The following is a 72,089-nucleotide window of genomic DNA, read 5'->3' as shown; positions in this document are numbered from 1 at the left end:
GAAGTATTCTGTCCTCTTCTATTTTTGGGAAATCTTTAAGGAGAATGGGTATTATATCTTCTCTGTATGTCTGATAAAATTCCGAGGTAAATCCATCTGGCCTGTGGGTTTTGTTCTTGGGTAGTTTTCTGATTACCATTTCAAGTTCTTTGCTGGTAATTGGTTTGTTTTGATTTGTTGTTTCTTCCTTGGTCAGTCTTGGAAGGTTTTATTTTTCTAGGAAGTTGTCCATTTCTTCTATGTCTTCCAGCTTCTTTGCATATAGGTGATCATAGTAGTCTCTAATATTTTTTTGTATTTCTGTTTGGTCCGTTGTGATGTTTCCTTTCTCATTTCTGATTCTGTTGATGTGTGTTGACTCTCTTTTCCTCTTAATAAGTCTGACTATAGGCTTATATATATTCTTTTTTTCTCAAAGAACCAGCTCTTGGCTTCATTGATTTTTTTTCTATTGTTTTATTCTTCTCAATTTTATTTATTTCTTCTCTGATCTTTATTATGTCCCTCCTTCTGCTGACCTTAGGCCTCATTTGTTCTTCTTTTTCCAATTTTGATAATTGTGATGTTAGTCTATTCATTTGGGTTTGTTCCTCCTTCTTTAAATATGCCTGAATCGCTATATACTTTCCTCTTAAGACTGCTTTCGCTGCGTCCCACAGAAGTTGGGGCTTCGAGTTGTTGTTGTCATTTATTTCCATATATTGCTGGATCTCCATTTTAATTTGGTTGTTGATCCATTGACTATTTAGAAGTGTGTTGTTAAGCCTCCATGTGTTTGTGAGCCTTTTTGCTTTCTTTGTACAATTTATTTCTAGTTTTATACCTTTGTGGTCTGAAAAGTTGGTTGGTAGAATTTCAATCTTTTGGAATTTACTGAGGCTCTTTTTATGGCCTAGTATGTGGTCTATTCTGGAGAACATTCCATATGCACTTGAGAAGAATGTGTATCCTGTTGCTTTTGGTAGTAGAGTTCTATAGATGTCTATTAGGTCCATCTGTTCTACTGTGTTGTTCAGTGCCTCTGTGTCCTTACTTATTTTCTGTCTGGGGGATCTGTCCTTTGGAGTGAATGGTGTGTTGAAGTCTCCTAAAATGAATGCATTGCATTCTATTTCCTCCTTTAATTCTGTGAGTATTTGTTTCACATATGCTGGTGCCCCTGTGTTGGGTGCATATTTATTTATAATGGTTGTATATTCTTGTTGGACTTAGCCCTTTATCATTATGTAATATCCTTCTTTATATCTTGTTATTTTCTTTGTTTTGAAGTCTATTTTGTCTGATACTTGTACTACAACACCTGCCTGCTTTTTTCTCCCTATTGTTTGCATGAAATATCTTTTTCCATCCCTTTCCATCCCTTGACTTTTAGTCTGTGCATGTCTTTGTGTTTGAGGTGAGTCTCTTGTAAGTAACATATATATGGGTCTTATTTTTTTTATCTGTTGAGTGACTCTATGTCTTTTGATTGGTGCATTCAGTCCAGTTACATTTAGGATGATTATCAATAGGTATGTACTTATTGCCTTTTCAGACTTCATATTTGTGGTTACCAAAGGTTCCAGGTTACTTTCCTTACTGTCTAAGAGTCTAACTTAACTCACTTAGTATGCTGTTACAAACACAATCTGAAGGTTCTTTTCTATTTCTCCTCCTTTTTCTTCCTCCTTCATTCTTTATATATTAGGTATCAAATTCTGTACTTTTTGTCTATCCCTTGATTGACTTCAGGAATAATCAATTTAATTTTTTATTTGCCTTGCAATCAGCTGCTCCATCCTCCCTACCATGGTTTTAATACCTGTGATGACAGCTATCCAATCCCAGGAACACTTCCATCTATAGCAGTCCCTCTAGAATACACTGCAGGGATGTGTTGTGGGTGGTAAACTCTCTCAACTTTTGCTTATGTGGAAATTGTTTAATACCTCTTTCAAATTTAAATGATAATCTCACCAGATAAAGTAATCTTGGTTCTAGGCCCTTTTGCCTTATGGCATTAAATACCTCAGGCCACCGCCTTCTGGCCTGTAAGGTTTCTGCTGAGAAGTCTGATGTTAGCCTAATGGGCTTTGCTTTGTATGTGATCTTATTTCTGCCTCTGGCTGCTTTTAACAGTCTGTCGTTATCCTTGATCTTTCCCATTTTAATTACTATGTGTCTTGGTGTTGTCTTCCTTGGGTCCCTTGTGTTGGGAGATCTGTGCACCTCCATGGCCTGAGAGACTATCTCCTTTCCCAGATTGGGGAAGATTTAAGCAACTACCTCCTCAAAGACACTTTCTATCCCTTTCTCTCTCTCTTCTTCTGGTTTCCCTTTAATGCAAATATTGTTCCACTTGGATTGGTCACACAGTTCTCTCAATATTCTTTCATTTTTAGATATCCTTTCTTCTCTCTGTGCCTCAGCTTCTTTGTATTCCTCTTCTCTAGTTTATATTTCATTTATTGTCTCCTCCACCATATCCAACCTGCTTTTACTACCCTCCATTGTGTTCTTCAATGATTGGATCTCTGACGTGAATTCATGCCTGAGTTCTTGGATGTCTTTCCGTACCTCCATTAGAATGTTGATGATTTTTATTTTGAACTCACTTTCAGGAAGAGTCACGAGGTCCATATCGTTTAAATCTTTCTCAGGAGTTTTATTAACAATTTCACTCTGGACGAGGTTCTTTTGGTGTTTCATGTTTGTATATGGCACCCTCTAGTGTCCAGAAGCACTATTCTATAGGTGCTCAGCCCCTGAAGCAATGTCAGGGGTCACAGGGGAGTGGTTCTGGTGCTTGGGGGAGGAAAGAGCTGTTCCCCACCTCCTGTTGTGCCTGTCTCCACTGCCTGAGCCAGTGGGCTGGGCACATATGTATGTTTTTGTCTCAGAGCAGCCGGATATGGATCCCTGCTTTCCACAAGCAGCTGGAATCCCAGTCTCTCCAGGAACTCTGACTGTATTAACTTTCCAACCTGGGAGTCATGTGTGTCTCATGAAAGCACCATGAAATGTAGGTTTGTGCTCCCAGAGCAGGAGTCTGGAGCTAGGTATTCAGCAGTTCCAAGCCTTCCACTCCCTCCCTGCTCTGTTTCTCCTCCTCCCACCAGTGAGCTGGTGTGGGAGAGGGGCTCGGATCCCATGGAGCCACAGCCCTGGTACGTAACCCCTTTTGCTGAGGTCTGCTCTTTTCTCCAGGTGTGTGCAGTCTGATGCAGTCCTCTTTCCTGTGGTTCTTTCAGGATTAGTTGCACCAATTAAATTTTCTATTTGTATCCAGTTTTAGGAGGAAGCCTCTGTCTCTCCTCTCACGCTGCCATCTCTAATGTCAGATCGATTCTTAATGTAAGTTAATTTTTTAAATTCAATGTTTTCAATATGTGGCTGAAATGTGTCCTGGTCTGCATCATTTCCTATGATGTGTCTTTTATTACTAGTTATATGCTTTGTCTTTATGATGAATCTCTTTCATCAGTGATTAGATATTTATTAATTATGATATATCTTTTTGCTTCAGAATGCTGCTTGTGCTTGAATTTTTGTTGTTGCTTGCAATAGTGAATTCATTATTTTTGTGAAATGTGGAAATTATTTCTCCATTATTTCTCAAATCATTTTATGTCCACCTATTTTTTCTGTATTTGACATAATAACTACATATATGAAATATTTTAAATATTCTCACATTGGATAAGTGTTTTTTTCCCAGTATTTGTGTTCTCCATATCATTTTGGATAGTCTTACTTACTATGCCTTAATATTTACTATTATTTCATTTTGAAATGCCCTGGATATTTTTTCAATCCAATGTATTTTTCATCTCACATGTAATAATTGCATCACTAGTTGGTCAACTTTTTCTTTGAATATTTACCATGTCTCTTACATGATCAAAACTTTCACTACCTTCTTGAATCTGTGGAATGCACCTATAATAACTATATAACACATTATTTGAGAGGTGGTCATATACACACAAGTCACTCATTTAAATTGCGTAAGTATGATTTTAATGCATTCATAACTACTTGTAACAATTTCTTTAGTTAATTAGAAAATTTTCACAAACTTCAGAAGAAATCCAAACCAGTTAATTATGAACCTCCTACTAACTCATCCATTCCAACCCTAAGCAAACAATAATTTAAATTTGGCCACCACGGTCTATGTATTCTGGGAGATTCATAACAATGGAATTACATAATGAAGGGCCTTTTGTAACTATATTATTATACATACATATTTCTTTCAAAAGTTATGTTGAAGCATGCATCAGAGCTTCATTGCTTTACATGGTCAAATAATATTTCACTGTATGTTTACATGATACTAGTCTATTCATCAGGTGATGGATATATTATTTTTCTCAATATTCTGATGTTTCTGAATAATGTTGCTATGTACTAGATTTCATTTGGATATGTGTTTTGGTCTCCTTTGGGAATTATTTAATATTGGGGCTTCAGGGTCATATGGCCAATTTTCCTTTCTTTATTTGAGAAAATGCCACACTGATATCCATAGCAACTGCATCAGTTATATTCTCACTGGTATTGCATGAGATTTTCATTATAAATGTCACCAACTATGACATTAATAAAATAAAATGTTTAAAAACACTTTGAATGGAGAAAGTGTATGAAATTAAAGAATTTTGAAGAACACAAATACAATTCATAAAATAGGTGTTAAATTGAGATGATACCTCATGGTATGAAAGTCTAAGGAATAGAATTATCATAAGAGAGGAAAATTATAACATTTAGAAAAAAATTAAAAATATGAAATCATGCTACTTAATAGTTTCTTTAAAGGTGCATCCCACATTCAAAACTTTCTTTAGAACTGTCATGATATCCCTATTTCTGAGAATGTGAATTAATGGGTTCAGCACAAGAGTGAGTATGGTATAAAAGACAGATACCACCATGTCCTTCTCAGGGGTGTGGTAGGAACTGAGGAGTACATATGTATAGAATGCAGCCCCATAGAAGAGGGTGACCACAGTCATGTAGGAGGAGCAGGTGGCCTTCTTCTGGCCCTCTGCTGAGTTCATCCTGTGGATGGTGAGGAGAATGAAACCATAGGAGCCTGAAATGATGGTCACAGGGACGAGCAGCATGAGGATGCAGCAGAGGTACATGAGTGTCTCATACAGAGAAGTGTCTGAGAAGGAGAACTTCATCACAGCAGGGACTTCACAGAAGAAATGATGGATCTCCCAGGATCTACAGAAGGGGACATTCATGGTGATGGGAGTGAACAAGAAGCCATCCACAGATGCCAGAGTCCCAGAGCCCGATGCAAGGAGAATTCACACCCTGTGGTTCATGAGGACAGGGTAACAAGGAGGACACCAGATGGCTGCATAGCAGTCATAACCCATGACAGCTGGAAATAAAAATTCTGAACCTGACAGTGTCACATAGAGGAACATCTGCATCCCACATCCAGCGGCTGAGATTGTGTTCACACCCGTGACCTGGTCCACAAGCACCTTGGGTACAATGATGGAAATGTATGTCACATCCATGAGAGAAAACTGGCTGATGAAAAAGTACATGGGGGTGTGGAGACGGGCATCAGAGTGTATCAGAAACATCAGGACAGTGTTTCCAGACAAGGCCATCAAGAAAACCACTGAAATGACCACACAAAGGACATCTGGGTTTTGGGGTTGACTGAAGATTCCTAGCAGGATGAACTCTGACCTCCTGTGTGGTTGGCCTTCCAGGTGGTGTCCTCCATGATTTCACCTGGCCCACCAAGGAGAGAAGTAATGGGGCACTCATGAGATGCCACCTACTGACTGACTCTTTAGGGTGTGGGCATATGTGTGTGTGTGTGTGTGTGTGTGTGTATCAAACCAGTTATGCTAAGTGGAGAAAACCCTATGGTCCTGGAGAGGTTTCACATTACCTGTAATTCTATGAATATGCCAGAAAATTAATAACTCACAATGGTGGGACAAAATAATTGGGAACTTGGTGGTTATCAAACTTCAAGATCATGAGATGACCTCATGATATATGTCATTAATCCAGTATGGAAATTTGCATAGTGATGGGTGTGTAACAAACACAAAAAGTGAATTGTTAAAGATGCAATATCACTTTCTAAAGTTTTTCTTCTAGGACACAGAATTTCACTAACATCTCTGGTTTAATACTCGATTAGGCTTTTAAAACTCTTGAAGATTCATTCAATGTAAGGAAGATTTTACATTTCACAGTGCATGCAAATACTGAGTTTTTACATTGTACATTGTACACCTGAAACTATTATGTGATATGTCAATTTTATACTTCAGTTTTAAAAAAGGCTTAAAAAGTAACTGAATCACAGTTCGAGATAGTCCATATGAATGTCTGAACCCATATTGCCTGTGAGACTGGGTCACACGTTGAAAGAGTGAAGTTGGGTGGGTTTAGCCATATATTCTGAAATAGCCTGTGGGCCTCACCAATGAACCCTTTGGACAACCTAGGGGCAACATTAGGATCCCAGACTCTGAAGCTGTACTAAAGCTGTGGGTCCAGCTTATCCTGCACCCCTATTCCCCTGTCCACACTACATAAAATGAGGACAAGCACAATGATCTCAGGCATGGTTAGGAATAAATGAGCTAAAATTATGGAGGAGGTTAGATAATAACCAGTTACAGTAAATACACATATGTATCACTATTTTAAATAATTAATATATATAGAGAGAATTACACAGAATATGTGTAAGTGAGGGCTCTTGTTCTTCTTGACTGGTGAATAAAATGCAGTTAGGTCAGTTCACCAGTTTTAGTATCTATATATGCTTTTGATAATTTGTATTTCATAATTTCTGTATTCCTAAAGAGTTTATGCATGAATTTGTCTATATATTTATACTTATATTATACATACTTATATGTGTATATAGACATATATAATTTTTATAATTATAAAAACTACAAATTAATAAACACAAGTATATAAATATAAATGAATATGCACATATAATGTATTTCTTATTTTAGTCCTGGTTAAGCAGAACTTTTTGCTAACATCCATTTTTCTTCCACGTAGTACATGTTTTTCCAAGTTGCAATTCATCATATTAAAACTTCTACCATTTGCTGTAAATATCAAGGGACAACAAATAGGATTTAGAGGGTCATCAGTATTTATCAGAAAAGCTTTTATTTTTCCATAGGTTATCTTTTTTAATGTACACAGAAGATAATTTTCATGGAAACTGAGATGCAAAGAGGAAAACGGAATAACACAGAGAGATTCCTGACTCCAGCTCCCCGTTGGCCTCACAGGCAGCTTCTGATTCATCTGAAGTTGAATCAAAGACAAATTAAAATTCATTACACCTAGGTAGGTCACAATCAGCCTATTCAGGAACAAATGCTATATAAATATGATTTAAATTAGAATTTTAAAGTAACTACAATATAAATAAAATGGATGATAGGTGCAAAAGATATCTGATTTTTCTTAAGGAACCAATGACAGTTTATCTGTATTTTCTCATGAAGATTTGATCTCTGTAGATTTTCAGTTTCCAACAAGTTAAAATGCAGCAAAGGAGAAAATATGGGGTCCTTTTTCTGGGAAGAGTTGAGAGGTGTTTATATTTCAGGGATATTTCCCAATGATATTTAACATGTCAAATATATTTTACACTACTACATTACAAATGTTAATCACTATAATCAAGTTGTTAATAAATTGAATTTATTTAGGCTGTTAAAGCAGCAGAAAAGACTCACAGTGACTTCAATTTCTTAATTTAAATATCCAAGAAATACGGACATATTGTGTTAGAAAATTAATCTTTCAAATAGCACCCTCACTGCATATGGATTCTGAGCTCTATGAAAAAGTTAAAAACAGTCCAGTGAATTTCAAAACAGACCTGTTTGCCAGTTTATACTTGTGGTCAAATTAAATGAGGGCTAGCAGAGGCACCAGTCATGTGAGACCTTCAGCTGTTTGCTGAGCAAGTGGAGGGAGACTGGAAGGGAATTTGGGGTCACTAGAAAAATCTCTGCTGTGCCTCAGTAAATGGGGATCAGCATCACTAGGCCACAGCAAGCAGCCCACGTGGGATACAGACCTAGAGGGAGCAGTGTGTGCACCACCCTCAGCAGCGGCCCCCACCCCATGCAGACTTAGTCTAACGCAATTCCTTGAGTTTCATGGAAACAGTTTAGTGCATATTTAACTTGAGGTCATGGATAGTGTCTGTGGCATATGCCAAACTTTTATTTAAAGCTGAGAACATTCCAGAAATTGTCCTAATGCTCACCACATTCCGTCCTTCCCAGGAGCCTTGAGTTACCTACTCAGCTTACTTTGTCCTTTTATATGAAAAAAGCTTCAGGTTCTCAGAGTATTTGCCTAATGACACAAACCAAGTGGGGTGAGAGCTGTCTCAGCCCATAATTAGGCCCCACAGGCTGTGCCTCTCCCTCAGGTCTCTTGACAGCAGGGTCTTCCCTCCATGGGGGACGACCTGGAGTCAGGTGCCCATGTCAGCTTTCCTGGGGAACTATAAATATGATGGAGACACTTGTTTTTGGTATTTTATAAACCTCAGAAATCGACTCCAAGTAATCATCCCCACTCCATGTAAGATAGTAGCTCTACCTCTGTAAATTTCAATCTCAAGTAAAGAAAATACATCATCTAGTAAATGGGGACGAATGTATATATTTCTTTTCCCACAAATAGTTGGAAAACAAAAACACGTTTCCTAATATACTGCAGTAAATACATGCAATATAGACAGATTCATAAGATAAAGCATACATGCTTTCCTTCTTAAATACAGATAAGTCAAAATTGAGAAAACAGTTTCAGCTAATAAAATGTGAAAGAAGAACAGTCAATACAATAACTACTCTTTCCCCTTGAAGTTCTGTCTACTTCTGTGGTTGAGACCACCAGCAGGTGATGTTTCTCATCCCATCCAGACGGGCTAATGGCGCATGTCCAGGTTAAGTGTACAAATAAGTAGGAGAGTGACATCATCCCTGGTGTTACTAAGCCCTTTGAGTGGATACTTTTTCTTTTGAAAAATCCCCTCTGAGACTCTGATGAGGAATGCAATTAAGAGCTAACAAAGCTAATGGAAAGCCCTGTTAAAATTTTTGGATTTTTTTCTTATGTCTTAAAAATAATCTTTTACTGTTAATGTTAACATGTATGAAAAGCTAAACCTATATTAACAATAATCACAAATCCCAACACCTGCAATAAATTCTTGGTTATGAATATGTTCATGTATATATGAATACATATACTTTCTCCTTTAAAATACAATGAAAATTTGTGAAATACTGTTACTTTTTCTTTTTCACTGATAAAAAATCTGAAACTAGTAATTCAATAGATTTGTCAAAGACAAAACCACTAGTCATCACGGTGCTTGAAAGTATAGTTAAGTTCATTTCCTTCACATCTTTATCCTGAACTCTCTTCAATGGATGACTGATTATATACTTAATTCTGTTCTTTATATGAAATCTGTTAATTTAATGCTACCTTATTTTATCTTTATTTCAATTTATTTCTATAATTTTCCAGTTTATTGAGATATAATGACATGCAACATTTTATATTACAATATGTGTAATGTAGTTTCATGACTTAAATTCAGTATTTGATCCATTTTGAGTTTACTTTAGTGTCTGGAGTTAGACATTAATCCAGTTTTGCTCTCTTACATGTAGCTGTATAGTATTTTTTTATTAAGGTATCATTGATATACAACCTTATGAAAGTTTCACATGAGCAGCATTGTAGTTACTACATTCCCCCCATTATCAAGTCCCCACCACATACCCCATTATAGTCACTGACCATCAGCACAGTAAGATGCTATAGAGTCACTGCTTGTCTTCTTTGTGCTATACTGCCATCCCAGCGTCCTCCCTATATTATGCATGCTAATCATAATGTCCCTTAATGCCCTTCTCCCTCCCTTCCCACCGACCCTCCCCAACCCCTTTCCCTTTGGTAACTGCTAGTCCATTCTTGGGTTCTGTGAATCTGCTTATGTTTTGTTTCTTCAGTTTTTGCTTTGTTGTTATACTCCACAGATGAGTGAAATCATTTGATACTTGTCTTCCTCCACCTGGCTTATTTCACTGAGCATAATACCCTCTAGCTCCATCTATGTTGTTGCAAATGATAGGATTTGTTTTCTTCTTATGGTTGAATAATATTCCATTGTATATATGTACCACATCTTCTTTATCCATTAATCTACTGATGGAACAGATTGCTTCCATGTCTTGGCTATTGTAAATAATGCTGAGATAAACATAGGGGTGCATATGTCTTTTTGAATCTGTGATCTTGTTTTCTTAGGGTAAATTCCTATGAATGGAATTCCTGGGTCAAATGGTATTTCTGTTGTTAGCTTTGTGAGGAACCTCCATATTGCTTTCCATAATGGTTGAACTAATTTATATTCACACCAACAGTGAAGGAGGGTTCCTCTTTCTCTACATCCTCCCCAGAATTTGTTGTTTCTTGTCTTTTGGATGTTGGCCATCCTGACTGGTATGAGATGATTTCTCATTGTGGTTTTAATTTGCATTTCCCTGATGATTAGCAATGTGGAGCATTTTTTCATGTCCCTGTTGGCCATCTGAATTTCTTCTTTGGAGAAGTGTCTGTTCATATCCTCTGCCTATTTTTTTTATTGGGTTATTTGCTTTTTGGGTGTTGAGGCATGTGTGCTCATTATGTAATTTGGGTGTTAACCCCTTATCAGATATGTCATTTATGAATATATTCTTCTATATGTTAGGATGCCTTTTTGTTTTACTGATGTTGTCCTTTGATGTGCAGAAGCTTTTCAGTTTGATGTAGTCCCATTTGTTCATTTTTGCTTTTGTTTCCCTTGACTGAGGAGATATGTTCATGCAAAAGTTGCTCATGTGTATATTCAAGAGAGTTTTGCCTATGTTCTCTTAGAGTTTTATGGTTTCATGACTTATATTCAGATCTTTGATCCATTTTGTGTTTACATTTTTGTGTGGAGTTAGACAGTAATCCAGTTTCATTCTCTTACATGTAGCTGTCCAGTTTTGCCAACACCAGCTGTTGAAGAGGCTGTCCTTTCCCCATTGTATATCCATGGCTTCTTTACCATATGTTAAGTGGCCATATATGTGTGGGCTTATGTCTGGACTCTCTGTTCTAGTCTATTGATCTAATGGTCTGTTCTTGTGCCAGTACCAAATTGTCTTGACTACTGTGGCTTTGTAGTAGAGCTTGAAGTCAGCAAGTGCAATCCTCCCCACTAAGGATTTCCTCTTCCTTCTAAGGATTGTTTTGGCTATTCCAGGTCTTTTGTGGTACCATATGAATTTTAGAACTATATGTTCTGGTTTGTTGAAGAATGCTGTTGTTATTTAGATAGGGACTGCATTGAATCTGTAGATTGCTTTAGGCAGGATGGCCATTTTGACAATAATATTTCTTCCTATCCATGAGCATGGGATTTATTTCCATTTATTGGTGTATTCTTTAATTTCTCTCAAGAGTGTCTTGGAATTTTCAGGGTATAGGTCTTTCACTTCCTTGATTAGCTTTATTCCGAGGTATTTTAATTTTTGATGAAGTTGTGAATGGAATTGTTTTCCTGATTTCTCTCTCTGCTAGTTTCTCATTAGCATATAGGAATGCAACAGATTTCTGTGTATTAATTTTATATCCTGCAGCTTTGTTGAATTAAGATATTAGTTCTAGTAATTTTGGAGTGGATTCTTTAGGGGTTTTTATATACAATATCATGTCATCTGCAAAGAGTGACAATTTAGTTTGTTCCTTGCAAATAGGGATGCCTTTTATTACTTTATGTTGTTAATTGCTGTGGCTAGGACCTCCAGTGCTATGTTGAACAAATGTGGGGAGAGTGGGCATCTTTGTCTTGTCCCCAGTCTTAGAGGAAAAGCTTCCAGCTTTTCACTCTTAAATATGATCTTGGCTTTGGGTTTCTCCTATATGGCCTTCATTATATTGAGGTACTTGCCCTCTATACTCATTTAGTTGAGAGTTTTTATCATCCAGATGATTTTTCAGCATGTATGGAGATGATCATGTGATTTTTGTCCTTCTTTTTATTGATGTAGTGGATGATGTTGGATTTTTGAATAGTGTAACATTCTTGCATCACTGTAATAAATCCTACTTGATTATGATGTATGATCTTTTTGATGTATTTTTAATTCAGTTTGATAATATATTGCTGAGCATTTTTGCATCAATGTTATTCAGAGATATTGATCTGTAACCTTTTTTTTGTGGTGTCTTTGTCTGGTTTTGATATTAGAGTGATGCTGGCTTCATAGAATGACATTGGAAGTATTCTTTCCTCTTCTACTTTTGGAAAACTTTAAGGAGGATGGGTATTAGGTCTTCCCTAAATGTCTGATAGAATTCGGCAGTGAAGCTATCTGGTCCAGGCTTTTGAACTTAGGTAGTTTTTTGTTTTCTGATTCAATTTCATTGCTGATAATTGGTCTGTACTGATTTTCTGTGTCTTCCTGGGTCAGTCTTGGAAAGTTGTATTTTTCAAGAAAGTTGTCCTCTTGTTCTAGATTATCCAATTTGTTAGAATATAATTTGTTATAGTATTCTCTAATAATTTGTATTTCTGTGGTGTCCATAGTGATTTTTCCTTTCTCATTTCTGATTCTGTTTATGTGGGCACACTCTCTCTTTCTTGATTAATCTATCTAGGGGTTTATCTGTTTTGTTTATTTTCTCAAAGAACCAACTCTTAGTTTCATTAATCCTTTCTATTGTTTTATTCTTCTCAATTTTATTTATTTCTTCTCTGATCTGTATTATGTCCCTCCTTCTATTGATTTTTGGCCTCATTTGTTATTGCTTTTCTATTTTCATTAATTTTGAATTCAGACTGTTTATTTGTGATTGTTCTTCCTTGTTTAGATAGGCCTGAATTGCTGTATAATTTCCACAAAGAACTGCATCCACTGCGTCCCACAGAATATGGGCATTGAGCTGTTGTTTTCATTTGTATTCATATATTGCTTGATCTCTGTTTTAATTTGGTCATTGATCCATTGATTATTTAGAAGTATGTTGTTAAGCCTCCATATATTTGTGGGTCTATTTGTTTTCTTTTCACAATTTATTTCTAATTTCATACCTTTTTGATCTGAGAGGTTGGTTGGTACAATTTCAATATTTTTGAATTTACTCTTTTTGTGGCCTAGTATGTGATCTATTGTTGAAAATTTTCTATGTACACTTGAGAAGAATGTGTATCCTGCTACTTTCGGGTGGAGTATTCTGTAAATGTCTGTTAGGTCCATCTGTTCTAATGTGTTGTTCAGTGCCTTTGTGTCCTTACTTATTTTCTGTCTGGTTTATCTGTCCTTTGGAATGAGTGGTGCATTGAAGTCTCCTAAAGTGAATGTATTGCATTCTATTTCCCCCTCTATTTCTGTTAGTGTTTGTTTCACATATGTAGATGTTCCTATGTTGGGTGCATGGATATTTATAATCATTATATCCTCTTGTTGGATGGACTCCTTTATTATTATGTAATGTTCTTCTTTGCCTTTTGTTACTTTCTTTGTTTTGAAGTCTATTTTATCTAATACAAGTATTTCACCTCTTGCTTTTTTTCTCCCTATTGTTTGTATGAAATATCTTTTTTCATCTCTTCACTTTTAGTCTGTGTATGTCTTTGGGTTTGAAGTGAGTCTCTTGTAGACAGCACATAGATGGGTCTTGCTTGTCTATTCATTCTGTAACTCTATGTCTTTTGATTGGTGCATTCAGACCATTTACATTTAGGGTGATTATCGATAGATATGTTCTTATTGCCACTGCAGGCTTTGGATTAGTAGTTACCAAAGGTTCAAGGATAATTCCCTTACTTTCCAACAGTTTATCTTAACTCACTTATTATGCTATTACGAACACAGTCTGAAAACATTTTTGTCCCTTCTTTGTCTTCCTCCTCCACTCTTTGTATGTTAGGTGTCATATTCTGTACTGTTTGTGTGTCCTTTGATTGACTTTTTGGGTAGCTGATTTAATTTTGCATTTGGTTAATAATGAATTGGTGTGCTTCCTTTACTGTGGTTTTATTTTCTCTGGTGAAAGCTATTTAGCCTTTGGAACACTTCCATCTATAGCAGTCCCTTTAAAATACACTGCAGAGATGGTTTGTGGGAAGTAAATTCCCTCAACTTTTGCTTATCTGGAAATTGTTTAATCCCTCCTTCAAACTTAAAAGATAATCTTTCCAGATAGAGTATTCTTGGTTGAAGGCCCTTCTGTTACATTGCATTGAACATATCATGCCACTCCCTTTGGCCAGTAAGGTTTCTGCTGAGAAGTCTAATGACAGCTTGATGGGTTTTCCTTTGTAAGTGATCTTTTTTCTCTCTCTGGCTGCTTTTAGTACTATATTCCTGTCCTTGATCATTGCCAATTTAATTATCATATGTCTTGGTGTTGTCCTCCTTGGGTCCCTTGTGTTTGGAGATGTGTGGATTTCCATGGCCTGAGAGACTATTTCCTTCCCCATAATGGGGAAGTTTTCATCAATTATTTCTTCAAACACACTTTCTATCCCTTTTTCTGTCTCTTCTTCTGGTACCCCTAGAATGAAAATATTGTTCCGTTTTGATTTATCCCATGGTTTTCTTAATATTCTTTCATTCCTAGAGATCCTTTTTTTCTCTCCCTGCCTCAGCTTATTTGTATTCCTGTTCTCTAATTTCTATCCCATTTTCCATCTTTATTCATGTGATCTGCTTTTAAATCCCTCCATTGTATGTTTCATTTCAGTTACTGTATTTTTCACAGTATCTATCTCTGTCTTGAATTCCTTCATTAGATCTTGAAAATTTTTCTGTAGCTCTATTCACATGCTTATGACTTTTATTTTGAATTATTTTTCAGGAAGATTGGTGATTTCAGTTTCACTTAGACCTCTTTCTTGTGTTTGAGGAATTTTGGATTGAACAAGTTTTTTCTGCCTTTTCATAATCTTGGAGTGATGGCAAGGTTTTCAGGGAAGTAGTGCTTGTGCCTACCCAAAGGTGAGAGCTCTTTCCTGCTTCCCTGCTTCATGGCCTGCCTCTGCTGTCAGGGTCAGTGAGTCGCATACCTGGATAAACCTCTGCATTATGCCCTACACTGCCATAGGTGAGGCTGCCCTCTGGCTGGCCTGAAATAATGGCAAGGGTCACAGGTAATCCATGCCAGTTCCTGCCAAGAGGACAGAACTCTTGCTTACGTCCCGACCATAGTGCCTGTCTCTGCTGTCAGAGCTTGTGAGCCATGCACAGGGAGCAGCCTCTGTGTTAAGCCACTGTAGTTTCCATAGGTGGGGCTGCCCTCTGGCTGGCCTGGAGCAATGATGGGGGGTAGCAGGTTTGCATTCAGGCGCTGGCTGGGAGGAAGAAGTGGCAGGCTGCTTATCATGGTTGGGTCCATTGACCGCAAGGGGGATGGAGTGCCTGAAGCTCCTGAAAGTTCCCAACCTGCTAGGCTGAATGTGCTGGGACAATTTTGTACACCTGTTCCTTCTCCTGAGCAACAAGCTCTGTGTAATCCTTGCCCCTATAGCAGACCTTTCACTGTTAGGAAGTCTTTCAAAGGGCACACCCTTCTTTTGTTCCAAAGCAGCCAGTGTGGGAATCTGTTCTCCACAAATTGCTGGAATCTTAGTCCCTGACTTTGCTTTTCAACCCCTCTAATCTCCAGAACACCATAGAATATGAGTTTGTTCTCCTGGAAAAGATCTCCAGGGTGGGATATTTATCAGTCGTGGGCTTCAACTCCCTGCTCTGTGTCTCTTCCTCCTGCTGGTGAGCTTGGGTGTGGACTACATATATATCAAGAGACCAATATTAATAATCTGTGAGGATACAAATCAGTGCACAAAGTATGGATTCAAAAATTAACATAATCATCTACTTGGCTAATTCAGAGCTTAAGAAATACTATGGAGCAATTAACATTTATAAAGATGTTAAATAAATATTAGAAAAATGTAAATACATACATGCAATCTAGATGTAGTTGGTATATTGCAAATATCTTCAAAGTGTAGCCAGTATTAATGAGTAGGTCAAGGTTAAACAGAGGTGGGTAAGGGTAGGAATTTCATCAAAGATGTAGAATGAGCCAATGGTGCCATCAAAGGGGTGCTTTCTGCAGCCTTGGTCCCGAGGGGCAGCAGGAAGAGCAGTGGTTTGCAGGACCCGTGGCAGCTGAAGCTGTAAGGGGGGATGACCATTGGTGACACCTGGTTCCCAGGTGGAGGGACTCAGCCAACTCTGGCCGAGAAGGTGCTGAGGGAGTAAATACCCAGACCTCAGTCTGCTTCTGCCCCCCAATCCCCTGCTGGGGTCTCTCACTGCCCAACCCATCAAGAATTGAGGGGGACAAGTAGCCCCCTCTGGTCACAGAGCAGACATGAAGGAGCAGATATGCTTGACAGACAGGATAGAGACTCTTCAGCACAATGTAAATGGAAAAATGGAGTTGTTTCTTCCTAGATAGTGGGGGCTAAATTAATATTGTATAACATGAAAATTAAACATTTGTATCAACATTAAAATAATTGATAATTTGAGTCATAATACCCCCTTGGAATCTTTCATAAAAAAGTAATCATATACTGGTAATCAGAAGATGGTGGCATGAGTAGGACAGTGGGAATCTCCTCACAAAAACATATATATTTTTGAAAATACAACAAATACAACTAATCCTAAAAGAGAGACCAGAAGACACAGGAAAACAGCCAGACTACATCCACACCTGCGAGAACCCAGAACCTGGTGAAAGGGGTAAGACACAAGCCACAGCCCAGTGAGAACTGAGTGCCCCTCACCACAGCTCCCAGAGGGAGGAGAGGAGTCAGAGCGGGGAGGGAGAGGGAGCCCAGGCCTGCTAAACACCCAGCCCAAGCCATCCACAGCAGAGCACAGACACAGTGCATGCGTGCAGTGCTGGAAAATAGGGAAACAGGACAGCAGGACCTGTGAGTGGGTCCTGAAGCCGGTGCCCCTGTGACAAAGAAAGTGAGTGCTTTTTGAAAGCCTTAAAGGGACAGGGATGCCACAGCTGGATGGAAGCATCCAGGGTCACAGTCCAGCAGCTGGAAATTCCAGGAAACTCCAGGTGCACTAACACCCTGGACAATAGCTCTGAGACCCCTTACAGAGGTAAACAGCCAAACAGCCTCCCATCCATTACCCCTCCGGGGCCCCGCCATAGCAGAGAAGCAGCCTGAGACTGGCCATGCCCACAGCAAGGGAGCTTCCTCCATTCCGGCCGGGCAAGATACAGAGACCCAGTCTACACTCAATTGCCCAACACAAGCCACTAGTGGTCGCAGTTTTGCCAGTAAAGAGGCCAGGAGCAAGTGGAAAGCCTTAGCTCTCCCAGCTGACAGAAAGCCAATAGCTCACCATTGAACCTATCAACATGAAAAGGCAAAAAATTTGATCCAGACAAGACTAACCCAGACAGCTTCAAAATCTGCTACATCTTCCCCTGAAAAGAAACCTGGGGAGATAGATTTAACCAGTCTTCCTGAAAAAGAATTCAGAATAAAATTCATAACCATGCTGATGGACTTGCAGAGAAATATGCAAGAACTAAGGAGAGAGGATACAGAAATAAAACAAGTTCTGGAAGGACTTCAAAACAGAATGGACAAGATGCAAGAGACCATTAATGGACTAGAAAACAGAGAACAGGAATGCAGAGAAGCTGATGCAGAGAGAGATAAAACGATCTTCAGGAATGAAAGAATTTTAAGAGAACTGAGTGACCAATTGAAATGGAACAATATCCTCATTATAGGGGTACCAGAAGAAGAAGAGAGAGAAAAAGGAATAGAAAGTGTCTTTGAAGAAATAATTGCTGAAAACTTCCCCAAACTAGGGGAGGAAATGGCCTCTCAGACCACAGAGGTACACAGAACTCCCATGACATGGGATCCAAGTAGGACAACACCAAGACACATAATAATTAAAATGACAAAGATCAAAGACAAGGACAAAGTATTAAAGGCAGCTAGAGAGAAAAAAAAGGTTACTTACAAAGGAAAACCCATCAGGCTATCATGAGACTTCTCAACAGAAACCTTACAGGCCAGAAGAGAATGGCATGATATACTTAATGCAATGAAACAGAAGGGCCTTGAACCAAGAATACTGTATTCAGCACAACTATCATTTAAATATGAAGGAGGGATTGAACAATTCCCAGACAAGCAAAAGTTGAGGGAATTTGCTTCCCACAAACCACCTCTACAGGATCTTACAGAAACTGCTCTAGATGCGAGCACTCCTAAAAAGAGCACAGAACAAAACACCCAACATATGAAGAAGGGAGGAGGAGGAATAAGAAGGGAGAGAAATAAAGAATCATCAGACCGTGTTTATAATAGCTCAACAAGTGAGTTAAGTTAGACAGTAAGATAGTAAAGAAGCTAACCCTGAACCTTTGGTAACCACAAACTTAAAGCCTGCAATGGCAATAAGTACATACCTTTCAATAATCACCCTAAATGTAAATGGACTGAATGCACCAATCAAAAGACACGAGTAATAGAATGGATAAAAAAAGCAAGACCCATCCATATGCTGCTTACAAAAGACTCACCTCAAACCCAAAGACATGTACAGACTTAAAGTCAAGGGATGGAAAAAGATACTTCATGCAAACAACAGAGAGAAAAAAGCAGGTGTTGCTATTCTAGTATCAGACAAAACAGACTTCAAAATAAAGAAAGTAACAAAAGATAAAGAAGTACATTACATAATGATAAAGGGCTCAGTCCAACAAGAGGATATAACCATTATAAATATATATGCACCCAATACAGGAGCACCAACATATGTGTAACAAATACTAACAGATCTAAAGGAGTAAATAGAATGCAATGCATTCATTCTGGGAGACTTCAACACACCTCTCATGCAAAAGGAGAGATCCACCAGAGAGAAAATAAGTAAGGATTCAGAGGCACTGAACAATGCAATAGAACAGATGGACCTAATAGACATCTACAGAACTCTACATCCAAAAGCAACAGGATATACATTCTCCTCAAGTGCACATGGAACATTCTCCAGAATAGACCACATACTAGCCCACAAAAGGAGCCTCATTAAATTTGAAAAGACTGAAATCCTACCAACCAACTTTTCAGACCACAAAGGCATAAAACTAGAAATAAACTAGAATAAAACTAGAAATAAAACTAGAAAAAAACTAGAAATAAAAAGGCTCACAAACAAATGAAGGCTTAACAACACGCTCCTAAATAATCAATGGATCAATGACCAAATTAAAATGGAGATCCAGCAATATATGGAAACAAATGACAACAACAACGCAAAGCCCCAACTTCTGTGGGATGCAGCAAAAGCAGTCTTAAGAGGAAAGCATATAGCAATCTTGGCATATTTAAAGAAGGAAGAGCAATCCCAAATTAATGGTCTAATGTCACAATTATCAAAATTGGAAAAAGAAGAACAAATGAGGCCTAAGGTCAGCAGAAGGAGGGACATACTAAAGATCAGAGAAGAAATAAATAAAATTGAGAAGAATAAAACAATAGCAAAAATCAATGAAACCAAGAGCTGGTTCTTTGAGAAAATAAACAAAATAGATAAGCCTCTAGCCAGACATACTAAGAGGAAAAGAGAGTCAACACAAATCAACAGAAACAGAAATGAGAAAGGAAAAATCACCACAGACCCCACAGAAATACAAAGAATTATTAGAGAGTACTATAAAAACCTATATGCTAACAAGCTGGGAAAACTAGGAGAAATGGACAACTTCCTAGAAAAATAGAACCTTCCAATACTGACCCAGGAAGAAAGAAAATCTAAACAGACCAGTTACCAGCAACGAAATAGAAGCAGTATCAAAAAACTACCAAAGGACAAAACCACCGGGCCAGATGCATTTAACTCGGAATTTTATCACACATACAGAGAAGACATAACACCCATTCTCCTTAAAGTTTTCCAAAAAATAGAAGAGGGAATATTCTCAAACTCATTCTATGAAGCCAACATCACCCTAATACCAAAACCAGGCAAAGACCCCACCAGAAAAGAAAACTACAGACCAATATCCCTGAAGAACGTAGATGCAAAAATACTCAATAAAATATTAGCAAACCAAATTCAAAAATACATCAAAAGGATCATACACCATGACCAAGTGGGATTCATCCCAGGGATGCAAGGATGGTACAACATTCGAAAATCCATGAACATCATCCACCACATTAACAAAAAGAAATACAAAAACCACATGATCATCTCCATAGATGCTGAAAAAGCATTCGATAAAATTCAACATCCATTCATGATAAAAACTCTCAACAAAATGGGTATAGAGGGCAAGTACCTCAACATAATAAAGGCCATATATCATAAACCCACAGCCAACATCATACTGAACAACGAGAAGCTGAAACTTTTTCCTCTGAGATTGGAAACAAGACAGAAATGCTCACTCTCCCCACTGTTATTCAACATAGTACTGGAGGTCCTAGCCACAGCAATTATATAAAACAAAGAAATACAAGGAATCCAGATTGGTAAAGAAGAAGTTAAACAGTCACTATTTGTAAATGACATGATATTGTACATAAAAAACCCGAAAGACTCCACTCCGAAACTACTAGAGCTAATATCAGAATACAGCAAAGTTGCCAGATACAAAATTAACACACAGAAATCTGTGGCTTTCCTATTCACTGACAATAAACTAATAGAAAGAGAAATCAGGAAGACAATTCCATTCACAATTGCATCAAAAAGAATAAAATACCTAGGAATAAACCTAACCAAGGAAGTGAAAGACCTATACACTGAAAACTGAAAGACACTATAAGAGGTCACTAACAAATGGAAATTCATCCCATGCTCTTGGCTAGGAAGAATTAATATTGTCAAAATGGCCATCCTGCCCAAAGCAATATACAGATTCGATGCAATCCCTATCAAATTACCAACAGCTTTCTTCAATGAACTGTAACAAATAGTTCAAAAATTCATATGGAAACACCAAAGACTCCGAATATCTAAAGCAATCCTGAGAAGTAAGAATAAAGTGGGGGGTATCTCACTCCCCAACTTCAAGCTCTACTACAAAGCCACAGTAATCAAGACAGTTTGGTACTGGCACAATAAAAGAGCCACAGACCAAAGGAACAGAACAGAGACTCCAAACATTAACCCAAACATATATGGTCAACTAATATTCAATAAAGGGGCCATGGACATACAATGGGGAAATGACAGTCTCTTCAACAGATGGTGCTGGGAAAACTGGACAGCTACATGTAAGAGAATGAAACTGGATCACTGTCTAACCCCATACACAAAAGTAAATTCGAAATGGATCAAAGACTTCAATGTAAGTCATGAAACCATAAAACTCTTAGAAAAAAACATAGGCAAAAATCTCTTAGATATATACATGAGTGACCTCTTCTTGAACATATCTCCCTGGGCAAGAGAAACAAATGCAAAAATGAACAAATGGGACTATATACCGCTGAAAAGCTTCTGTACAGCAAAGGACACCATCAATAGAACAAAAAGGTATCCTACAGTATGGGAGAATATATTCAAAAATGACAGATCTGATAAAGGGTTTGCATACAAAATATATAAAGAGCTCACACACCTCAACAAACAAAAAGCAAATAATCAAATTAAAAAATGGGCAGAGGAGCTTAATAGTTCTCTATAGAAATTCAGATGGCCAACAGACACATGAAAAGATGCTCCACATCGCTTGTCACCAGAGAAATGCAAATTAAAACCACAATGAGATATCATCTCACACCAGTAAGGATGGCTACCATCCAAAAGACAAACAACAACAAATGTTGGTGAGGTTGTGGAGAAAGGGGAACTCTCCTACACTGCTGGTGGGAATGTAAATTAGTTCAACCATTGTGGAAAGCAGTATGGAGGTTCCTCAAAATGCTCAAAATAGAAATACCATTTGACCCAGGAATTCCACTTCTATGAATTTACCCTAAGAATGCAGCACTCCAGTTTGGAAAAGACAGTTGCACCCCTATGTTTATTGCAGCACTATTTACAATAGCCAAGATGTGGAAGCAACCTAAATGTCCATCAGTAGATGAATGGATAAGGAAGATGGGGTACATATACACAATGGAATATTACTCAGCCATAAGAAAAAAACAAATCCTACCATTCACAACAACATGGATGGAGCTTGCGGGTATTATGCTCAGTGAAATAAGCCAGGCGGAGAAAGACAAGGACCAAATGTTTTCACTCATATGTGGAGTATAAGAACAAAAGAAAACTGAAGGAACAAAACAGCAGCAGAAGCACAGAACCCAAGAATGGACAAATAGTTACCAAACAGAAAGGGACTGGGGAGGACAGGGTCAGAAGGGAGGAATAAGGGCGGGAAGAAAAGAAAGGGCTCATTACGATTAGCATGTGTAGTGTTGCGGAGGTACAGGGAGGGCTGTGCAACATAGAGAAGACAAGTAGTGATTGTACAGCATCTTACTATGTTGAAGGACAGTGACTGTGAACTTGGTGACACGTAGTGATTTTACAGCATCTTACTATGTTGATGGACAGTGACTGTGAATGGGGATGTGGGGGGACTTGGTGAAGGGGTGAGCCTAGTAAACATAATGTCCTTAAAAAAAATTCTGATAAAAAAAGTAATCATATATATGAAGAAAGATATTTGTTTAAAACAGCAATTTTTCAAATAACAGTCATCAAGGTTCTATAATGGCCCTATTAAGTTTGTTAATGGGAAATTCATTTATTTTATAATATTCATCTATTATTAATCATTTTCCACTGAATTGTAGATGACATAAAATAGTATATTAGCTTCATGTGTACAAAACACTGGCTTGAAAATTATGAAATGCTCACCACTGTAAATGCAGTTACCATCTGTCACCTTCATAGTTAATAAAATATTAGTGGCTACTTTCCTATTATATTCTTTTTTGTCACTATGACTAATTTATTTTATACTTTTCACCTATCATCCTGCCTGCTCCCTTCCAGCAACCACCAGATGGTTCTCTGTATTTATGAGTCTGTTTTTGTTTTTGTTTATTTGTTAATTTATTCTGTTTTCTAGACTCCACATATAAGTGAAATCATGTGGTATTTGTCTTTTTCTGCCACTTAGCATTCTTTACTTTTATTTAGCATTCCATCTTGGTCTATACATGTTGTCATAAATGGAAAGAGTTCATTACTATTTTATGGCTGAGTAATATTCCATTATATATACATATACCACATCCATCTTATAAGATGATGTGATCCATTCATGGACACAGGTTTCTTCCATATCTTAGCTATGGCATGCAAATATGAGTAAAAGTAGAATGAGATGCATCCTTTCAAATTAGTGTAAATACTCAGAAGTAGAATTACTGAATCATAAGGATTTTTCTTTTCTTTCTTTTTTAGGAAATTCCTTACACTTTCCCATAGTGGCTGAACAAACTTATATTTCCACCAGCAGTTTATGAAGATTCTCTTTTCTCAGCATCCTTGCCTACACTTGTTATTTCCATTTTGACTCATGTGAGGATATTACTAGATTGTGTGACTTACCTCCATTTCCCTAATGATTAGTTATGTTGAGCATTCCTTCATGTGCACCGGTCATCTCTATGTCTTGTAAGAATGCCTATGTGGATGTTGTTTCCATATTTAACTGGACTATTTCTTTTTTTGATGTTGAGTTGCATTAGTTCTTTACACCTTTTGTACATTTACCTCATATCACACATATAACTTTCAAATATACTCCCCATTTCTGTAGGTTGCCTTTTCATATTGTTGATAGTATCCTTCACTGTGTCAAAGTTTTTTAGTTTGACATATTCCCAATTGTTTACTTTTGCTTTTTTTTCCCTGCTGTACTGGGGAGACATATCCAGGAAAAGAAAGTATTAAGGCTGATTCCCAAAAGTTACTGCTTATGTCATATTTTTAATTTATTTTATGAAATGCAATAGATATAAAATATTGTATTGGATTTGGATGTAAAACACACTGATTTGACAGTTATATACTAAACACTCACCACAGTAAGTGTTGTTAACATTTGTCACTATAGAAAGACATTACAATATTACTTGATATGTTCCCTGTATTATTTATCCATCCCTGTGACTAATTTATTCTTATAATTTCAAGTTTGTACCTCTTTATGCCCTTCACCTTATGCCCACTCATAATCCCCCTTTTGGAAGAATATGGTTGCACAACATTTTGGTTAATTTTGCTCAGTTTCTTCCCAATATTTTGGGTATTGCATGTGGAACCATCAAATATGTGTAACATTATGGTCCACCAAGTTAAGTCGTAATCCATATGCTTCTCAGTTATTTTAAATTTCATGTGTACATATATAATTTGTTTAGTTTTACTCTGACAACAATATTGGAAATTGGTTTTCCACATTGTTTCCCAAACACTACAGATCCACAGTTACAGTCATAAACTATTCATGGCTAATATGCAACCAGGTCTGTGACTTTATGAAATGGGTTCAGGGCCCAAATCACTCCAAACATCTTTTCCCACAGGCCTTCCTGGTGCTCAGCATGTCCAGGTGCACATAGACCAACACTGTTCAGCTCACTGTCCATACTCACCTGGTTTCCAGACCTCCACTGTACACTTCTCCAATTGATTGCTATCTACTTAACATTACCAAAGTGTTATTCTTGTCATTTCAATACTGTTTGTAAACTTCTAGGTCACAAAAGGGTAAGAAATGAGTCTACAATATAAAGCATGAAAGGGAGAGCCACTGAAATATTTACCAGTCCTGCGTGGATACCTGTATGATTATTGTTCATGCTTTTCTGGGGTATCTTGTCTCTGTGTAAGTTCTCCATGGTACAGCCTCCTACACTCATCTGAGGTAACATCTAGTCACCATTTAACACTGAGAACCAGGTTCTTCTGTCAGTTCTTTATCATCAGTTGTCTCAGGTCTAGGTAGAACTGATTTGTCCTCATGAGCTGCACCCTTTCCGCAGGAGCATCAAGGAGCATCATATACTTTATAACAACTATTGCATATAGACTATAACTACAGGCTCATACTTCTTGTGGATAGCAACAACTTAGTGTTCAGATTTCAATTTCATTTAGCTATTTTTTATTTTACTATAGCATAAAAATATGTACTGAGTAATTTAATCAATAAATGAGTTTGAATATTTGATATCATGCCTTCCTTATTTTTCTAATAAATTACATACTTCAAAACTTAGTGCAGATGTCACCGCATGCAAGAGATCTTCCTCAATCTTCTTTCAACGTTGAATTTATAGCCTTCCCATGGTTCTAAAACTTCTACCTACTGGGGAATATTAATCACCCCTGATGCCTTAGTTGGAACATGTGGGATGAGGTATGCAAAATAAAAGCATGCACGTAATTGTCTCAGTAAAGATACAGCACTGTAAAAAGAGTGTTTTTAAAGACTGTGTGTTACATACACTGCCACCAAACAGAACACAATAAAAATTGGGATAGAAAAAAAGACCCAAAAAAGGTGGGAGGATTGACATTTTAACTCTTCATATGGGAAAATTTTACTTTTATAGGAGAGTATCATGGGTATAAATGGTACAAACAACACCCACCTGCTCTTTACCAAGACTCTCCAGTTGTTCATATTTTACCTTCTTTGTTTTAACACTTTTCTCCTCCCCCTATCATTTAAATCAATTTCATAGTTTCACATGATATTTTTCCTATAAATATTTTTGTTATATATTCCTAAGAATATGGATATTTTTCTACAGAGAGTGCAGTTATTAACCTCAGTATATGTAACTTATATAATGATTGTATAAAGCATTTTGAATGGAGAAAGTTTAGAAAATTGAGTTTTCTACTACATGGATCCAATTCTTAGAAGAGGTGCAAAATTAGATGAGACACAGTGCTATGTGAGTGTGAAGAATAATGCTGATAAAAGATTCTAAACATACAATGTAGAGTGAAGGAAAATATGCTGATATCAGTTTCCTACTTTATGGTTTCTTGAAAGACAGGTCCCACATTAAACATTTTCTTCAGAGCCCCGATAACATCCTTATTCCTTAGACTATAGATCAAAGGGTTTAGCACAGGAGTGAGTATGGTGTAAAAGACAGACACCACTATGTCCTTCTCAGGGGTGTGGGAGGAGCTGGGGAGCATGTAGGTGTAGACGCCAGTCCCATTGAAGGGGGTGACCACAGTCATGTGGGAGGAGCAGGTGGCAAAGTCCTTCTTCCGGCCCTCTGCCGAGTTCATCCTGTGGATGGTGAGGAGGATGAAACCATAGGAGCCTGAAATGATGGTCACAGGGATGAGCAGCATGAGGACACAGCAGAGATACATGAGTATCTCATAAATAGAGGCGTCTGAGCAGGAGAGCTTCATTACAGCAGGGACCTCACAAAAAAATAATGGACCTCCCAGGGTCTGCATAAGGGGAAAGTCATGGTGACAGATGTGAGCATGAAGCCATCTACTGATCCCAGGAGCCAGTAGACAGATGCCAGGAGGACACACACTCTGTGATTCATGAGGACAGGGTAATGGAGAGGATGACAGATGGCTGCATAGCGGTCATAGGCCATTGCAGCCAGGAGGAAATTCTGATCCACCTAGTGTCACATAGACCAACATATGCATACCACATCCGGGGGCTGAGATCATGTTCACACCACTACATCTTGGGCACAGTGACGGAAATGTATGTCACGTCCATGAGAGAGAACTGGCTGATTAAAAAGTACATGGGGGTGTGGAGGAGGGCATCAGAGTGTATCAGAAGGATCAGGATGGTGTTTCCAGACAAGGCCATCATCAGGAAAACCATGAAAATGACCACACAAAGGAGGGCTGGATGTTTGGACTGACTGAAGATTCCCAGCAGGATGAATTCTGACCTTCCTGAATGGTTGGCCATCCAGGTGGTGTCCTCCATGGTTACACCTGGCCCACCAAGGAGAGAAGTAATGAAACACTCATGAGATGCCACCTGCTGAATGACTATTTAGTGTGTGTGTGCATATGGCTGTGTGTGTGTGTGTGTGTGTGTGTGTGTGTGTGTGTGTGTGTGTGTGTATCAACCCAATTATCCCAAGTTGAGTAACTCCATGTCCGGGAAACATAGAAGTTACATATTACCTGTAATTATATGATTGTACCAGAGAATAATAATTCACAAATCTGGAACAGAATAATTAATAACTTGTGAGGTTTTCAAAGTCTAAAGTCATGAGATAACCTAATGACATATGTCTTTTATGAAGAATGTAAATTTACAGACACTGGTGTATATGAACACAAAAGTGAATTATTAGAAAAGAATATCAATTTTCTAAAAATTTTTGATATAGGAATGAAGATTTCATTAATATCTCTGGTTTGAGGATCCAGGTAGGGTCTTAAACACTCTTGAAGCTGTATTCCATATAAGAAATATTTTGTTTCACCATGTACCCAAATACTGAGTCATTACATTATCCTCCTGAAACTAATAAAATGTTATATGCCAATTATACCTCAATATATAAAAAGACTTAAAAAGTAACTAAATCACAGTTTGAGAAAATCCATATGAATGTTTGAACCCATTGTGTTCATGAGACTGGGTCACATGTTGAAGGAGTGAAGTTGGGTGGGTTGAGCTGTATATTCAGAAGTAGCCTGTGGGCCTCACCAAGGAACCCTTTGGACATCCTAGGGGCTATGTTAGGAGCCCAGACTCTGAAGCTGTACTGCAGCTGTGTGTCCAGCTTATCCTGCACCCCTATTCCCATGTCCACTCTACATAAAATGCACAGAGGCACAATGATCTCAGGCATGGTTAGGAACAAATGAGCTAAAATAGTGGAAGTAGTTGGAACCTGACAGTTACTGATGAATATACATACATACTGCTGTTTTAAATAATTAATATATAGAGAAATAATTGTGCAGAATCTGGGTAAGATACTGCTCTTACTATTGTCTGATGATATAAGATGTATTAGCTCAGTTCACCAGTCTTTGTATCTACTTATGCTTTTGATAATTTTGAGTTGATTATTTCCGTATTCATATAGTACTTATGTATAAATTTGTTTATATATATATAAGAATTATGTATATTATGTATGTATATAGATACATATAATTATTTTATGAATATGAACACTTAAAATGTAAACATATAAATATATTCATCTAATTCTTTTTAACCCTGGTTGGGAAGAATTCCTTGTAGAAATCCATTTTTTCCTATCCAGTACATGCTTTTCCAAGTTGAAACTTACCTTCTTAAAGCTTCTACCATTTGCTATAAATATCAGGGGACAAGAAAAGGATTGAGAGTGTCACTGCCATTTATCAGGCAAGGCTTTTGTTTCCCAAATGTTAACTGCTTTAATGTACACAGAAAATAATTTTTCATGGAAACACACAGAGTGGAATGCTGAAAAGCACTGAGATGTTTCTGTCTGCAATTCACTCTTGGCTTTTCTATGTTGCTGGTCACAGGCAGCTTCTGATTTATCTGAAGATAAATCAAAGACAAATTAAAATTCATTAAACTCAGGAAGGTCACAATCAGTCTATTCAGAGACAAATATTATATAAATATGATTTAATGTATAATTTTAAAATAACTACAATATAAACAAAATGAACGATAGATGCAAAAGATGTCTGGTCTAAGAGCATCAGTAATAGCTTCATCTGTATTTTCTCATGAAGATTACATCTCTGAAGATTTTCAATTTCAGACAAGTTAAAACCCTTATTAACAAGAAGGAAATATGAGCTTCTCTTTCTGGAAAGGGTCTACAGGCAGTTATATTGCAGGGATATTTCACAATGATATTTTGCATATCAAATATATTTTATAATATTGTCTTAATTCCAAAAGTTATTTACTATATTCAATCTACTAATAAATGGAATTTATTCAGGGTGTTAGAGCAGCAGAAAACACTGACAATGATTTCAATTTCTTAATATAAATATCCAAGAAATCTGGACACATTGTTTTAGAAAATGTAAGCTTTCTTCCAAATCCCATACACTTTGTATGTGGATTTTGATCTCTTGAAAATTAAAAATATAATCCAATGAATTGGTAAGCACACTTGTTTGCCAGTCTACTTGTGGAAAAAGTAAACAAGGGCTAGCACAGGGACCAGTCATGTGAGACCTTCAGCTGCTTGCTGAACGAGTGGCGGGAGAGTGGAAGGGAATTTGGGGTCACTGGGGAAATCTCTGCTGCACCTTAGTAAATGGGGATCAGCATCACTAGGCCACAGCAAGCAGCCCACCTGGGACACAGACAGACAGGGAGCTGTGTCTGCACCACCCTCAGCAGCGGCCCCCACCCCATGCAGACTGACTCTAATGCAATTCCCTGAGTTTCATGGAAGCAGTTAAGTGAATATTTAACTTGAGGTCATGGATGGTGTCTGTGGCATATGCCAAACCTTCATTTGAAGCTGACGGCATTCCAGGAATTGTCCTAATGCTCACCACCTTCCATCCTTCCCAGGAGCCTATGAGACACCTACTCATCTTACTTCTCCTTTTACATGATAAAAGCTTCAGTTTCTCAGAGTATCTGCCTAATGCCACAAACCAAGCAGAGTGAGAACTCATCTCAGCCCCTGATCCAGCCCCACAGGCTGTGCCTCTGCCTCAGGTCTCTTGACAGCATAGCCTCCCCTCACCACCTACAGGATGAACTCGGCAGAGGGCCGGAGGAAGGCCTTTGCCACCTGCTCCTCCCACATGACTGTGGTCACCCTCTTCTATGGGGCTGCTGTCTACACCTACATGCTCCCCAGCTCCTCCCACACCCCTGAGAAGGACATGGTGGTGTCTGTCTTTTACACCATATTCACTCCTGTGCTAAACCCTTTGATCTATAGTCTAAGGAATAAGGATGTTATCGGGGCTCTGAAGAAAATGTTTAATGTGGGACCTGTCTTTCAAGAAACCATGAAGTAGTAAACTCTGATATTGATGCACTGATCCTTTTCTCTATACATCATAAGTTTAGAATCTTACATCAGAATTATTATTCAGACTTTTATAATTTTTACACCTCTTTTAAGATTTGCTTCCATGTAGTAGAAAACTCTTCAATTTCTAACCCTTCTCCATTCAAAATGGATTATACAATCAATATTTATGTTACATTTACTAAGCTTGATAATTGCGGTGTCTGTAGAAGAATATCCACATTCCTAGAAATATATACCAAAAATATTTAGAGGGAAAATATCATGAGAAACTATGATATTGATTTAAATGATAGAGAGGGGATGAGAGAGAGGGAAGTGATAGAGCAAAAGGGTAGAATGTCAATAACTGAAGAGTCTTGGTAAAGAGCACGTGGGTGTTGTTTGCACCACTCATATCCATGCTGCTTTACCATAAATGTAAAATTGTTCCATATAAATGGTTACAATTTCAATCCTTCCTTCTTTTTTGAGTTTTTATTATTTTCCATTCTTGTGTCTGCACTGTTTGGTGGCAGTGTATGTGATATACTATCTTCTAAAAATTCTCCTTTGAACGTGCCCCAGTATTACTGCCATGGTCACCTGCATGCTTTTATTTTGTCCTCCTCATCCCACATTTTCCAACAAAGGCATCAAGTGGTGATTAATATTCCCCAGCAAGTAGATGTTTTGGGGCCATAGAAAAACTATAAGCAAATAGTTGGAATATGAATTGGTGAAGGTCCCTTGCATGAGGTGACATTAGAGTTAAGTTTTAAAGTATAGAGTTTTTAGACAAAGGTAGAAAAGAAATAGTCAATCTCATTTACTGATTCAATTACTCAATATATATATATTTCTTATGTCATATTAAAATCCAAAAATCTCAGTGTTACTCGACGTTACCTCAGTGAAGTGTAGGAGGTTGGATCATGGGGAACTTGCTCAGAGACAAGATGCCCCAGAAAAGCATGAGCAGCAGTCATACAATCATCCAGCAGGAGAGGAAATGTTCCAGTGGCCTTTCCTTCCAGGCTCCATACTATAGACTCATTTCTTAGCCGTTTGAGACCTAGAAATTTATAAACAGTATTGAAAAGACCAGACTAGCACTTTAGGGATGTTAAGTCGATGACAATCAAATGGTGACCTGAACACGGGAGCTCAGGGGAGCAGGTGAGTATGGATGGGGAGCAGAACGGTGTTGGTCTAGGTGCACCTGGACACGCTGAGCACCAGGAAGGCCTGTGTGGAAGGTTATTTTGAGTGTGTGTGGCCTTGGATCAGTTTCACAAAGCTACAGACATGCTTGTATACTAACCATGATTAATTAATGACTGTAAACTACGGATCTATAGTGTTGGGAGACAATGTGGACCAATTTCCAATATTTTTGTCACAGTAAAACAGAACTAATAAAATATGCATACTTCTAATCTAAGTAATTGAAAAGCACATGTACCACTTCTCACCTTGGCCTACCATAAGGATACAGATATTTCATGGTTCCACTTACAACACACAAAATACAGGGAAAATAATGAACAAAATTGAACAAAATGTTGTGTACCATGTTCTTCAAAAATGGGGATTATGGGTGTGCATAAGATAAAGGGTATAAAGAGGTACAAACTTCAAATTACAAGAACAAATTGGTCAAAGAAATAAAAGGTTAATATAGGAAACATAGCAAGTAATGTTGTAATCTTTGTATGGTGACAAAAGTTAACTACAGTTATTGGGATGAGCACTTTGTATGTAATTGTCAACCCAGTATGTTGTAAATCTGAAACCAATATAACATTTTATATCAACTACACTTCAATAAAATAAAAGAAAAATACGACACATAGAGTACATCTTGGGCATCAGCCTTAGAATTTTTTTCCTGGATATGTCTCCCTAGTATGACAGGAAAAATAAATAAATGAATAAACAATTGGTACAATATCAGACTAAAAGCTTTGGACAGTGAAGGATACCATCAACTAAACGAAAAGACAGCCTACTGAATGGGACAGGATATTTGCAAATTATATATGTGATAAGGGTTAAATATCCAAAAAATGCTGAAGACTTCAGGTACACATAGGCAATAGAGCTGAGGAAGACAGACACCACAGGGATGTGAGGGACACACATGGAAAAGGCCTTGCCTTGCTCTCTGGTTGGAAACTTCAGTATTGTGGAAAATATGTGAAAGTATGATATGGTGAGAAAGATAAAGGAAACACCACCAACTACAATAATAGAAACAAAAAGTAAGATGAAATTGCTGAAGGTGTAAGAGCAGGAGAGGCTCAGCAGAGAAGGGACATCACAGAAGAACTGTTGGACCACACTGGACTGACAGAAGAACAACCAGAATACATTACCTGTGTGTGCACCTGAGTAGAGAAGACCACTAAGCAGGGAAAATAGAGTCATTCGCACACAGAATTGATGGTTCATGATGACGGGGTAGTGGAGGGGCTGGCAGATGGCCATATAGCGGTCACAGGCCATGAACATGAGAAACAGAATCTCTACAATTGCAAAATAAATTACCAAGAATATCTGGGTTGCACAGCTGGCCACTGAGATGGCCCAGTTATTAGTGACATAGTTGACACAGGCATTGGGCACAGTGACAGAAACATAGCACACGTCTGGGATGGACAGGTTCCTGAGGAAGAAGTACATGGGCGTGTGAAGGTTCTGGTCAACTGTGGTGGCACTGATGATAAGAATGTTCCCTATGAGGGTGACCAGGTACATCAGAAGGAATAGCAGGGAGAGCAGAAGACTTATCTCCCACTTCTCAGCAAAGCCCGTGAGGAGAAACTCAGTCACTGTGGTGAAATTGGTAATTTTCAGGAAATGGTGTTTGACCTGGAAAACAACAGGGATAAACAATGAAAAGTATGACCCATACAAAAATTATAAAATGTCAAATATTTTATTTGGAAATGTTTCCTTTTATTTTATAAAGTTGGTCTTCATGCATAGGAAATACCATTAATTACTAGTATTTAGATCTGCTAAGTTTATTACCACTTTTGAATAATTAACATGGCAAAATGCTTAAGTTGTGGTTTTCTAATCCCTTGCTGATTATGATATTCAATGTCCATACTCTATCAATAATATGCAGCCTTTTAGTTTTATTATTTTAATAAAGAATTCATCAATTCAAATACAAGTTTTCAAGTATATGACATAGTGTTATGACTGGTTTATACTTTATTAAATGCTCACCCCAAATGGTGTAGTTACTATTAACATAGAAAGATGTTACAGAACTATTGACTCTACTCTTTATGCTGCAGTTTCATTCCCATGACTAATTTATATTTCAATTGTGAGATTTTGTACCTCTTATCCCCTTGACCTCGTTCAACAAGCCAATTCAAATATATGTTTACATATATATAACATAAAGTATTTATAAATTTATATATATATATATATAATGAATGAGGATGTGGTATATGCATCAATGGAATATTACTCAGCCATGAAGAAGAATGAAATCCAGCACTTGCAACAAAATGGATGATGCTGGAGGGTTCTATGTTAGGTAAAATACGTCAGACACAAAAAGAAAAATACCATATAATTTCACTTATGTGTGGAATCTAGAAAGCAAAACCTGAAAGCAAACAAACCAAGCAGAAACACATTCATACAGACAAAGAAGTAATTGGTGGTTTCTGGAAGAAATGGGAGAGGAGAATGTGTGAAGCAAATCAAGATGATTAAGAGTCACATTTTAACACCAAAGACCCCGAATAGCCAAAGCAATCCTGAGAAAGAAGAATAAAGTAGGGGGGATCTCACTCCCCAACTTCAAGCTCTACTACAAAGCCACAGTAATCAAGACAATTTGGTACTGGCACAAGAACAGATCCATAGACCAGTGGAACAGGTTAAAGACTCCAGAGATTAACCCAAAAATATATGGTCAATTAATATTTGATAAAGGAGCCATGGACATACAATGGTGAAATGACAGTCTCTTCAACAGATGGTGCTGGCAAAACTGGACAGCTACATGTAGGAGAATGAAACTGGACCATTGTCTAACCCCATATACAAAAGTAAATTCAAAATGGATCAAACACCTGAATGTAAGTCATGAAACCATAAAACTCTTAGAAAAAAACATAGGCAAAAACCTCTTATACATAAACATGAGTGACCTTTTCTTGAACATATCTCCCAGGGCAAGGAAAACATCAGCAAAAATGAACAAGTGGGACTATACTAAGCTGAAAAGCTTCTGTACAGCAAAAGACACCATCAATAGAACAAAAAGGTACCCTACAGTATGGGAGAATATATTTGTAAATGACAGATCTAATAAAGGCTTGATGTCCAAAATATATAAAGAGCTCACCCACCTCAACAAACAAAAAGCAAATAATCCAATTAAAAAATGGGCAGAGGAACTGAACAGACAGTTCTCCAAAAAAGAAATACAGATGGCCAACAGACACATGAAAAGATGCTCCACATCGCTAATTATCAGAGAAATGCAAATTAAAACCACAATGAGGTATCACCTCACACCAGTAAGGATGGCCACCATCCAAACAACAAACAACAGCAAATGTTGGCGAGGTTGTGGAGAAAGGGGAATCCTCCTACACTGCTGGTGGGAATGTCAATTAGTTCAACCATTATGGAAAGCAGTATGGAGGTTCCTCAAAATGCTCAAAATAGACATACCATTTGACCCAAGAATTCCACTCCTAGGAATTTACCCTAAGAATGCAGCAATCAAGTTTGAAAAATACAGATGCACCCCTATGTTTATCACAGCACTATTTACAATAGCCAAGAATTGGAAGCAACCTAAATGTCCATCAGTAGATGAATGGATAAAGAAGTTGTGGTACATATACACAATGGAATATTACTCAGCCATAAGAAGAAAACAAATTCTACCATTTGCAACAACATGGATGGAGCTAGTGTATTATGCTCAGTGAAATAAGCCAAGTGGAGAAGGAGAAATACCAAATAATTTCACTCATCTGCGGAGTATAAGAACAAAGGAAAAACTGAAGGAACAAAACAGCAGCAGAATCACAGAACCCAAGAATGGACTAACAGGTACCAAAGGGAAAGGGACTGGGGAGGTTGGGTGGGTAAGGAGGGATAAGGGGGTGGAAGAAGAAAGGGGGTATTATGATTAGTATGCATAATGGGGGGGGGGTGGAGGAAGGGGAGGGCTTTGAAACACAGAGAAGACAAGTAGTGATTCTACAGCATTTTGCTATGCTGATGGACAGTGACTGTAAGGGGGTTTGTGGAGGGGGCACCTAGTATAGGGGAGAGCCAAAATCTACCTAAGATCAGAAACCTTCAGTTAATTCCACTTGCACATAACCTTCATTTATATTTAGGACAGGTTGTAAAGCTCTCTGTGGAAATAGCTTATCACAATAATCATATACTATATCATAGACATTAGCCTGACTACTACAAAATTGGAATCTTACTGGCTTGAGTTTTCTTCACTGGGAAAAACAGGCAATTAAAATAGAATTGTGAAAAAAAAGAGTCAAATTTTCTAGTTAAAAAATAAATAACTCATGAATATTTACAGCATAGACATTATAACTGATAATATTATCATAAACTTGTCTGGTCGCAGGCGTAGAACTATCTATCATGGTTATTATCTCAGTATGGGTAAAACTATCAAATCACTACTTTGCACACCTGAAACTAATGTAATACTGTATGTCAATACTAATTCAATGAAAATAAGGAGACACATCACCATAAATAATACTCCCAAAATTTGTTGCTATGTTTTAATAATGCATTCATAATAGTTATAAAACAAATTGTAAGATATTTGGTGATCTACTAACATTATCCTCAATGCTTATATTTTTACTCATAAATAACTCTAAATGTGATTATCCTATTTATGTACATCCTTACATTAATAAATTTCATACAGCTCTACAATAATAAAACCTTACTCACCTGTGAGAAATACAAGCTAAAGACAATCATATAAAAGTTTTTCATTGATTACTCAGAATCATTAAATAACTATTCAGGTACTGAGGTTTTATTGGAAGAATAAACATATTTTAGGTGCCTTATTTTAATGAGGGTATAATACATAAAATATTTTTCCTCATTTTCATTTGAAAATATTCAAAATTCCTATATTGGTGTCTTTACTTATTTGTGTTTAATAAGTATTTAAACACTCATAAATTCATGGGTCCTTTGCTAAAAAGCTTCTGTACAGGGAAGGACACCATCAGCAGAACAAAAAGGCACCTACAGGATGGGAGAATATATTTGTAAATGACATATCCGACAAGGAGTTAATATCCAAAATATATAAAGAACTCATACATCTCAACAGTCAAAAATCAAAAATCAAATAACTCTATTAAAAAATGGGTGGAGGATATTAACAGACACTTCTCCAAAGAGGAAGTTCAGATGGCCAATAGGCACATGAAAAGATACTCCACATCGCTAATCATCAGGGAAATGCAAATCGAAACCACAATGAGATATCACCTCACACAAGACAGAATCGCCACTATCCAAAAGGCAAGAAGTAAATATGACAAGTGTTGGCAAGGATGTAGAGAAAAGGGAACCCTCTGACACTGCTGGTGGGAATGTAAACTAGTTCAACCACAGTGGAAAGCAGTATGGAGGTTCCTCAAAAAACTAAAAATAGAAATACCATTTGACCCAGGAATTCCACTCCTAGGAATTTACTCAAAGAAAACAACTTCTCAGATTCCAAAAGACATATGCACCCCCATGTTTATCACAGCCCTATTTACAATAGCCAAGATAAGGAAGCAACCTAAGTGTCCATCTGTAGATGAATGGATAAAGAAGATGTGGTACATATACACAATGGAATACTATTCAGCCATAAGAAAGAAACAAATCATACCATTTGCAATAACTTGGATGCAGCTGGAGGGAATTATGCTCAGTGATATAAGTCAGGCAGAGAAAGAGAAATACCAAGTAATTTCCCTCATTTAAGGAGTATAACAATGAAGCAAAACTGAAGGAACAAAATAGCAGCAGACTCACAGACTCCAAGAAGGGACAAGTGGTTACCAAAGGGGAGGGGATGGGGAGGGCATGTGTGGAGGGAGGGAGAAAGGGATTGTGGGGTATCATGATTGGTGCAAATGGTGTGTGTGGGATCATGGGGAAGATTGTGCAGCTCAGAGAAGACAAATAGGGACTCTGTGGCATCTTACTACACTGATGGACAATGACTGCAATGGGGTATGGGGAGGGACTCGATAGTAAGGATGTGTAATAATCACATTATTTTTCTTCTGAAATCTTCATTAGAGTGTATATTAATGATATCTTAATAAAAATAAATAAAGAAATTGGAAAAAAAATCATGGGTCCTAAAAAATAAGTAGACAATCTGTAATACTTGTTTTCAAAATGATTACACAAAATGTTAAGATACATGTTTAAACACTTAAGATGACATAGAACTACAGACATTTTGGTTTTTACACTAAATCACATTTCATTTGTATCTGCAAAAAGTTAAGAAACTGATCACTAGTTTGTATTGATCAAACTTTATTGATGCACTCTTTGAAGTAACAAAATGTTACTTCAACATTTGTCAACCTAATTTCTCAGTTAAGTTTATAATTAGTACTAATAAATATATTTGAACATGGGGAAAGTTAATAATTTATAATATTTAGTCTCTGAATTCAATCAATTTTAATTTTGAAAAGAAGTATTGCATATACATTATTTAAAAAAACATTAAAAATACATATGGAAACACCAAAGACCCCAAATAGCCAAAGCAATCTGAGAAAGAAGAATAAAATGGTGGGGATCTCACTCCCCAAGTTCAAGCTCTACTACAAAGCCATAGTAATCAAGACAATTTGGTACTGGGACAAGAACAGAGCCACAGACCAGTGGAACAGATTAGAGACTCCAGACATTAACCCAAACATATATGGTCAATTAATATTCGATAAAGGAGCCATGGACATACAATGGTGAAATGACAGTCTCTACAGCAGATGGTGCTGGCAGAACTGGACAGGTGCATGTAAGAGAATGAACCTGGATCACTGTCTAACCCCATACACAAAAGTAAATTCAAAATGGATCAAATACCTGATGTAAGTCATGAAACCATAAAACTCATAGAAAAAAACATAGGCAAAAATCTCTTGGATGTGAACATTAGCGACTTATTGAATATATATCCCCGAGCAAGGAAAACAACAGCAAAAATGAACAAGTGGCACTATATCAAACTTAAAAGCTTCTGTACAGCAAAGGACACCATCAATAGAACAAAAAGGCACCCTACAGTATGGGAGAATGTATTCGTAAATGACAGATCCGATAAAGGCTTGAAATACAAAATATATAAAGAGCTCACGATCCTCAACAAACAAAAAGCAAATAATCCAATTAAAAACTGGGCAGAGAAGCTGAACAGACAGTTCTCCAAAGAAGAAATTCAGATGGCCAACAGACACATGAAAAGATGCTCCACATCGCTAGTCATCAGAGAAATGCAAATTAAAACCACAATGAGATATCACCTCACACCAGTAAGGATGGCCACCATCCAAAAGACAAACAACAACAAATGTTGGCGAGGTTGCAGAGAAAGGGGAACCCTCCTACATTGCTGGTGAGAATGTAAATTAGTTCAAACATTGTGGAAAGCAAGATGGAGGTTCCTCAAAATGCTCAAAATAGACTTACCATTTGACCCAGGAATTCCACTTCTAGGAATTTACCCTAAGGATGCAGCACTCCAGTTTGAAAAAGACAGATGCACCCCTATGTTTATCACAGCACTATTTACAATAGCCAAGAAATGGAAGCAACCTACGTGTCCATCAGTAGATGAATGGATAAAGAAGATGTAGTACATATACACAATGGAATATTATTCAGCCATAAGAATAAAAAATCCTACCATTTGCAACTACATGGATGGAGCTATAGGGTATTATGCTCAGTGAAATAAGCCAAGCGGAGAAAGACAAATACCAAATGATTTCACTCATCAGTGGTGTAGAAGAACAAAAGAAAAATTGAAGGAACAAAACAGCATCAGAATCAGAGGACCCAAGAATGGACTAACAGGTACCAAAGGGAAAGAGAGTGGGGACAATGGGAGGGTAGTTAGGGATAAAGGTGGGGAATAAGAAAGGTGGTCTTATGATTAGCATGTATAATGTGGGGGTTGGGGGAAAGGGGGGACTTTGAAACACAGAGAAGACAAGTACTGATTCTACAACATCTTACTATGCTGATGGACAGTGAGTATAATGGGGTTTGTGGGGGGACTTGGGGTAGGGGATAGCCTAATAAATATAATGTTTTTCAAAAAATAAATAAATAAATAAATAAACATTGTGGCTATATGAAATGTATAATTCTCTTATACTTACAAAACACTACTTAAAAAGGAAAACATTTTAGATGGTCTCCATAAATATTTCTGGAATTAAAGATATTCTATTTTGTCTTAAAGCCATATATCTTTCATTTCTACTTAATCTTTGTTTTATTTACAACTCCACTTTTCTTTTTTCACCTGTAAATTTCTCTTTAAAAAATTACACATCTCTATCCAAATTGTGTTTAATTCAGTCTACATAATATATATTTTGTTAAAATTGAAGGGCTTTGTAATTTGTTGATGTGAACTCAGGTCTGAACTGGTTGTTTATACATGTTTTTCTCATATCTGATTCCTAAATCTCCCTACTGCTTAACACTCTATACAGTTTTTATGAGATATATGAATGAAAAATGGAGTAAATGACAAAATAAATTTTCAAATAGCATTTTTGTTGAAGTACATAATTACCTTTGAAATACTGCATTTAGCTTTTTAGCATTCTGACTCATATTTACATATACTTTTAATTGTATGTACATGCACAACTATATAGAAGGGAATGTATATACATGCACATACATTTATATTTATAGTACTACTTAGTAGATACACTTAAATGACTTTTTAAAGATCCATGAATGTTGATGGTCAAGAGTAAAAGTCAAGAATAAGTGATCCATTTTTTCTCAATAAATTTCATCAGTTCCAGAGTCAAAAAACCTAATTATTCATGACTCAGACTCTGCCTGCAGCAAATAAGATTCAACACCAAATCGTGATATTATCTAAACTGCAAAGAAAGAGGGAACACATCTTTCATTGTCATTAAATACACTTACACTTCTAATAAATCATTTATGAAACATAGTTACTTATATAAACTAAGGTAAAGATTATTTTGTAGACCTTTACAGAAATATAATGAGTGATGAATGTAATGATTTAAAAGTTTAAGTCAGAAATTAGTAGTAACTTAATATGCCTAAACTCTTTGATGAATTTACCTAAAAAGGCAATACTTGCTCACTAAGTATTTATTCTGTGGATAATGATAAGTAAATTACAATGTATTTTGATAGCAATTTATGTCTAACCTAGAAAAAATGTTAAAGCTACTAGATACACAAAGATCCAACACCTAGTGTTTAATATTTAATCAGGATATTTAAATTCTTGCTTCTAAGAATTTGGTCTTTAACATCCATATCTACTCTTCATTCATGACCTACTAGAAAATAATGCATCAGTGTATCACAAGATGAAGTAACAAAGAAATTATGAATTCCTTTACTTTGATTCCTTAATAAAAGTCCAATTTGGAATTTTACTTTGAGTTTTCTGGTAACACTCATAGCTGAATCAATTTAAGGGAGCAGGTTTAAGGAAAACATTAAACCTGTATTCTTTCTTAAAGCTGTTTATTTAGTTTTGTCAATGTAATTCATATATTTAAAAAATCTTCATTTTTTAAATGTTTACATAGTTATTTATTTTTTAAAAATTATGTTCATTTTTTTAGAAAAGTATTTTAATTATAACAGGAATTCTGAAAAGGCAGGGAACTAAGACAATTCCTGAGATTCAGTTACTCAAAACATAAACTTGCTTTATTGTTGGTAAAATGAAAGTCTACTATGCAAAAAATATTTCTAAAATATTACTAAAATGTTTTTATAAATTAGTATTACCTTTTTATGTATTGTTTAATATTATTAATTTCATAGATATAGATATATTCCAACTGTTTTCTACAATTTTTATCTTAATATTGATGCCCTCCTTAGTCTTATCTGGAATTTACATATGACAGTTCTATATATTTTCCACATAAAATGGTAAGTAAATGTTTGAAAACATTGAATTTGAAACACAGTGACAAAAGAAACAAATAAAGAGACAAATATCATCTATGGATTATTGTTTTATGTTTACATTGTCCAGCACACTGCAATATTTCTGTTGCGGCAAATGAAATTATAGCAACAACTGTAAAGTATTTGATAGGAATCCTCTAGATGTGGAACATTGCATTGATATTCTGCTAATCTGTCGAGTTGAAACCATGTCCATTTTAAAACAGAAATAAAGTCCTCAAATGAAGCAAAAATTGCAAGGAAATGTGAGTGTGAAGTGAAAGAAAGTCAGTGGAAAGACAACAACGATCGGAAATGCAGTCCACTTACCCCTGGGTAGGATATGCTCATAATCTAGGAGGGACAGCAACTTCTGTTGTGGGCTTCTCAAAATCAACATTTTTAAATGGTTTACATAAATTTTCCTATTCAAAGAGGATTTTATAAATTCTTCAGATGAAAAATGTACCATATTTGGTTGTGTAAAAGGCTGACCATGGTCCGCTTTATATACAAAATGGACCCACCTGTGCCATCACCTGCAAAGCCCCTGGGAACAGTCCTTACAGCTCAGGGTTGGCCAGCTGCCCACAGGTAATTTTAAGCAGGTAATGATTTCTAGAGCTCAGGTGAGTGTAGTGCGATTCTGTAGGAGAACGCAGACAATGACTGAATGCCCAGGTACTGTGCCATATATGCGTGTGTGTATGTGATTACTGAGTGAGTAACAGAAATAAATTAGGGAACATATGTGTCCCTTCATCATTAAACAGCTGCAATGGGGAATCTGCATGGATCTCATAGATAATATTATATACTCTCTCTACAATATATATATATATGATTATATATTTATATGGCATGTATATTACATTATGTATATTTAATATCTTCAATTATATATGACATATTGTACAATATATACTTTGTCTATTAAATGTTAATGTATAAAATCTATTGATACTATATATAATATACATATATATCTCTCATATATGTGGGGCACTGATGATTTGTTTCTGCCTTATCTCAGCAAAGGAGGGGTACACAATCATTATCTATGTAAAATATAGTTACTTACATCTAAAACGGCCGCCATGACAGTAATGGAAACGACTATGTCTAGTTCCACCGGCTGCATAGAGAGGTGAGGTGTGAGGCACCAGGTGTTGAGAATTTATTTAAAGCCACAAACCAAAGATGAAAGTGTCCGTCTAGCCTTTAATCACTTACCGTCATGGCGCAAAACAGAGGCTGACCCGGAGGAGCCTGACTCCCCTTGTGCCGAGCCCGTTCACGTGATGCACCGCCGGTCAGAGGCCGGACGGGTCGGCGCAGATGCGGGGTCACCACTGCCAAGGGATCCGAGGGAAGGCTTGTGCTCCGGGGTCAGAGGGACGAGGAGGAGGAGGGGCGGGTGCGCAGGCGCACGTCGAGGGGAGGGGGGCGCTGTGAGGGTGCATCCTCCCTGCCCCCGAGGAAGCCGGTCTCAAGGCCCCTGCGGAGGAGACCCTGCAGTGGGGGCACGTGGGCCTCACCCTGGTCATTCACAGCAGCAGGTCCCGCCTGAGAGGCCTGAGTCATTGACTGCGGAGTCTTTTCTAAAAGTTCATTGCAGGATTGGAGCGTCCTGTCCAGTAGGGGGGTGGCAACCTTCCCCTGAGGGTTCTGCCTGGTAACACCTGTAATTGCCTATTGCTGACCTCTAGGACCAAACAGGGGAGTTTGAACAGGGGTCAATCTGCTCAAAAATGACTAACAATTATCCATTTGAAAACTCTAAAGATGTGGAAAATAGCTTTATTAGTAAAAAGGACATGAAACATTGAATGTTTCCTAAAGAAAGGTATGACCACAGATTAATGGGGAAATTCCCTGGGCCATGTAGCCAGGGTTCAAATATGGTGTCTAACCATTAGTAGCTGAATGGACTTGAGCAAATTCTCTTTGTTTTGTTTTGTCTTCTTTCCTTTAAAAAATATACACGTTTACTTTTCATTTGTTAATGTGGTCTATTATAAGAAGTAAAAGACTTTGCAATATATAAATACACTCCAACTATGAATTTTAAATAACTTACTAATTTAAAGCAATTTCATAATGTCTATAGATTAATACCCATAAATGATAAGACGTGGGTAGTATTGCTTGTACTTTCATGAGACTCAGGAACCAAGACTCTAAACTCACACTTTTCTATCTCCCCAGCATAATACATATGTCCTTTCATTTATTTATTCTATTGCGCTTAAAAGTCGCTTAACAGAATCTATACAATGTTACATAACAAAACTGCCAGAATTGTAAGGACAACTAGACATACTATTGCTGTTATTATGAGAGACAGAGCTTGAGAGAAAATTCAACACACAACTAACAAAAATGTACAATGTGAGACAGAGCTTGAGAGAAAATTCAACACACAACTAACAAAAATGTACAATGTCCTTTTGTAAATGATCTTGTTCTTTGAACTGAAGAGACTTGCACAAACACTGAGAGACAGACACACATACATAGTAATCTTTGTATATACTGAATTATCTATTTTCTTTCCCCGAAGAGATGGATTTCTCTGTCAATCTATCTAATCATCCCTCAAGATATGTAAACGCATATCTGAGAGTCAAATGTCCTCTCTCATGCTTGTGTATGTAACACAAGAGGTTCTTACAGCAGTTCTTTTCTGTGTGTTTATTAATTATTCATTTATTAAATTTTAAGTTGTGCAGTGGTGTTTCAATTGACTATTAAGGTAAAAGTTCAGTTTTCATATTACATGTGAGAAAATTCATTGTCAATAAAATGTGACATTCATAAGCTTTGTTTGCTGTGATTTCATGAGTCATCGTGAAACACAAAAATTTGTTTCATTTTACTGTGTGATTATAAGGAAGACTTATCATATAACTGCTTCCTGATACTGTGACCAGCCAGCCAGGCATAAAAAAGTTAATGGGGAACTGAGAGGAAGTTCTCATCCTCTGGAAAGTTGTGTTGCAGAACAAGATGTCCCCAGAAGACCAGAAGAGCAGACCTCAGAGGGGCATACTAGTTGCTATTTGCAAATATTACCTTAAAGATATCCCCTAACTGTTGCCTGCAGATTCCCATCCTGTTGCCAAGGACAGAGTTTTGGACATTTATTGCTCCCCTTCTGAATACCAATCAGAATTTAGTTTTCACCTTATTTCCATGGTGATCCAAAGTAGCAACTGGGTTTTGCCTAGGAAAGAGCAGCCCCATTATTTGTCAGGAGAGAAACTGTTTGGGAGTGATTCCCAGGGTTCTACTTACCTGCCGCAAGTAATAAGCTTTCTTATGATCTGGGTTGATTTGAAAAATGCAGGGGCAGCGAAAGAAAAACTTGATGGACAGCCCAACAGAATATTGCTGGAACAGTGGCACCAATCAAAGCCAGAGCAGCAGTTCCAGCCTCTGAAGTCCAGGACATGGAGGCCAGAGGCAAAGCCCCATGTCTGGCCCATGTGCCTGCAGGACATCCTAAGGGAGAGTACGCAGACCACCCCTAGGCCCTGACCCCCAAAGGAGGGCAATTGGGCTTTGCGGTTTGACTGACGGGAGTCAAGGCCCCCACCTTGGGGTACTTGGTGGAACCAGAGGCCACATGTACAATTAGCAATTCATTTGTCCCCAGTAAATGTACAACATCTCCTGACACTGGTGGACACAGGAGTTGTTCTCTGACTTATGGCAACGCTGAGCAGTTACCTGGGCCCCCCACTGTGATGGATGGCTATGGGGGTTAGGCGATTACAGTGAAGAAAGCCAAATACAATTGGGAATAGAGCTTTAACACCCAAAGAAGTATACTGTGTATATTTCTCCCTTCCCTGAATATATTTTTGATGTGTATATCCTGCAGGGCCTGTGGTTGCAAACCAATGCAAATGAGCTGAGACTGAGGATACATGCAGTAAAGGCAGTTCTGAAGGGACATCCTAAGCACCCACCTGTAGCTCTGCCTGTAGCTGGGTGGACAAATACTAAGCAACTTAAACTGCCTGAGGGGAACAAAGAAATTGGAGAAACTATAGGAGTCAGAGAAAATGGGCATCATAAAACCCACTCAGTCCTTTTAATTTCCTGGTGTGGCCAGTGAAAAAGTTGGACTTGACTAAAGTTACACCCCCTTGCATGCTTCTGTCACCTCTATAGCAGCCCTTATGGGCACAGTCAGTCATGAATTAGGAATATACCATTATGTTGTGGACCTTGCTAATGCCTTCTTCTCTATTGCCATAGCACAGGAAAGTCAGGATCAGTTTGCCTTCATGTGAGAAGGCTGGCAGTGGACATTCACTGTCCTTCCACAGGGATACCTCCACAGTCCCACCATTTGTCATGGACTTGTAGCCCAGGACTTGGCCACAAAATGGTACAGCTGTATCACTACATTGATATGTTCACATCTGATTCTCTTGCAGATTTAGAAGGGGCAGTTCCTAGATTGCTGCAACATCTACAGGAGAAAGGATGGGCTGTAAAAAGTACCAAGGTTCAGAGACCTAGTTTGTCTGTAAACATCTTCTGGGTTGTCTGGTAGGGCAAAACTAAAGTCATCCCAGAAACAGTCATAGATAAATTCCTTGCTTTTCCTTTCCCTACAACTGTGCATGACAAGTTTTGGAGTCTTCTAGGATACTTGAGAATGTTTTGTACAAATTCTGAGAACCTTATATTCATTGGTACAAAAGTGCAACAGGTGGGACTGGGATAAAAACCTGCTCATCTGCCTTGACAACTGCTAATTGAGTAGTCAAGGCTATGTATGTCTTGAGTATAATGAACCCATAAAGGCCTTGTGAGATAGATGTTCATGTAACTGAAGATGGTTATGGATGGGGCCTTTGGCAGCAGCTTGAATGGATACACCAACCTATTGGATTCTGGTCACAGCTATGGAAAGTAGCAGAGGTCCAGGACACCCTGATAGTTAAGCAACTGGCTGCTATGTATCACACCTTGCTGGCTACGGAGCCCATCACCAGAACAGCTCTGACCAAGGTAATAACCACCTATCCCATCACGGGGTGGGTGTGAGACTGGACCCAAAGGGCATGGAGTGGCGTGGCACAGATGCCTACACTGGCCAAGTGCATACTTACAGCAGTTTAGCACCCTGTCTACTAGCCCCTTAAGTGGAGAACTCTAATGCTTATTGGGGCCAGTGCCATATACCAGTGGAAAGCAGGAAGAACTTGCTTTTGAGCAATCGGTAGCTAACAGTCCTTATCAGGAGGTAAAAGCCCCTATACCTGAAGAAGCTTGGTACTCAGACAGCTCTAGTCATGGGCAGCCCCCAAAGTGGAGGCCTGTGGCTTTCCATCCTAAGACTGATACAGTATGAATGAAGATGGAGACAGAAAGAACAGCCAATTGGGTGAGATGCGGGCAGTATGGCTCGTGATCACCCTGGAGCCTTCCCACACAGTTGTCTGCACTAACAGCTGGGCCGTCTATCAGGGCTTGACCCTGTGGCTACTGACATGGTACCATGCCAACCGAATGGGGCAAGAGTTGTGACAAGACCTATGGGCCTCTGGTCAGTCTAAGACCTTTACCGTATATCATGGGACTGTCCATTTTCCTTTGGCATCCCCAGGGAATTATGAAGCAGACACACTGACCCAGGGGTGCTGGCTAGAAGGAAACCCTGCCTCTTATGTGGCCCAATGGTTCTATCAGCATTTGTTGCACACAGGGAAAAAGACAATGTGGGCTGTAGCCCATGAGTGGGGCTGGCCATTGACCTTGGAAGAAGTCAGCCGAGCCTGGAAGGGGAGTCTTGTGTGCTCTGAGAGGGACTTATACTGAGTCCTGCAGCAACATGGGACAACAATAACAGGGCCAATACCCCTTGTCAGGTGGCACACAGACTATATTGGGCCTCTGCCCATATCAGAAGGATATCGGTATGCCATGACTGGGGTGAACACAGCTACTGGCCTGCTCGTTGCTTTTCCTGCATGTGGTGGAGATAAGCAAATGACTAAAAGGAGCCTAGAGCATCTCTTTGCAGCTTAGGGCCAGTCTCAGGTGATTGAGAGAGATCAAGGCATCCAGTTTATTGGACATGTGTTCCAACAATGGGTGCAACAATTTGGGATAAAATGGAGTTTTATGTACCATGTAACCCTACTAAAGCAGGCATGATAGAGCAGTAAAATGGTTTGTTGAAATCTGGCCTGATGTCAGACTGCAGTGTCTACAGGGTTGGTCAGTCCACTTGCAGATAGTGCTATGGCATTTGAATGAGAAGCCCCAGAGGGGGCATTGAGCCCTGTGAGCATGCTAACACACATTTCTACCTCTCTTATACAAGTGCATGTGCAAACCAAGAGGAATTATTCAAGCTGGGATTTACAACATCCTGCTGCCACCTCTAACTGTGCTTGACCCTGGAGACTCTGTTGTGTGGACATGGCTCCGGACATTTTGACACATAGAACAGGGATGGCTGGCAATTCTGGTATTTGGGGCAAGGCCTGGAAGCTGGCCTCTTGTGTGTTCCTGGAGTAACAGCAGATTGGTCCCCAAAGATCACAGTAGTGTACCCAAAACATCTGGAAGGTAAGAGCATCTTATGGGTGAGTTTTGCTTTGTTGTTATGGCCAGTGCATGTGGCTCCCATTGCCCTGCACACTGACCCACTTATAACTTCCAAAGAGAGGGAGTTAGAGATCTGGTGTGCCATACCAGGGCAGGATCCCATTCCTACTACTGTCCTATTACAGGGCCACTCTCTTGCATGTATCCTACCTGATGGACTAGATTTGCCTATGCTGGGGTAATTAAAACATGTGTCTTTTCATCCTTCAGGTTATTTTCTTCTACAGTCTTTTTGGATTGGGCAGTCCCCCTAGGTACAGCTTCTGCTTGCTGCATATGCCTGGCACCCCCTGCCAGTTCAGCTGCTGGCCTCCTAGGGAATGGGTGAGTATGGACTTTATCTAAGTAATACTTTGAACCAAGCTGGATCCTCAGACTTGAGGATTGTCATAACTTTACTGCTATCTGTATCATAATTTCTGTTTTTATTATATGGTATTACTTTAGTTGCAGTGTTCCAGCTTTCTCAACAGGAGCCATTGAAGAAGATTAGAGGTGCATAGATTGTTAAGACTAGAATTCTGGAGGGGTGGGTAGTTGGGTAATGAAAATTATTACTCAATGTCCAGAATCTCTCATCTGACATTGGTCCACTTACGTACTCATGGACATATCAGAGCCTCTGGTCAATCTGGGGCAGGGGGTGGAGAGAAAATGGCCATTCACTTCTCCCTTCCTCCTGGCATGTGAGGGGTCAGCCACTTGGCAGCCATCATGGCCCCGCCCATGGAGTCCCTGCCAGGGAGGAGGGTGGGGAAGGAAAGCCCCTGCTGTGGCCAGAGGGGGTGGATGGATGGGAGCTTGGTGGCAACTGTAAGAAATAAAGGACTTTCTCACAACCTGCTCTTTCCCTTGACTTATTTCAGTTTCCTCAGATTTATAGGAGACTTGCCCTAGTCCAAGAACACCCTTCCTCACAGAGCTACAATCAGGAAATAAATGAGTTCCCTTTGCACTCATTTAAAGATTTGGTAGGTGTTTGGTCACACAATAATAGTTTTTTAAAGACCATATCTTCATGAATACAGTATAATTTACTGTAGACTTTAGTCTTATGTACAATAAGCCCACATAAGAAATTTTATTACTACATAGATATGAATATTGATTGTATTTTCAATTACCTAAGTTTCACTACCACTTCACAACAGATTACTAGGTGTATCACCAATTCTCTCCAGAATTGTAGAATGATTTACATTTTTGGTTCATAGAAAATTTCATGTCTTAAAAAATTTTATAAGTGTTTAAGCAGTGCACTCAAATTTAAACTTAAATATAAAGATACATATTTTTCCCATGTATTGTTATACAACTAACAAAAAATTGTTCTCACCTGAGTAGTGAACTGGAAGACAGTATCATTCCTTTGATAAGGGAAGTCCTGAAGTCTTGGGTATTCTTGGAAATAAGGTTAATATTAAATCACATACCATAGAACTATTTGAAAAAACTTACTCAACTAAGATGCTCCCTTGGGTATTTTAGGAAACATGTTTCAATGAAAATCAATCTATATACTTTGGTAATGCTAGTACTTGAATATGCATTTATATAAACCTTATATAGATTATGGAACTCATTTCCTAAAATGATACCCTCACCTACACCAGTGTAGTTGCTATCTGTCAACATAGGGAGATGCTACAGAATCACTGGCTATATTCTCCATGCTATACCACCGTCCTGTGACCAGCCTATATTATGCTTGAGAATTTTTATGCCCTCTTGTCCCCCTCACACTCCCCACCCGAACAACCAGACCCCTCCCCCATGGTAACCTCCATGACTTCTCAATGTCTGTGAGTCTACTACTGTTTTGTTTCTTCTGTTTTGCTTTGTCTTTATATTCCACATGTAAATGAAATCATATGGTATTTGTCTTACTCACTCTGGCTTATTTCATTTAGCTTAATACTCTCTAGATCCATCCATCTTGTTGCAAATGGCAGAATTTCATTTCCTTTTATGGCTCTATGGCTTTTGCACAGCTTATGGTACTAAATTAATGGACATGTAATAGGAACCAACATCCTTGAATCATTTAGGCAAGTATAATTCATAAGAAATATAGTCAGATACGTAATTTTAAAATATATTAGTGACCATATTTTAAAAAGTGAAATAAATGACAAATTGTTTGTAATAATGTATTTAAAATTAATATATGTAGAATTGTTTTGACAGATAATTGATACTAAAAATTAATAGTGGCATATTTTACATTTTTATATTAAGCATTTAAAATCAATACAGTGTATATTTCCACCTCATCGCAATTCAGTTTGTAAATTTGAAAATACTTGGTTCAGTATTTAGATTTAATAAAATTGACATTTGAAAATAGATTCACATACCTTTAAAATGCCTAATGTATTCAGAATATTTTCAGTTACTGACACACACAAAAAGAATTATAAAATTATTAGCTTTTTTAGAGCACTTAATTTTATTCTGAATAAATTCATAGCCATTTGAAAGCTTTGCATGACCATATTAAGTAAATTAAGTGACACTTCTGTCAAAGCAGTATTATTAAGACAAATTTAAAACATTAACACATAAATTAAAAACTTAATTCATCAAAATCAAGTGTTTTCAAATGCTTCTCATAAATTTTGCAATTTGCATAACATTTTTTATTATAATTACACTTTCCTTCACAGAATGTTTAAATTATAAAGTGTATAAAATAATTTTTATCATATATAAAAGGTTGGTTTTTCAATGTAAATATTCATACCTGTATAGCTAGATCACAAATTAGTGTTGTTTTATTTTTTGAGCTTCAAATTTAGCTGAAGCATGCATAGTTATATGGTTAATAAGATATAAGTAATTGTATATTCTATTAATTATTGACATGTGTGCCCTATGTTTTGTTTCAAGATCTATAAATTGGTGGAAGAGTACAGTAAATCTTTGCAAAACTCTCCCATGACACAATCAGTAACAATGGCTAAGTACACAACATCATTTTTTTAAAATTTAATTGAGTTAATTAAATTGAATGAATTTTTTATGTATCATAACATTTGCACATATATACTGAGTGAATTCAACAACTTTACTCATGATACATAGATAATGCTTCAGAAAACTGAGAATAATTATGGACAACATGTATCAGCTAGTGGAATGAAGGAGATAAGGAAATGTTATCACCATGTTTTAAAACTCCGGTAAATTAAGATTTTTGATCTGACATGCTGAAACAACATTTGTTAAGATAGAGCCTTTTTTTAATTTAGCATGGATTATTTTATAAAGATAAAATGAGTTTTTAATATTCAAAACTTGTCGATGTTTTATTTAATTAGAAAATATGGTAAATTTAACATGATTATATCAAATTAATTATTCTTTAAAGTTGTCATAGGTACAATTATAACTTGTCTTGTGTACATATAATATCCAAAAATACACTACAATATTACATTAGTCATTTAAAAAATACATTTGAAGTGAAAAAGAATCTATTGGTGCTGACTAGATCAAGCATGGGCTTGAATGTAATGCTGGAAATGCCCCTGCTGACATGTACTCTCATGACAACAGTATAACCACTGAAGTAGCTGCCACAATAAAAGGTGCCCATGCCAAAATAACAAAGCTGTGTGTAATGAAGTAAATAGCCTACAGTATTTCAGTTTTTAATTTTATTTTAATTAAACATAAAGTTTAAAATTCATTTCATTAGCCCTAATTTGCCATATTTGAGGTGTTCTACAATCATACCTCACTGTTGGCCTCCATACTGGATAGCACAGATATTAGCAAAACTCCTAGTACTTGGTATACTGCTGTTGCATGTTTTTGTTCTTATGTGTGTGTGTGTGTTTTTCTCCCTGCCACTTGGTGCGGTTTTCTTTTACCAGTAAGGGTGAGCAATGCATACTTACCACTCTTCTTTTCAGGGACATGAGTCTTCTGCTCTTTGCCATAATACTGTCCACTGAAATCTTGGTGAAGTCTTTTTATTTAACAGTCTTCAGAGTGGCCACTCCATTGATGGCCTTTTGCCCATTGGTCCTATTTAGAAAGAAACAGCTAAGTTCTGTTTTTTCTCTGATTAAGATCTTATTTGATTTCACTATGTTCAGCATCAGTGTTCTTCCTTCATTTTATTGAGATGTAATCAACACTCAGCAATGTGTTTGCCCAAAGTGTACAGGGTAATGATTTATCATACATCTCCCATGAAGTGATTAACACAATTTTAGTTAGCATCTATCTTCTCATATAAACTTTGTCCTTATTTCTTGGATTGCTTTTGCTACTCAGTCATTTTGCTTCCATAGACATTTTAAGATTTTTTAAATCTACTTCTGTTAAAAATGCCATTGAAATCTCAACAGGGATGGCACTGAATCTATTGATGCTTTTGGTAGTATTGACATTTTAACAATATTAATTATTCCAATCCATGAACTCGGAGTGCCTTTCCATTTGTGTCTTTACAGCTGTATCTGTTTACTCTGATAGCATCTTATTTACCTTAATTTTTCTGTTCTTTGATGCCTATGTTGGTATCTGACATTCTATTAAGTGGTCTCTTGTTCCAGGCTTTTCAGTTTTGCTCAGGCAGAGACAGTTCCCCAGCAGTCATCTCAGTTGTGTTTCTGGATGTTTCTGCTGGTAACACTCGTGATTAAATGGGACCTGCTATTAGGGTATCTTTTTCTGTGAGGCAACTGTTTGAGCTCTATGTTTGGGGGTAGTGGATGTGTCACTGGCTGAGAACAGCTGGATTAGCCTGATGGTGGTGTTCCCTGTCCAATTAAAGCTGGAGGATAGGCTCCACAACTGCCTAGATTCTCAGGTCAGGCTTACCAGATGGTCGGGACTGGGTAGTTTACTCAGCATTAGGGGGAAATATGAATTAGTTTCACTGCCTGGTGATGTACTGATCATTTCTCTGTATATGTTTATCAGAACAAATTGAATGCCTTAAATATATACATTATTTATTTGTTAATTGTATCCTAATACAGCTGGAGAAATGGAAACTCTTATCAGCACCAGAGCACCCTGTCTGGAATTCAGTAGCTCCATAACTTAGGGAAGTGACTTTAGCAGTTCCACTGTGGACAACAGCATGAGGACGTAATCAACGGATAATTAGAGCACCTGACACAAGTGTATTTGTAAGTGTGCTGTGAGTTTGCACACGTACTAACCACAGTGACATTGCACAGGCAGCACTTGGTGTTTTTCCTGTCATTATTACATCATGGTGGAGGGGAATTTTAGGAAGTTCACAATAATACTCAATAAAGTGGTATAATTATTTACCGCAAGTAAGTATTTTCATTTAGGTAAAGGAAGCTAATTCTGTCTTTTTGCCCTAGGAGAGGAGATGGAAAACAATACCAACTCCTATAATTAAAGGCAAGGGAATGGATTCCCTGCAGGGCTCAAGACTTGTTTCTGTCTTCTCACCGCGGGCGGGCTGAGCAGGGATTTCCTAGGAATGAAAACCCTTTTAGTCTTTACTGCCACTTCCTGTCTTCATGGGAAACAACAAAGAATAAGATTTCCACTAAGCAATTGAGGGCAGGTATGACTTTTATAGTCGATGAATGCTTCTAGAATTTAGGTGGAAATGTATTAAAATTTTGTTATTTAGAAAATCTCTAAAGAGAGGGGTAATTGCTATGGATATACAAATCTATACAAGCATATTTATATTCATGCATATATAATCTTATTAAAATTAGAGTAATATCGACTCTGGGGGTTAGATAATACAATAAGCTTGGAATTTTATTTTAATGAGTGGTTTTTATGAAGACTTTGGGCTACTCTTATTAATACAATAAGTAAATATTTCAAGCTGTGCTTTTTAACTCTAGTCCATTGCTTTTTCTTTCCATTTATTTATCAATAACAATAACGTTTCCAACTGTTTGTTAGGTGTGTTTTTATTAAGGAAATATGAAAACATACAAGATATGTAATTTGTCTTTTCAGAAACCTATGGTCTTTTTGGAATTATACACTACTCAGACCCACACCAAGAGATAATTAAATAACCAGGTGAGGATGTGTGTAAACTAGTGTCAAACATTCTGCTGAACATGGAGAACAGTTTCATTTCTTAAGAGATTTCTGAGCTAAGGACTTAACTGTCTTGTTTCACTTCATTTGTTCAGTATGACTTTGAGGAATGCGGTATACCCTCCTTGTAGGGGCACGAGAACTGCGGCAGAGGATTACCTGTCTCAGCTCAGAGACAGGACAGATTGGATAAAGGTCCTTTTTGCTTTTTCTATTTCCATATACACTGCCACTCCTGAGGCTGTGGTGAAGGGTGGTGAGTAGGAAAAACATGTCAGGTGAGGAAAAGGGCATAACTGAGTGATCTGAACAGCAGCTTCAGGCCACATTCTCTTTAATAACAAGCACAGTGCACAGTACCAGATACTCTACAGCTGCCATGCTCTCTTCTAGTATTTTAGCAAGTACTTTTAAATTGCTTTAAAGAGACCAACATTTTACTATGAACCATTTTTATATATAAATAATTTTATTGAAGTGTCACAGATATGCAATCTCATATTGGTTTCAGATGTACAGCCCAGTGGTTCAACAGTTACCCCATTATTAAATCCTCACCCCTTCTAATGTGGCTACTATCTGTCCACATAGGAAGATGCTACAGAATCATTGACTGTATTCTCCATGCTGCACTACCATCCCTGTAACCACCTTACATTATTATTGTGAATTAATGTTTGCAAAATGTTTCTAAAAAAATATTAGCAGTGGTTTTAAAAAGTGGTATAACACCACCTGATCATATGACCTTCTTGCTCCATGCTGATAACAATTATCTCAATACTGTTACTCGCCTTAAATAATATGTTATATGTGATTGAAATTCATATGCTAGGAATCATGAAGGAGATCCCATATGATCTACTTTGTTCAGTAAATATTGTATTCTTGAGGGTCACTGATGATACAACCTTTAACTTGGTTTTTAATCCCATTATTGAACAATTGGGTTGTATTTTTCTATTGCAGACAGCGTTGCTGTGGTCTGTCTTCCCATGTGAGACCTTTTGCTGTTTTTTTTTTCATTTCTGATCTTTTTTGTTTCCTGGTAATTTCTTTTACAAAAGAAAATCATTGGCATGGCATTCAGAGATGATTACATGAATAGGTACAGGCTGACATAGTATCACATAATTTTTCACTTTTTCATTGGCTCAAATTCTGATGACTCAGTGCTTCTTTTCCATTATTTCACTCAGTGAGTCTCAGTGTCCAGCCATTATCTGGGCTGCCATTGCTCTGGGCATGTCCATGGCGCCACAGGGTCACAAAATCTGAGACTTTTCTTTCAAAGGAAATGAGGCGAAGATACAGAAAAGCCTTTAAAAATGCATGTACTCTCTCCCTCACAGAATGACACAGTTTATTTCAAATAAAGTGATATATTTCAGATAAAATTAATCAAATTAATAACAAAATATTGCAGCTAAGAAAGCAAACTTTGATAGCAAAGTCTGAAACAGAACATAAAATTTCTTAAGACATCTTATGAATATTGTTTAGATGTTCATAAGTATTCTGAAAAAATTTGAGTAGAGATATCCAAATTTCAAAAGCATTTAGAAAATGCTTCTTGTTATATCCCTCTTGCCAAGAGGGTTGCCTCTCAGAAGGTATTGCTCCCTCTGGTCTTAAATAGACCTGGAGAAGCTGGCATTTCAAGAGATGCTTCACCAAAGGTCCATGTTTTGTAAAAGACATATTAAAATATCTCGTGGAAATCTACTTTTTTCTGGAACTCATTTTTGGATTGCTCATATCCTGTTTACCTTACCCTGACTTGTGACACTTAGGTCTCGCTTTCCTGGTGGTTTACAAGTAACCAAATTTGGTCATATATGTCTTACTACCTAGTGAAAATCCTCTGTTTTCCTCATGAGAAACAGCAGTAGTTTTTCCTTATAGAATGCTCTTGAATAAATATCTACACAAACCTTACTGCAGCAAGTACTATGTAATGCAGTGCTCAGTATCTTCCATTATTAAAATGCTGTCAACTTTTGTATGACTGTATCTTGTCACATTATCTGTGACAGAGAAAACTCAGTAAAGACAATTTCAGTACAAGGCTAGACTGAGTATTTTCAAACAGTGAAGAGGTCAGACAATATGATGCAAGTGTGCATTTATGTTAATTCCACTTGAAGTGATGAAACATAAAATCCAGAGGAATATGGGGGTTCTACACTTATTTGCCAATCCTGATTTAGTATATCACTCACCTGGGCTTAAAGGCTATCTGGCAGAAATGTCCACATTATTTCAAATACACTTATTCAAACACTTTTTATCGTTTTAGTGACTGGGACAGATATACCCCTCAGGTGAAAGACTAAGCTGTCACCTTAAAAAAATGTATGAGCTAACAACCAGGGAGCTTCCGCTTGGAATCACAGTGCAGACAAACTTACAGAAAGTCGTGGTGGGGCCCGTGAGGTAAGGCAAAACCTCAGCCAGGTGACCTGAACAGCTGCAATAGTTGACGGTGGCCTATCGCATGATGCTTGAATAAGCGCTTCACACAAATCATTCAAGACAAGTTATTTTATAAAAGTAACTTTGGTTGTATGAGCACTTGAAATTAATGATATAATAAAATGTCATTTTCCTTGGCTGAATGTAAAGCTGACCTCCCCTCTCAGGCAGTACAAGGGCTCCAGTGTCAGGGAACGGGACCCCACTCCCAGGAGGTCCCGGAGATGCTCATTCCTGATTTTTCAGGAACTCGGCTGGATCTGCATATGAGCTCTCCATAACCAGGTCTAGGCATCTGTGAAACTTCTTCATAATGACTTCAGAATACTTATGTGCGCACACACACACACACACACACACACACACACGCACATGCACACACATGTATAAACATCCCTACCACGAAGAGGTGCCTAGGTCTCCTTTACTTCTTCCCTGTTTCCTCCTTCATACTGGCTGACAGAAATTATTTGTTTCATTTTTTTAAATATTTCTCTTTCAGCTCATGAGATCATGAGTGCTCATTACAGGCACATTTTGGTTGATTAGTGTTATCAGGTCACAATAATTCCTTACTAAAATTGTAAAATAACTTTGAGTTTTCCCTTTTCTAGCCACAATATTATTTTTAATTTATATACATACATAAACCTCGAAGGGAGTATAATTTACTACCCCCACCACTTAAAATAATCACTTCAAACCCATGAAATGGAACTCAAGCTTCTGCCTTCCTGTACAGCTTTACATCCCTATGCTGCTCCCGGGATACTCAACTTTCTTTGTTCGATTTTGTTTTCAGCCTCTTCACAAAAATATGATGCATGAATAAATGTGTAAAAGTACCTTCCTGTCTGATTGTTCTTTTTACCAGGCTTGTCTGTTTATGACATATTCTTGTGGCCCAGAATAATATCCCCTCATATGTTAAAGTGTATAACTATCTCATATGTTAAAGTGTAAATACCACAGTGAACAGGATGTTACATGACTCTACATTAGAAACTGTTTTCTTGAAATCTACACATGTCCACTTCTTCTATGGATTATTATAATTATTATATTCCACTTGGTGAAATTCATGCACAGATTTCTATTTCCTATGATGTGGTTTCTTTCTTGTTTCATCTAAGCCTTTAGCCAAATGCCATCAGATGGACAAGTTCTTCTCTGACTCCTGCATTCAAATCTGACAGTCCCATGCAATCAGAACACCCCCTTTTGCTTACCTTTTCCACAGCTCAACAGGGATTTTTGGTCACCGTCTAGTTACAGTGTGATGGGTCAGTGTTTTGTGTGTTCTTATTGCTGCTCTATCCCAGTGCCCAACACACAGAGAGAAGCCAATATTGTTTGAATGCATGGAATTCAAGGTTCTGTTAATTTCCTTATTTGCATATACTAATTCATGACCGGAGATACTGGGTGTATTATTTCCTTTGTTGGCTTAAAATAGAAGAAATGTGTTGTCTCACAGTAGTGGAGAGCAGAGGTCCAAAATCAAGATGTCAGCTGGGGTAGTTGCCTCTGTGGTGTTTGAGAGGGGGTCCTGGTCCATGCTCTGTCCCAGGTTCTGCTGATCACTGACAATCATTGGAATTCCTTGGTGTATAGATGTATCACTACACTCTCTGCCTCCATTATCACAGGGCTTCTCCTTGTTTCTCTCTCTCACACAGCTGTCTTCTCTTAAGGACACCAGTCCTATTGCATTAGAGGCATGCCCTACACCAGTATGACCGTATTCTAACTAATTTCATCATTTATGACTTTATTTTCCAGTAAGTCCACATTCTCAGGTGCTAAGGGTTAACACCTCAAAATATTGTTTTGGGGCAATGCAAACACACCCATCACACATATTCATATGATCATATAATTAAGGAACCATTTGTCAGCTCACCTAGTTATTGCATAAAATGTTTTCTATGAATTACAAACCAAACACTGTAGAATGTAAAGCAATGGGCAGATGCAGAGGTTTGTTAATGCTGCTAGTAAAAGTGCCCAACGTCATGCGAGCAACGGCTCACAGCTTACTTTTGTGTCTCCCGCATGCTGATCCAGGCTGAATGTTCCTATCAGTTTATATGCAAAGGATGTCTGATATTTCAAAATAATGTCTAATTGCTTTTGAGAAGTTTCCTTTTCATAGAAACACTATCAATCATGTAAGCACGTATATTATTATGCTAGCTTTTCAATTAAGCAAAATGATGCTGAGAAGCTGAACTGAGGGCAATTCTGAAGCTTTATTGGAGAGGCAGAACCAGCAGAACCCGCTTCTCTCTGATGCTGTACTTCTGGGTCTTTGGGATTTCTAATCCTGGTCATGCCATATTATTCTCAATCTGACTTTAACACAATCACATTTTTTAAGACAATATTAAGTGTTTACAAAAGTAATGAAAGAGTATGACTTTCTGTTGCAGTAGAAAAATAACATATCCATCATGGCATGGGAAAATCAGACCTTCAACTCCAAGTTCATCCTGCAGGGCATCTTCGATTACAGCCCCATCCACATCTTCCTCTTCTTGCTGGTCCTGGGCATCTTCTCAGTGGCCTTCATGGGAAACACTGCCAAGATTCTCCTCATCTACCTGGACACACACCTCCACAGCCCCATGTACTTCCTCCTCAGCCAGCTGTCCCTCATGGACCTCATGCTCATCTGCACCACCCTCCCCAAGATGGCCTTCAACTACTTGACTGGCAGCAAGTACATCTCTGTGGCTGACAGTGGAGCCCAGATATTCTTCTATGTGTCCCTGCTTGGAGCCGAATGTTTCCTGTTGGCTGCAATGGCCTATGACCGCTATGTGGCCATTTGCCGCCCATTACGGTACTCAGCTCTCATGAGCCAGAAAATCTGTGGTCTCATGGCAACTTCTTCTTGGATTCTTGGCTCTCTTGATGGTATAATTGAAGTTGCAGTGGCACTGTCTTTCCCTTATGTGGTGCCCGGGAAATACCCCATTTTTTCTGTGATGTTCCCACCCTTCTCACTCTTTCATGTGCTAACATATCGCTATTTGAAAGAATGATATTCATATGCTGTGTTATTATGCTTCTCTTCCCTGTAGCAGTCATCACTGCCTCCTATGCTCATGTTCTCCTGGCCGTCATTGGCATGAGATCTGGGGAGAGTCGCTGCAAAGCTTTTGCCACCTGCTCCTCCCACCTCGTGGTGGTGGTAATGTACTACGGAGCTGCCATGTTCATATACATGCGGCCTGCATCAGATCATTCCTCCACCCAGGACAAGACGGTGTCAGCCTTCTACACCATCCTCACCACCATGCTGAATCCCCTCATCTACAGCCTCCGAAACAAGGAAGTGGCCAGGGCGTTCAGGACGATGCTGGCTAGGGGCAAGTCTGTAGAGGGAATCCCTTAAAAATGTTTATGCCCTGATGTTTTTCCTAGATTCTTTGCTTTAGGCTTAAATTTATGTATTATACCAATATAATTTAGTATTTAATATTTACTCACCTATTCAGATTTATAGGCAACAATGTAAGATTTATAAACTGAAAACATGTTTGCTCTTTTTTCAAATATTTCACATTTTTATGGTTAATTCATGATGTAGCTATTGGAAAATATTTACTTTGAAAGAAAACACAGTTCATTTATTTTATTTTATTTTTTTGACATGGCATCTCTCATATTTATTGATCAAATGGTTGTTAACAATAAAATTCTGTATAGGGGACTCAATGCACAATCATTAATCAACCCCAAGCCTAGTTCTCAACAGTCTCCAATCTTCTGAAGCATAACAAACAAGTTCTTACATGGCGAACAAATTCTTACATAGTGAATAAGTTCTTACATGGTGAACAGTGCAAGGGCAATCATCACAGAAACTTTCGGTTTTGATCACGCATTATGAACTATAAACAATCAGGGCATATATGAATATTCACTTGATTTTTATACTTGATTTATATGTGAATCCCACATTTCTCCCTTATTATTATTGTTATTATTACTTATTATTATTTTAATAAAATGCTGAAGTGGTAGGTAGATGCAAGACAAAGGTACAAAACATAGTTTAGTGCTGTAAGAGGGAAAATGTAGATGATCAGATGTGTGCCTCTAGACTAAGTATTAATCCAAGCTAGACAAGGGCAATAAAACATCCACAGATGCAGAAGATTTCTCTCAAAATAGGGGGGTGGGGTTCTAAGCCTCACCTCTGTTGATCCCCAATTTATCACCTGATGGACCCCCTGCAACTGTGACTGTCTTAGGTTGTACCTCCCTTGAGGAAGCTTACCCGTCTCTGGCTAACCAGTCAACTTCCGGGTCCAGACAGGGAAATGTAAAGTTGGTAAGTGAGAGAGAAGCAATATTGTTTGAAAAGGTTGGCTTTCTACTTCTTTGCAGATTTATGCCCTGTGGCTTCTATGCCCAGCATTTGTCTTGAGGTATCTTTACCACTTGGAAGAATTATGATACTAGGTAATTTTGTTATGAGGCACGAATTCTACTTAAGGGTTGTAATTAGGAAGGAAGAAGAAAAGCTATAGAAGTAGCAGATGGAAAAAAACATGGGAAGATTGATTATTACTTTGACATATCTTCTTGTAGAGTAACATAAGCATGTATAGGTTTTAAACTACAAATTAAATTGCACACACACATTAACATAATAGGAATACAGCTACATAACCAAAGCAGACCTACAATTACCAGCCATCTCCAGTGAAACCAAGAAAACCAGTTAGGTACCCTGCGCATTTGTAAAAACTTATCAATGATATGATGGATATTGTCTAACTGAATTTGAATAGTTTGAGAAAGATCAGACAAATTAAAACAACACATTCCTGGGAACTGTTCACATCCCATATGTTGTTTTAACAGTAGATAGTCTGTAGTCGCAAGATTTTGGAGAACTGCAATTTGCACTTCTCCTAATTCTTGGTTGAGTTCCGACAGTATAGATCCAGTCAAATTTGTTGTTTTACTGTATGCACAGGCCAGCTTAGATATCTACATCTTCATTCCAATGGCAAGTCCAAAACTGGTGGGATGAATGGAGCTACAACTGCAACAGCTCCAGGATCTTTATTGAAGTTTTCTGATGTTCATCTTCTGGAATGACTCTTCCAGAGAATGTTGATGTTGGAAGTTCTGCATATCGTATCTTAATTCGTTTTCTGGGTGGCCAAATGGCTTTGATCCTCTGTATAAACACAAACAAACCCGTTGCCCACACTTTGATATGCCCTTTATATCACTGTGAAGAACTTATTGGAGATCACCACACAGGAACTGCTTTTTTTTTTAAGAGAAATGAATATTATCAGAAAAATGTACTTTCATAGCTGATCTGAAACCCTTTAAATGATCAAAATTAAGGACACTTAAAGCATGTTTTAATCGTTGATTTACAGTTAGTTTTATCCTATCAGGGAGTAATCCCCCTTTTCTTTCCTTTATTTTTCCTTTTTCTGTTATCATTAATCTACAATTACATGAAGAATATTATGTTTACTAGGCTTTCAACTATACCAGGTTCCCCCCTCAAACCCCTTTACAATCACTGTCCATCAGCATAGCAAAATGCTGTAGAATCACTACTTGTCTTCTCTGTGTTGTACAGCCCTCCCCTTTCTCCCAACCTCCCATTATGCATGCTAATCATAATACCCCCTATCTTCTCCCCTCCCTTACCCTCCCTACCCACCCATCCTCCCCAGTCCCTTTCCCTTTGCTACCTATTAGTCGATTCTTGAGTTCTGTGATTCTGCTGCTGTTTTTTTCCTTCAGTTTTTCCTTTGTTCTTATACTCCACAGATGAGTGAAATCATTTGGTATTTGTCTTTCTATGCTTGGCTTATTTCACAGAGCATAATACCCTCTAGCTCCATCCATGTTGTTGCAAATGGTAGGATTTGTTTTCTTATGGCTGAGTAATATTCCATTGTGCATATGTACCACATCTTCTTTATCAATTCATCTACTGATGGAAACTTAGGTTGTTTCCAATTCTTGACTATTGCAAATAGTGCTGCAATAAACATAGGGGTACATCTGTCTTTTTCAAACTTGAGTGCTGCGATCCTAGGTTAAATTCCTAGGAGTGGTATTCCTGGGTCAAATGGTAAGTCTCTTTTGAGCATTTTGAGGAACCTCCATACTGCTTTCCACAATGGTTGAACTAATTTACATTCCCACAAGCAGTGTAGGAGGGTTCTCCTTTCTCTACAACCTCACCAACATTTGTTGTTGTTTGCCTTTTGGATAGCGGCCATCCTTACTGGTATGAGGTGATACCTCATTGTGGTTTTAATTTGCATTTCTCTGATAATTAGTGATGTGGAACATCTTTTCATGCGTCTGTTGGCCATCTGTATTTCTTTTTTGGAGAACTGTCTGTTCAGTTCGTCTATCCATTTTTTAATTGGATTTTTTGTTGTTGAGGTGTGTGAGCTCTTTATATATTCTGGACATCAAGCCTTTATCGGATCTGTCATTTACAAATATATTCTCCCATACGGTAGGGTACCTTTTTTTCCTATTGATGGTGTCTTTTACTGTACAGAAGATTTTCAGCTTAATATAGTCCCACATGTTCATATTTGCTGTTGTTTTCCTTGCCCGGGGATATATGTTCAAAAAGAGGTCACTCATGTTTATGTCTAAAAGGTTTTTGCCTATGATTTTTTTAAGAGTTTTATGTTTTCATGACTAACATTCAGGAATTTGATCCATTTTGAATTTACTTTTGTGTAGGGGGTTAGTCACTGGTCCAGTTTCATTCTCTAACATGTAGCTATACAGTTTTGCCAGCACCATCTGTTGAAGAGACTGTCATTTTGCCATTGTATGTCCATGGCTCCTTTATCAAATATTAATTGACCATATATGTTTGGGTTAATGTCTGGAGTCTCTAATCTGTTAGACTGGGTAGTGGCTCTGTTCTTGTGCCAGTACCAAATTGTCTTGATTACTATGGCTTTATAGTAGAGCTTGAAGTTGGGGCGTGAGATCCCCCCTACTTTATAATTCTTTCTCAGTATTGTTTTGACTATTCGGGGTCTTTGGTGTTTCCATATGAATTTTTGAATTATTTGTTCCAGTTCGTTGAAGAATGTTGCTCGTAATTTGATAGGGATTGCATCAAATCTGTATATTGCTGTGGGAAAGATGACAGTTTTGACGATATTAATTCTTCCTAGCCATGAGCATGGGACAAGTTTCCATTTGTTAGTGTCCCCTTTAATTTCTCTTAAGAGTGACTTGTATTTATCAGGGTATAGGTCTTTCACTAATTTGCTTAGGTTTATTCCTAGGTATTTTATTTTTTTGATGCAATTGTGAATGGAATTGTTTTCCTGATTTCTCTTTCTATTGGTTCATTGTTAGTATATAGGAAAGCCACAGATTTTTGTGTGTTAATTTTGTATTCTGCAACTTTGATGTATTACAATATCAGTTCTTGTAGTTTTAGAGTGGAGTCTTCAGGGTTTTTTATGTACAATATCATGTCATTTGCAAATAGTGACAGTTTAACTTCTTTTTTACCAATCTGGATTCCTTGTATTTCTTTGCTTTGTCTGATTTCCATGGCTAGGACCTCCAGTACTATGTTAAATAACAGTGGGGAAAGTGGGCATCCCTCTCTTATTCCTGATATCAGAGCAAAAGCTTTCAGCTTCTCGCTGTTGAGTATAATGTTGGCTGTGGGTTTATCATATATGGCCTTTATTATGTTGAAGTACTTGCCCGCTATACACATTTCGCTGAGAGTTTTCATCATGAATGGATGTTGAATTTTGTCAAATGCTTCTTCAGCATCTATGGAGATGATCATGTGGTTTTAGTCTTTCTTTTTGTTGATGTGGTGGATGATGTTGATGGATTTTCGAATGTTGTACCATCCTTGCATCCCTGGGATGAATCCTTCTTGATCATGGTGTATGATCCTTTTGATATATTTTTGAATTCGGTTTGTTAATGCTTTATTGAGTATTTTTGCATCTACATTCATCAGGGATATTGGTCTGTAATTTTCTTTTTTGTTGGGGTCTTTGCCTGGTTTTGGTATTTGGGTGATGTTGGCTTCATAGAATGAGTTTGGGAGTATTCCCTCCTCTTCTATTTTTTGGAACTTTAAGGAGAATGGGTATTATGTCTTCTCTGTGTGTCTGATAAAATTCTGATGTAAATCCGTCAGGCCCGGGGGTTTTGTTCTTGGGTAGTTTTCTTATTTCCATTTCAATTTCTTTGCTCGTAATTGGTTTGTTTAACTTTTTTGTTTCTTCCTTGGTCAGTCTTGGAAGGTTGTATTTTTCTAGGAAGTTGTCCATTTCTTCTAGGTTTTCCAGCTTGTTGGTATATAGGTTTTCATAGTAGTCTTTAATAATTCTTTAGATTTCTGTGGAGTCTGTCGTAATTTTTCTGTTCTCATTTCTGATTCTGTTGGTTTGTGTTGATTCTCTTTTTCTCTTAATAAGTTTGGCTATAGGCTTATCTGTTTTGTTTATTTTCTCAAAGAACCAGCTCTTGGTTTCATTGATTTTTGCTATTGTTTTATTCTTCCCAATTTTGTTTATTTCTTCTATGATCTTTATTATGTACCTCCTTCTGCTGACTTCAGGCCACATTTGTTCTTCTTTTTCCAGTTTCGATAATGGTGATGTTAGACTATTCATTTGGTATTGTTCTTTATTCTTCAAGTGTGCCTGGATCGCTGTATACTTTCCTCTTAAGACTGTTTTCGTGGCATCCCACAGAAGTTGGGGCTCTGTGTTGTTGTTGTCATTTGTTTCCATATATTCCTTGATCTATATTTTAATTTGTTCATTGATCCATTGATGATTTAGGAGCATGTTGTTAAGCCTCCATGTGTTTGTGAGCCTTTTTGTTTTCTTTCTAGAATTTATTTCTAGTTTTATACCTGTGTGGTCTGAAAAATTGGTTGGTACAATTTCAATAATTTGAAATTTACTGAGGCTCTTTTTGTGAGGTAGTATGTGGTCTATTCTGGACAATGTTGCATGTGCACTTGAGAAGAATATATATCCTGTTGCTTTCGGATGTAGAGTTCTATAGATGCATATTAGGTCCATCTGTTCTAGTGTGTTGTTCAGTGCCTGTGTGTCCTTACTTATTTTCTGCCCAGTGGATCTATCCTTTGGGGTGAATGGTGTGTTTAAGTCTCCTAAAATGAAAGCATTGCAGTCTATTTACCCCTTTAGTTCTGTTATTATTTGTTTCTCATATGCTGGTGCTCCTGTGTTTGGTGCATATATATTTCGAATGTCCTCTTGTTGGACTGAGCCCTTTATCATTATGTAGTGTCCTTCTTTATCCCTTGTTACTTTCTTTGTTTTGAAGTCTATTTTGTCTGATATTAGTACTGCAATGCCTGCTTTCTTCTCGCTGTTGTTTGCCTGAAATATATTTTTCCATCCCTTGACTTTTAGTCTCTGCATGTCTTTGGGTTTGAGGTGAATTTCTTGTAAGCAGCATATAGATGGGTCTTGCTTTTTTATCCATTCTATTACTCTGTGTCTTTTGATTGGTGCATTCAGTCCATTTACATTTAGGGTGACTATTGAAAGATATGTACTTATTGCCATTGCAGGTTTTAAATTCTTGGTTACCAAAGGTTCAAGGTTAGCTTCTTTAGTATCTTACTGCCTAACTTAGTTCACTTATTGAGCTGTTATATACACTGTCTGGAGATTCTTTTCTTCTCTCCCTTCTTTTTCCTCCTCCTCCATTCTTCATATGTTGTGTGTTTTGTTCTGTGCTCTTTTTAGGAGTGCTCCCATCTAGAGCAGTCCCTGTAAGAAGCCCTTTAGAGTTGGTTTGTGGGAGGCAAATTCCCTCAGCTTTTGCTTGTCTGGGAATTGTTTAACCCCTCCTTCATATTTAAATGATAATTGTGCTGGATACAGTATTCTTGGTTCAAGGCCCTTCTGTTTCATTGCATTAAATATATCATGCCATTCTCTTCTGGTCTGTAAGGTTTCTGTTGAGAAGTCTGATGATAGCCTGATGGGTTTTCCTTTATAGGTGACCTTTTTCTCTTTAGCTGCCTTTAAAACTCTTTCCTTGTCCTTGATCTTTGCCATTTTAATTATTATGTGTCTTGGTGTTGTCCTCCTTGGGTTCTTTCTGTTGGGAGTTCTGTGTATTTCCGTGGTCTGTTCAATTATTTCCTCCCCCCGTTTGGGGAAGTTCTCAGCAATAATTTCTTCAAATACACTTTCTATCCCTTTTTCTCTCTCTTCTTCTTCTGGTACCCCTATAATACAGATATTGTTCCTTTTGGATTAGTCACACAGTTCTCTCAATATTGTTTCATTCCTGGAGATCCTTTTATCTCTCTCTATGTCAGCTTCTATGCGTTCCTGTTCTCTGGTTTCAATTCCATCAATGGCCTCTTGCATCTTATCCATTCTGCTTATAAATCCTTCCAGAGTTTCTTTCATTTCCATAGTCTCCTTTCTGGCATCTATGATCTCCCTCCAGACTTCATCCCATTGCTCTTGAATATTTCTCTGCATCTCTGTCAGGATGTTTATGATTTTTTTTTTGAATTTTTTTTCAGGAAGACTGATTAGGTCTGTCTCCTTCTCTGGTGTTGTCTCTGTGATCTTAGTTTGCCTGTATTTTTGCCTTTTCATGGTGATAGAAATAGTTTGCAGAGCTGGGACAACTGACGGCTGGAAAAATTTCCTTTCTTGTTGGTTTGTGGCCTTCCTCTCCTGGGAGAACAGCGACATCTAGTGGCTTGTGCTGGGCAGCTGCAGCACATCACAGACAGGGCTTCTGATTCCTGCCCAGTTGCTATGGAGTTTATCTCTGCTGTTGCTGTGTGCGTAGCCTGGCTCCGGCTGGTGCTCCCAAATGGTGGAGCCATGTTGGAGGGGGAGCGGCCGGGTGGCTATTTATCTCCATGAGGGGCTTCCATGCTCCCTGCTTCCCAGGAGGTTAGAGTGCCCAGAGATTCCCAGATTCCATACCTCTGGACTAAGTGTCCCGCCCTGTCCCTTTAAGACTTCCAAAAAGCACTCGCCAAAACAAAACAACAACAACAACAAAAATTCAATAAATAATTTTTTTTAAAAAAGCCGCTCACTTTTTTTTGTCCTCAAGCGCCTGCCTCAAGGACCCACTCACCGGTCTTGCTGCCCTGTTTCCCTAGTATCCAGGACCCCCTTGCATGCACTGTGTCTGTGCTCTGGTCCGGATAGCTGGGGCTGTGTGTTTAGCAGTCCTGGGCTCCCTCTCCCTCCCTGCTCCAACTCCTCTCCTCCCGCCGGGAGCTGGGGGTAGGGGCACTCACTTCCCGCCAGTCCAGGGCTTTTATTTTACCCCATTTGCGAGGTGCTGGGTTCTTGCTGGTGTGGATGTGGTCTGGATGTTGTCCTGTGTCCTCTGGTCTCTAATCTAGGAAGAATTGTGTTTTTTATATTTTCATAAATATATGTGGTTTTGGGAGGAGATTTCCCCTGCTCTACTCACACTACCATCTTCTCAACCCAGTTCATTTATTTTTAAAAATAATACCAGTTAACAAATTTTATGCATATGCCCATCAAAATATCCATTGTTTGACTGTACTAATTAAACTTAGTGTGTCTTTTAACATGTCATAGACTTAACCTTGGCAAAAAAAGAATTCAACTAAGTCCAATATCTTTACTTGGATGAATCATTTTTTAAAAGCTCATTAAATAATGTTATAGCTATAAATTTGAGATCATTATGAATATGAATTGGTCTTAATTCAATAAAGAAAAGATTGAGGTATAGGTGTACTGCACTTTATCTTGTGGACATTGTCCTCCTTCAGGTACATCAAAGGACTGGGAAGACCCCAATTTTCTTCTTATGCACACATCAACCTTATAAATGGGAGACTGAAATGTGAGTATGAATCTTCAAAGTCTGGATTTTTCCATCCTTAGAAATCCTGATCCTTATATAGATATTGTACTGCAATTCTATGATAATGTGATATATATAATGGAGAAATCTTGGTTTTCTATAGTCTACATACTTTCCATAAATCTCCTGTATGAAATCTCCATCAATATTGTTGTAATGATTATAGCCAAGCCATGGTTTTATAGTCATTTATATATTCTTAATTATATAGGTGTGTGTATACACACACACACACACACACACATTCACACATATATATATTGCAACATCACCAATGTATTAGTTATATTTGATGTCTAACAAATTGCCACAAATTCAGCACCTCTAAATAGCAATAATTTATTATGTTACAGTTTTAATGGGTCAGGAGTTCCAGGATGGCTAATCTTGATATTCTCTTCAAGATATCACCAAGGTTTTGGCTGGGACTATACAGTTTTATCTGAGACTCACTGTCATATTTCACATTCATGCAGTTGTTGAAATAATTTATTTCTATGCAATTGAAACTTATGGAGAATCTGTCTCAAGGAAGGCATAAAAGCTCTCATAAAGACCCCCAACATATTAAATCTTTCCAGTCCTAAATCATTTCCCTTAGATTATTCAAAGGTTGTTAATTACAGATGTACAATCTTATTTTCTTATAAAATAATCTGATTGTGACAGTAACACCAGGCAATCTAAATAACGGAAGATTGTTTAGGATTTTTCCTGTTAGATACACCCAGAGTAACTACAGACTCATATCCACAAAATGCATAAAAATGCAATTTGAATTATTATTCCTGTCAGCAATGTGAGAAAACATTGGATTGGATTAAAATGATTGGATTAAATCAACTTTAATAAATTAATTTATAGACTTGGTTTGAGGGAATTATTAAAGCGTGAAAGGCTAGGAGTGGAAAATTATGCAAGATTGAGTTTATGTAGGGAAGTGTCTTCAAGTATCCCCTTCCCCTCCCATAAGGAGGTCTTGGTAGAGCCACCTGATGAAGACATCTTCCCAAGGCTTCAGATAAAGGGACCACGTCATGTAGTTACCTCCAGAGGTATGATAGATTCTAACACCCTCAAAGAGCCAAGAAATGTAAGAAAACACACATAGAGTAGGTTAAGAAGAACAATTGCACTTTGCCCCCGACACCCTACCCCTAAGGTATGCTGCTCAGCACCAAGATAAGTCCACATGGCTTGAAAATTCTCCCACTTAGAAGAGTGAGAACAGCATGTCAAGCTGGCTTTCCCAGTCTCCCAGGACATCACTGCCAAAATGGTCCACTTATGCTTTGACTTACTTACATTACTGAGATTATAGGCATGGCTGAATATTCTGGGTTCATGGAAGTAGGGAAAAGGGGTGAGGACTTACAGTAACCACCACACAGATCTCAAAAACCAGCTTGAGTTATTACAAACTGGCTTGGGACACTTCTAAGAGGCCTGCCCATGAATCCTATGGACAGACCACTTGCAGCCCCTTCAGTGGGCTGATACTTGCCTCCATGATTAGCACGTTAGTCTCCACAGATGGCATAAAAGCTTGCTCAGACAGTACACAGATGTTATCATCTAGCTCAAAACTGTGACTTGGAGGAAACATGCAATATTGAATCTTACAGGGCACTGACCTCAGGAAAATCAGTTAAAAGATCTCAGCATCCAACCTGGCAATGTGGGATTGAAAGAAGGCACACCAACCTTGGCACCCCTGCCCCTACCCCAATAAGTAAAAAGAGGAGTGGAGATTTCATATTCATTGAAAAATACTTAGACTCTTTTTCACTCGTAGGCTGACTGGTATAGATATTTCTATCCTGAAATCAATCAAGGACTAGAGAAGGAAACTAATTCTTCAAATGTAAAACAGCAATAAAAGACTTCAAGGATCATGAGGAATCATGGAAACATAACACCATCAAAAGAACAAAATAATATTCCAGTGGCTAACCCCAAGGAAATGGAGATCTATGAATAGCTTTAAAAAGAAATAAAAATAATCATATTAAAGAAAATCATTGTACTACAAGAATATATCAATAGACAACTAAACAAAATCAAGAAAAATGCAAACAAGATAAGTTGAACAAAGGTATAGAAACCATTAAAAAATTCTGGAGTTGTAGAATACAATGACTGAACTAAAAATTTAATAGATGGCTTCCATAGCAGATAAAATCAAGCCAAAGAAAGAATCTGTCAACTCTAAGACACATATTCTGTAATTATCCAGTCAGAGAAACAAAATGGAAAATAATTTTTTTTAAATCCTATATTTGTGGGAAATGACTGAGTGAAAAATATGCATGTATGGGACATCCAGGGGAGAAAAGAGAGAAAAGAACACAAAGCTTATTTAAAGAAACCATGGCAGAAAATTTCCCAAATCTAGGGAGGGAAATTAACATCCAGATCCATATTTAAGAAACCCCAAATAGGCTGATAATTAGGAGATATTCACATAGACACATGAAGAGTCACATTGTCTAAAAAAAAGACATAAAAATTATTTTAAAAGCAGCAATAAAAAAGCAACTTGTCAGATACAAGGGAACCCCAGGTATCAGTGGATGTCTAGCAAAATCCATGCTGGTCAGGAAAGAATAAGATTACAAATTCAAAATACTAAAAGCAAAAAAACTGACAACCAAAATACTGTACTTGATGAAGTTGTATTTCACTAAAAGACATTCTTTAAGTAGAATTAAAGGACACTAGATAGTAACAGAAAAATAAATTGAAGTATAAAACATACTGGTTAAGAGAATAGTCAAATTCAGAATGCTCTAATATTTTAATGGTGGTACATAAATCACTTATTAGTAACTGAAAAATTATGAGACAAACATTCATTAATGTTGAAATATTGCAAAAAGTTATGAATAGTGACATTAATCAGTTGCACAGAGGAATTAAATAAAAATATATTTACCATATGCAACTGAGCTTGTTTAGCAGTTTAAAAGAGATTGTTTTAGTATAAAATGATATATGTAAGCCTTATAATAATCAATGAAATGCCTATATAGATACACAAAGTATTAAAATGAAAGAATTAAAATTCTCACAAGAAAAATTTATCAGTTCACAAAGGACAACAGCAGGAAAGGAAGAAGGAAGAAAAGTAATACCAAAATAGGGGGTAAATGGCAAAATGACAACAGGAAGCCCTTACCTATCATTAAGTACTTTAAATGTCCGTAGATTTAATTCTCCAATAAAAAGACATAGAGTGGTTGAATGGATAAGAAACAAGGTTCAACTATATATTGCCTATAAGAAGTTTATTTTTATCTTTAAAAGAATACATAGGCTTAAAGTGAAGAGATGGAAAGCTATGCCAGTGAAAGTGGTAATCAAAATGTATCAGGGTGGTGAGACTTACATCAGACAACACAGAGTTTAAGTCAAGAATTGTCAAAAGAAACAAGAAAGTATTTATATAATAGTAAAGGAGTCAATTTATCAAGAGGACATAAAAATAGTAAATATATATGCACCAAACATCAGGATACTGAAATATGTAAAGCAAATATAAACAGAACTGAAGGGAAAATAGACAATGAGGCAATAACAATAGGAGATAAGAAAAACCCATGTTGAATACAGGATAGATCATCCGAATGGAAAATCAATTAAAAATAGCAGACATGAACAAAACTAT

The 72,089-nt window shown here is 37.6% G+C and overlaps 1 protein-coding gene and 2 pseudogenes across 1 annotated transcript; 1 reads left to right on the top strand and 2 right to left on the bottom strand.

Moving 5' to 3' along the window:
- Positions 1 to 26,096: 26,096 nt before the first annotated feature.
- LOC108383837 (olfactory receptor 2T29-like) lies at positions 26,097 to 27,045 on the bottom strand (annotated as a pseudogene).
- Positions 27,046 to 28,481: 1,436 nt separating this feature from the next.
- Positions 28,482 to 42,716, bottom strand: LOC140846275 (olfactory receptor 14C36-like). Its single transcript, XM_073222057.1, has 4 exons — positions 42,563 to 42,716; positions 32,449 to 32,944; positions 30,980 to 31,145; positions 28,482 to 28,617 (listed from the first exon to the last, which is right to left on the bottom strand). The coding sequence occupies exons 1-4, from the start codon at positions 42,566 to 42,568 to the stop codon at positions 28,614 to 28,616; spliced, it is 672 nt and encodes a 223-aa protein (XP_073078158.1). The 5' UTR covers positions 42,569 to 42,716; the 3' UTR covers positions 28,482 to 28,613.
- Positions 42,717 to 58,947: 16,231 nt separating this feature from the next.
- Positions 58,948 to 59,897, top strand: LOC118967701 (olfactory receptor 2M2-like; annotated as a pseudogene).
- Positions 59,898 to 72,089: the final 12,192 nt, after the last annotated feature.

This window comes from Manis javanica, chromosome 14, assembly GCF_040802235.1.
Source record: "Manis javanica isolate MJ-LG chromosome 14, MJ_LKY, whole genome shotgun sequence".
Taxonomy (NCBI): Eukaryota; Metazoa; Chordata; class Mammalia; order Pholidota; family Manidae; genus Manis; species Manis javanica.
The sequence above is the reverse complement of the archived record's forward strand: the minus strand, read 5'-3'. Positions and strand labels throughout refer to the sequence as shown.

What these genes read in the sequence shown, in the direction of transcription:
- LOC140846275 (XM_073222057.1), bottom strand. An exon ending in CTACTCAGGTGCACACACAG is followed by an intron (nt 31,146 to 32,448) that starts GTAATGTATTCT and finishes ATAAATTTCTAG; the next exon opens with GTCTCAAACGGCTAAGAAAT.